Here is a 72,089-nt window from a genome sequence, read left to right on the forward strand (position 1 = left end):
AAACACTTATTAATAATATTTTTCAAACTTGAATGTAATCTGTTCCTGATGACTTTCCCTCTCTCCAACGAGTGTTTATTCTAGGGCTCAGGGATGTAAACGATTGCAAATCCAGCTCATCTGGAAGCCCCTGGGTGCAGGGCTGGGTGCTGCTCCCTGCCCTCGAAGTACCCACAGTGTGGTAGACATGAGACCACAGGACAGCTGCCACCAAGCCAGCAATAACCTTTTCCTTTTAATGTCAGTCCTCCCCAGGCCCCATTTGTAATACTTCTCATGTAATGGACTCTAATTCAATGGGTCATTGATAAATAATGTGATTTGGGCAAGACCAGAGAGTCCTGACAATCTAGTGTTTTTATAAAGGCTGCTGCAGTTTGAAAAGGGGTTCAAACATCCGAAAGACCTGGAATCAAATCCTAGTGCTGCCTCTTGCTGGCTTCTTGCTGTAGGCAAATACTTTAACCTCTTTGGGCTTCATTTTCTCATCTGAAAGTTGAGGACTATAAAAATGTACCTTTAGAAGTATTTGAGAGAATTCAATAGGACAAGAGAAATAATGTGCTTAGGACAGTGCCCGGCTCAAAGTAGATGCTCAACAAGTGTTAGTAATTTTATTACCATTTTTTCAGTCCTGCTTTAGTCATTTCCACATGTGGACCAAGGGAAGATGTTGATCTCTAGCCAGCTTCCTCTTCTGACCTTTCATCTCCTGATTTGCCAATCACTATGTCACTTGAAGAGCTACTGTCGAAAACAGATGCCATCATGTGCCATGAGAGCTGGTATGTGGTTTCAGGACAATTATTGGCTCAGGAGGCTCAAGTGGCATCTGAAAAATGCATAAGAAATATGTATCCTGGCGCAACACTCTGAGAAGCAAACCTTTGTTCTCTCCGTCACTTTACTCTCAAAGCAAGAGGTGACATCTGTCCATCCTCCACATGCCTGGGATGCCAGAAAGCCGCAGCCAATGGGTGGTGCCCCACGATGCAAGGGCCCAGTGTCTCAGCTGTACCCAGAGGCCAAGAACTTGGGAGAATGGGGCAATTACCTACCCAATCACCCTGAAAGGCCTCCTCCAGGTCTGCTGCAAGGAAAGACAGAAACTGAGGAGGCCATTACTGCATCCCCCTACTCCAATCAGGATTCTAAGATATGAAGTCTCAATATCTCTGCTAGTTTAGCTCAAGAAAGTGGGCATATGAAAGCTCAGGGCCATGGGCCATTCTCCTAAATTCCAGAAGGTCCTAAGGATTGGATTCACTGCCATTAATAGAACAGGTCACACCATGAAGTGATGGGCTTCCCATTGAAGAAAGAATGCAAATACTTTCTGGGATATTACTAAGAATATATGCAATCCCTAACAAAACTCCAATGGCATTTTTCACAAAGAGAAAAAATAATCCTAAAACTTGTATGGAACCACAAAAGACCCTGAATAGCCAAAGCAATCTTGAAAAAGAACAAAGCTGGAGGCATCATGCTCCCTGATTTCAAGCTATATTATAAAGCTATAGTAATTAGAACAGTAATAGAAACATAGACACATAGATTAATGGAACAGAATAGAGAGTCCAGAAATAAATCCATGCATATATGCTCAATTAATTTATGACAGAGGAGCCAAGGACATACAATGGGAAAAGGATAGTCTCTTCAATAAATGGTGTTGGGAAAACTGAAGAGCCACATTTAAAAAAATGAAACTCGATCACTAGCTTACACCATACATAAAAATTAACTCAAAATGGGGGTACCTGAGTGGCTCAGTCTGTTGAGCATCCAACTTCAGCTCAGGTCATGATCTCGCAGTTCACAGGTTCAAGTCCCGCGTTGGGTTCTGTGCTGACAACTTGGAGCCTGGAGCCTCCTTTGGATTCTGTGTGTGTGTCTCTCTCTCTGCCCCTCCCCTGATCACATTCCGTCTCTCTCTCTCTCTCTCTCAAAAATGAATAAACGTTAAAAAAAATTTTTTTAATTAACTCAAAATGGATTAAAGATGGGAAACCATAAAACTCCTAGAAGAAAACATGGGTGGTAAGCTCCTTGACATCTGCCTTCGTGATAATTTTTTGAACCTGAAACCAAAAGCAAAAATCAACAGGTGGGACTACATCAAACTAAAAAGCTTCTCCACAGCAAAAGAAACCATCAACAAAATGAAAAGGCAACTTACTTAATGGAAGAAAATGTCTGCAAATCATATATACATGAAAAGGGGCTAATATATAAAATATATAAAGAACCCATACAACTCAATAGCAAAATAACAAACAACCCAATTTAAAAATGTGCAGAAGATCTGAACAGACATTTTTCCAAAGAAGACATACAGATGGCCAACAGTACATAAAAAGACATGCAACACCATTAATTATCAGGGAAATACAAATCAAAACCAAAATGAGATATCACCTCACACCTGTTAGAATGACTATTCTCAAAAAGACAAGCAATGACAAGTGTTGGTGAGGATGTTGAAAAAGGGAAATGTGGTATACTTTTGGTGGAAATGTAAATTGGTGCAGCTACTATGGAAAGGAATATGGAGGTTCCTTAAAAAATTAAAAACAGAACTTCCATATGATCTAGCAATTCCACCTCTGGGTATTTATCCAAAGAAAATGAAAACACTAACTCAAAAAAATACAAGTACCACCATGTTCATTGCATTATGTACAATATCCAAGATATGGAGACAACCTAAGTGTCTATCTATAAATGAATGCGTAAAGAAGATGCAGTGTATGTGTATATATAGAATATTACTTGGCATAAAAAAGAATGAGATCTTGCCATTTGTGACAACACGGATGGACCCAGAGGCTATTATGCTAAGTGAAATAAGTCAGACAAAGACAAACACCATATGATTTCACTATATATATGATCTAAAAAACAAGACAAATTAATAAACAAACTAAAAGAGCAGAAACAGGCCTACAAATACAGAGAACAACCTGATGGTTGCAAGGGGGAGGGCTGGATGGGTAAAACTGGTAAGGGGAGTGGCGGGTATAGGTTTCCAGTTATGGAATGAAGAAGTCACAGGGATGAAAGGTACAGCATAGGGGATGTCGTCAATGGTTTGGATAATAGCGCTGTATGGTGACAGCTACATTTGTGGTGAGCGTAGAATAAGGTATAGAATTGTCAAATCACTATGTTGTACACCTGAAACTAATGTAACATTGTGTGTCAGGGAAAAGAAAAGGGAGGGAAGGCCACATTATGAAGTAGTGAATTACCCATTGAGGGGGTACTCAGTACTTCCTGAAATATCATTGAGAAAAGGATCACATTCTGAGAAAGAATCTCTTTCTTCTCAGCGCACCTGGGTGGCTCAGTCAGTTAAGCGGCTGACTCTTGATTTCGGCTCAGGAATTCAAGCCCCGTGTCAGGCTCCACACTACCAGTGCAGAGTCTACTTGGGATTCATTCATTCATTCATATTCTCTCTCTCTCTCTCTCTCTCTCTCTCTCTCTCTCTCTCTCTCTCTCTCTCTCTGTCCCTCCCCTGCTCATGTGTGCATTCTCTGTCTCAAAATAAATAAATAAAAACTTTTAAAAAAAGAATCTCTTTCTTCTCAAAGAGCTGATGTTTTCTAGCTCCCTAAAGTGTGTGTGGTAAGTCACAAAAGGAATTCTAGAATCACAGTAAGGTGAAGGCTAAATCCTGTATTTCACTGACTACTGTAATTCCAGCCAATACCCCAGGGCAGGCTAGTTTGAGGCAAACATTTTGATGCAGGGTGGATTGGTGGGGGGAAAAACTCACATTTAGAGAGCAAGCTCACATTCCCAAATGTTTGCTTGTACCTAGGCAAGAGCACCAAAATGGGTACAAGGTGGTGTCACATGGCAGAAAGAGTATGAGCTGAGACTCAGGGGCCTTTTCCTAGTCTCAGCATATACATCAGCACTGGATAAACTCTGCCTATTCTAGCCCTTTTTGGACTTAGTTTCTTCCACCATAAAATAAGGCAATTGGACTACATTATTTTTTCCCAAACGTTCTTCATGTGAGCCCGTCATCACTGTTTTCCATATCAACATATGCCACATAGTAATTTTTGTGATATCTACATCATCTGCATTATTTATGTATTTGGCTAAAATTGCCTCACTTCCTTACTTTTGTCTTCCTTGAAATTGATTTTAAAAGAAAACTTGATAGAATTACTGTGAACCGAAACCACTATCACTTGCCAGAACAGAAGGCAGCCATAAAAATAAATACAATGAAAAGAGAACAATGCTTTTAATTATCTCTGGGAAGTGTTGTCTGTTGAGGTCTGGCTGCCTGAGATCTCCCATCTCTGAAGCAGGGAGATTCATAAATTGTAAAGAGGTGTTAAGGACATCCCAGCACCCACTTGAGACTTTCCCTTGACTAATCAAAAAAGATCGAAAGAAATGTAAATGAGAATAACTTCTCACTTCAGGACTTGATATTAATGTCCTGTCTTTATCACCTAAATGATCTCAATATTCCTGTGGTTTAGGAAACAATTGATAATTTCTAAGGTCTTCTCCCACACTGATATTTCATTAAAGCCCTACTGTAGAGCAAGGATGATCATAATTAGTGGAAAATTTGAGTTACACACTATTCTGAGAGAAATTACTTTCAACATCCAAACAAACACTGTCAGAACACTTTCCAATTAGAAGGACCTTGATTGTATATCAATTAGCAGATAGAAACCATTCATAATTTGCCTGGTCATCATTATTTTCAAATAAACACTTAAATGATTTGGCAATACCTAAAAAGTAATTCAGCCCCTTAAGTAATTTAAACACTACTCCCCCCAAAATCTTGTTTATATTATCAATGTGCTTAATGAAGCATTTTGTCAGGCAGTATGCAAAGATAAATTTAACCAGAGCCTATGTCATCAAATTAACACAACTTCCAAATTAGTAAAGTTCAGATGAATCCTGACATCAGGGAGATTGTTACAAAAACAAAACACCAATGGATGTTTTGGCTGTATTTTCATTAGGATGAATTCATTAAATAGATTCACAGTGCAAAAGTTTCATTATAGGACTCTCCGAGTCACTTACCTCCTTGAAATTTTTTTAATGTGACAATACTAGTCTTATTTGGAGACATATAAAATAAGAGAGGGCAAAGTGCCTCAAATGTCTCTGAATAGTCTTAGAATAATTGATTTGTTTAGCCTCTGGACTTAGATTATTCACTAACCTCAGTTGTTTTCTTTCCTAAAAGCATTTGCCTTTTTGCTTTTGCTAATTCGTTATGTGATCTTGGGCAAGTTCCTTTCCTTTTCTGGAATTAATTTCCAATATTTAAGGAAAAAGGGAGGGGGATATTGGACTAGAGCAGAAGTCAGCAAACTTTTCTTGTAAATGGCCAGATAGTAAATATTTTCAGCTTTCTACACCATATGGTCTCTGTTGCAACTACTCACTCAGCCTTTGTAGCAAGAAAGCAGCCACAGGCAATATGTAAACAAATGAGTGTGGCTGTGTCCCAATATAACTTTATTTACAAAAACAGGTGCTGGACCGGATTTGCCTCACTGGCCTATAGTTTGCCTTTCCTAGACTAGAGGACCTCTAACTTCTAGCCCTGATACTGCCTTTCTCTAAAAGGGAAGGAAGTTGCCCAAGGTCTTTCATTTGACAGAGCCAGGATTAAAACCAAGGTCTCCGAATTTTCAGTTGAAGGATTATTCCTCCATAGCAGACTATCTACCCAACCAAGAAACCTATAGCTCGAAGTCAAAGTATCATGTGCCTTTATGAAGAATGCAAGAATTTACCATTTCGGGCATAATTAGTTTAAAATTACTTTAGCAGGAAGTCATTAGGTTCCACAATTAAGGTGGCATTAACTTTTCCCCAGTCCCCGAAAATTGACCAGATTGGAAGAGAAAACTTCAAGAAGGGTGTTGAGGGAACAGATTTCGACATTCATCGAAGTCCCACAGTGAAAACGAAACTATTTCTCTTCACCCAACACTTGAATAGTATTATATGGTTTATAACAAAGCACTTCCCTATATGTTATCTGATTTCATGTTCACAGTATCTCTGTGAGATGGGACTCATTGCTCAAAAGAAACTGAATCACTGCACTATGGTCACTTAGTAAGTGACAGCAGAGTCCAGAAACAATGGTCTATGCCATAGCCACCATTCATTCATTCATTTAGACAACAAATATTTACCAGGCAATTGATAAAGCAGGAGATAGGCTGTTAAAATAAACAATATTCTCTTAGCCCTCATGGAGTTCACAGTCCAGTAGGGGTAAGAGACAACAAACAGAAAAAGAAACCATTAACTAAGTCATTACAAACAGTGACGGATGCTAAAAAGAAAAACATGGTGAGGTCACAATGGTGCTAAATAGTGGGATCATGATTAGAACTCAGGCTGGGTGATTGCAAAGCCATGCCTATCCTCTCAGTGTCATTCCAGTGGAATATCACAAATCCAGTTCTGCCCTACAGAGAAGGCCTCCCACCCTGCATTGGTCCCTCAGGAGCTGAGGGTGTCTGTGGAGATCATAGCTCTGCTCAAAGTGAATACAGCAGCCATCTAAGCTAGTCAAGGAAGACTCTCAGTCCCAAAAGCTCCAGGCTCTATCTACCCATCAGGGTCGCCATCTGTCCATCATAGTCTCTACCAGGAGGCCCCAGCCAGTCAGGTTAGCTAAGCACTTCCCAGCCCAGTGTTCCCTTTGTTATCTTCCCATTCTACAGACAAGGACTCTAAGGCTCAGAGAGCTGAAATGGCCAGCTTGGAGATGACACACATGGGAGGTGGTGTAGAGTCCTAATTCAAACACTAATTAGCCTGATTGAAAATCCACAATTTTGGCCTCTCATTAGGCTGCTTCTCCTTAAGAACAGAAAACATTTGGTGTAGCCATTTTAGAGACTTCAAATTTTAATGGATAGGATAGGATAGGATAGGATAGGATAGGATAGGATAGGATAAGGGTAGGGGTCGGGGTCAAGGTCAGGGTCAGGGTCAGGGTCAGGGTCAGGGTCAGGTAGAGAAGAACAGAACAGAGTATTTTCCCTCAGATAACACAAAAATTAGGCAAATTGAGAAGCTGTAGTTTAATAAATTATACTATTTTCCCCCTTTTCCACTTTACTTTCTAACCTTTCGTTCCATCCACCTATCCATAAAGGTGCTCTTGTGGACCTCCCTAGAGATGCTTAAAGACTTAACTGAATACCATTTCAGTCATTTGTAGACTCTCAAAAGAAATTCTATTAGAACCACTATTTATTGAATACCACTATAAGCTAGGCACTATGCAAGGTATTTTCCTAACATCGTCTCATTTAATCTTTGCAAAAACTCTACTAGGTGGGCAACATCAGTCCTATTGTAGACAAGGAAACTGAGGCCCAGAAAATTAGGTTCCCACAGACACAGAGAAAAGGCCAGAACCGGGATTAGACCCTGGACCTAACTCTAAAGCTGTCAGGCTGCCTCTCAAGAAATGAAAGTGGATTACTTCACAGGGAGTGGCTGTAACCTGGTCCTTACCCAGGTGCCCCTCCGGAACAGCATCTGGTGATCCACCTGGGAAAGCTGTGCACCAGTGCCACTCAAAGTGTGCCCCACCCCCAACCACAAGCAGCATCACCTGGGGGCTGGGTAGAAATCACATTCTCAGGCCCCACCTAGGCCTACTGAATCAGAATATGTGGGGACAGGGCCCAGGACTTTGTGTTGGCAAGCGCTCCGGAGTGATTCGAGCACCCATCAAAAACTGAGAACTTTTGTCGTATATGGCATCTCTGTACCACCAGTGGCAACTAGCACTGTTAGCCAGCCACAGATTGAAAAGATTAGACATGGAAAAGGGATGCATCTCCCTCCAAGGATGCAAGTCCCTAGTGGAATGGGGAACTGAACCCAGAAAGCCTCACTCAAGGTTCTGTTCCCACACTTAGGAACCCATCCATCCTCTGCAGTGAGAAAGAAATGAGGCTGAAACAAACAGGCAAATTAGAATGTTGTATGGTGAAGCCAGTCCCGCCCTAGGAAACTTTGGGCCCTATTTTGCTTGCCCTCACTGCACCCTGAGCTCACCAGGGGAATTCTATGTCTGGTCATTTAGAGAATCTAAACCTCCCAACAAACCAGGGCTTGCTTTTCTCTCTGTGGTTCTTTATTGTTCGTTTGCGTGCTTTCTCACAGTAGATACTGGAAACAAAAGTACTCTTCTCAGTTTCCATCTTGGCAGTCCTTTGGCTTTTGAGTTTGTTGATTGCCTTGGGACTGATGCTACAAAGTATGGATTACAGATGCTTGAAGAATATTTATTAACTCCAAGGGAGGAAAAAAGTTGTGAAATAAAGTAGTTATTTCAATCCATTTTTACTGCTAATAATGTCTTGCCTCATTTTTCTTAAATCCACCTTATATGTGTGGTCAAAAATTATCTGACTTCACTTTATTTTGGAAACATCTTAATGTTGGAAAGCGATGGCCCATAATCGCAGCACGGTAACATAATTATTTTCATTTTTGCCCATTCCATTTCAGGCCTTGTTTTCATATTCATATACAATTTTGCATGGTGGTAATTACACAGTAGAAGTGATATTTAAGTCTTGTTTTTCTCCTGGTTAAAGTTTCAGCATATGTGAGTTTATGTATTATCTTCATGAGGATCATTTTAAATTTCTGGACAATGGACTCATGAGTTGGCAGGCCACTTCAGCATGCCACAATGAGTCAGGAAGTATTTACTGCATTCCTACTGTGTGCCAGCTGTAATTCCAGGTCCCCAGGAATCTACCAGTGAACAAGATAAGGTCCCTGCTCTCAAGACGGCAGCAGCACACAACTCCAGGGGATGCCACTTATACCCCTGTGTATTTGAGTGACATCCCCAAAGTGCAGTGCACAGCCTGTATGGGTCACAGTGCGGAGCTGCTTCCTTGGGGCAGATTCCTTTATCCCTTTAGGGGGTAGGTGAATGGAACTAAGGGCCAGGAGCAGGCTTAGGAATATACATATCTTCACTGCTAGTTGCTATATATTACCAAACTGTTCTCCTAAGGCACTGTGCTGATTTTCACTGCTACTGGTAAACAAAAAATGTGTTGTTTTCAACAGAAACTCATCAGCATTGTTAACTTTTTGTTTTTCAAAAATTTACCAATTGAGTTAGTTCACAATCATCCCTGAAGAGAAGCTATGAATTTAAATATTCATGCTCCCTGGTGATTATATTCTTACCTTCAGATGCTTCCTTTAGTACCTAAGATGACCTGTCAGATGATGAAGGCCTAAGTTAAAATGGGACATTGATACGTACGAACACTCTTCCTAGAGTTAAAGGCAGAAGAAGGCTTTTTCACTGACTTTAAGTGTTCTCTGTGGGCTAACCCTTGTGTTGAACGTGAGAAGGAAGGCGAAAGCACGGACAGCCTCCTCTAACAATCCTGACCATCTCCTCCACTCTGAGACACAGCATACTTCTCCTCAGGAGCTGGCTCTCTCCTCCCCCATCACTGGCTCCTCCATGACCTTCTCCATGCCCTCAGTAGCCTCTACCCAGCCCAGACACTTCCTCTTTGGCCAGGTCTCTTCCCTGACCCCTGTCTGGAAGACAGGACTGGATGCTCCCCACACCTCCCTCCTTGCTGGGGAAGGCTTCAACTGAAGCTCTTTGCTCAAGGTATAGTCAACTTACCTTCTCAGCTGGGTCTTCTCCATCAGACCACGGAGGCTAGGACCTGTCCTTGGCCTCCAAGTGTCCCCAGAAGTGATATATACCTGGCTCACGATGGATGCTCAACAGATGTCTGCATGGCCCAATGAAGCAAAAGGGTCAGAAAGAGGATAAATATTCTGGCAGATTGAAAACAGAAGAAGCCATGGCTACCAGTTTGACACTATCCTTGGCAATCTGGCCCTTCAGGAATTCCCAGTGAACTCATGATTCTCACTTCCCTTCTTTCAGAAGCTCAGGGACATCAGCAATTAGTAGGTCTTGTTTATTTTCCCCCACATAAGCCCAATCACTCTTTTCTTTTTATGTCCAGTTATCCCTAATTCAGACTCTGTTGCTGCTCACTTAAGTTCTTCAAGTTCTCACATTATCCTGCCTCAGTTTTTTAACTCTACCCAACCCCCCAATTCAGGACAGAAAAGTATGTTTCACTGCCTTTGGGCTTCAAAATGAAATAAATAAAAATAGTCTCATATTCCATGGAAACCTTATAGTAATCCCCCCTTCTCAACCCTCAAATCAACCCTGGGCAGTGGGTGGTTTTACAATCTCATTTCACAGGAAGGGAAGTGAGCCTCAAAGAGGTTAAGCTACCTGCCTGAACTCACTCAGCCAGTAAACAGCAGGCAGGATTTAAACCCACACAGGCTCTGTTCCGAGTTGTGAGTTCTTTCCTCTATACTCCCACTGCAGTCAACCCCAAATGCCTCACATGTGTCAGAAAACTGAGCTCTTTTCCTGGGTTGGCCCCTTACTTCCATGAGAATACTCATAACCATTGCCTTCACATGGCATGTTGCCCTGCTTAGCAAATGGAAGTAAATGTTGATGTTGTCCCAACGTCACAGGACTATAAAAAGGAGAATCACGGGCCTCAAAGCCAAGCAGGGGAGCTAGAGTGTTTGATGTATTCTTGTGTTGCTCATCAGAACAGCTTGTTCCAAGGCATAACGTCTACTTTGAGAAAGCCCCAACATGGCTCCAAGGGTTAGGTTGCTACAACACCCATAAATCACAGTGACATTCAGATTTACAACATCTCTGCCTGCTCTTCATAACCGGAATTCACACACCCCAGGTGAGTTGGAGAGCTGTGCTTGTGAGCATGTCATCTAGACTTGAAAGTGGAAAAATGTCAGCATTGGAAGTACATTAGAAAATACTCAGCCCAATCCTCATGTTTTACCCGGGAAGAAACTAAAGCCTAGAGTCCTAACTCTACTCTGACCCTCAATCTCCTTTTCTGAGGGCAGCTTAGACTCACTCCTCCATGAAGGCTCTTCCTCACCCACTATCTCTGTGGTCAACAGGCTCCATTGAGGCTCAAACCCCATTCTTTTGACTGGAAGTGCACTGCTAAAGTTCAAGGAACACAGCCAGAGACAATAAACAAAAATGGAGCTGAGACGCTTCTTCTAAAGGCAGGAAAGAGGAGCCACAGCATAGTTGGGGCCACAGGTAGGTGGACATCTTTGATGGCATAAAAGATAATGGAGAAAGGCCAATTTCACTTCCCTTCCCATAAACAGTCCAAACTATCAGACCAAGACACAAGGTATTGGTCAAGGGTATTAAGTCTACGCAGAACAAAATGAAGGCTACACTTTGGATAGCCAGCTAACAAGGCTGGTCCCTCACATGGAAATGAGCAAAAAACAAAAAGGATTCAACATTTTATTAGCTAGCACCACTATCTTAATGTAATGACAATAATTTGAATAGGAAAGGAACACAGGAGCAGGCCATTCATCAACTCTTAAATAATAAATGTAAAGTTACAGAAGTTGAAATGCAGAAGTTGAATTACTACTGGCTTTGAATAGGAAGAGAGCCAAAAAAAAAAATTAATCATGGAGCTCACACGCCTCCTAGTGGCATTTCTAGGGATTACTGCCAGGGAAGGCTTCCTCTTCATCCACTTGGAGCCATCGGCCAGGATTCGCTGTGACATGGTCACTGGATATCAGTTGAGAGCCTTCCACATACCGGGCTCTGGGATACGTGCCTTCATATATCTAGTCTCACTGATGGTCACACCAGATGACGATCACTAGATTCATTTTATAGACAATGAAGAAGCTCAAAAAGTTTAAATCACTTGTCCAAAGTTACCAAACTAGTAAGGATTCCAACTAAGATCTGGGGAATTCCCAGTACAGGACTCCTTCCTCAACATCACACTGAGTACAAAGTGTTGAGGACACAGAGATGAATAAGATCCAGCCCCTGCTGGGCTGTTTGATCTTACTGTGTTCCCATATTTTAACTAGGCAGGCCGGCTCGTATTAAATAATCAGACACAAAGTCCTAAGTGCAGTTCGCACAGAGGCAGGAACTGAGTGAGGGCAGTCAATGTGCTCAGGGATCCCAGCCCTCCCCTACTCCAGGGCGTCCCAGATGAGAAACCAGGTGGAGCAGGGAGCTGGTGCATGAACTTCTCTGCTTATTAATGTTCATGGCTTGAAGAACAGACTCCCTTCAGTCTGACATCTGGGTAAGAAACGAGGCCCTGGGCTGAGTAACTGTAAAAACAGACATCATTAACCAGCCTCAACCTTCAAACACTCCAAGTCAAGGCAGAGTCAAAAGAGAGTTAACAAGACTTCCAATTTGTCTTTTACAGGGTTTGACATGTCAAGTCAAGGAAGATAGGAACCCTGTGGGAACTTGGTGCAGAGAAAGTCAGGCTATTATTTCGGCTTGTTGATAAGAGTGACAGGTTAAGAAATGACCATGGCCAAAGAAGACCTGGGCATCTATTTTCGCAAGGTACCAGAGTGCCATTTTCTGCCTGGCAGTAGTAGCAAACCATCCCACAAGAGAGAAAAACAGTCACAGATTTCTTCAGGTGCTAGCTAGCCTTCCCTCACACATACATTACTTACACTGGGGATGGGGAAAGTTCTTTTGTTGATGCTTATAAATACATTTTATAGAAATAACATCTTACTTTGGACACTATTTTGCGAGTTGTTTTTTTTTTTTTAACCTATGTTGCAAATAATTTCTCATATTACTTAAATATCCCTCTCCTTCATTTTCTGGTAATTGCCAAGAGTTCCAATTTGTAGATATAATTAATCTTAAAGTATATAATTATTTCTAAGTAGAAAAATAAATTCATGTGGCTTCAAATTTTTATTACAAAAATGTTTTGTAAAAATCCCTAAAGCTATTAAGTCTTTGCTACATTTTCATTCTCTACATTTAAATCTATGTGTGATTCTTTTTTCCAAATATTTAGCCATGTAAGATAGAGGTGTCAGAACTGGGTTCAAATCTCAACTCTGCAATGTACTAACTGGGGACTTCAGGCTGGGCAGTGACTGCACTTTAAAGCGTCTGACTCATTCCCTTGTCTGTAATGAGTAATGATAGTGCATGCCTTCTGCAGCAAGACATAAATAAATAATGGATAATGCTCAATAAATGTTAGTTATTTGTACTTTTCCCTAATTAATTCAAAATACTACCTTTATCCCACTCCAGCTCTGTATACCTACTTGTGTTTTTTTCTGAGGTTTCTATTCTGTTCCATTTCTCTGATTACTTTTGCACCTGTATTATACTGTTTTAGTTACTTTATAATTGGTTTCAATAAAGCTGGGGTATGCCTCTCCTTGGTATTCTTCTTTTTCATATGTTTCTGAGCTTTTCTCACATTATTCTCCCAACGTATTTGAGAACCATTTTTGCCAAGTTCAAAAGGCGGCTTTTATTGTGTAATCACAATTAAAGTTATGGCCCTCTTTTTAACAGAAAATCCTCAAATCAAGTAATCAGAGACTATCTCATTTACTCCATTCTTTCATGCCTCTCTATAACATGTTATAGTTTTTTCACACAAGCCCTGCATATTTCTCAGATTTATTCCTTTTTTAAAACCTTTTTTTATTGCTATTGTGTTTGGGACCTGGACCTTCATGCCATTATATTTTCTAGCTCTTTTTGCTGGTGTTCATCCATTCATATATGCACTCAAAAATATCTGTGAAACTCTTACTAAGAGCCAGGCACTGGATGAAGGGCTTAGGATACATTTGTGAATTAAACACTCACACTCTCTCTCTCTCTCCCTCCCACACACACACACACACACACACACACACACACACACACACCTGCCTTGTGAAGCTTACATTCTAGTGTCAGGGAGACAGAAAATAAAAACAAACATGATCAACGTGGGTAATATATTTTAGGACATTAAGTACTATAAGGGGGAGAAAAGGCAGAGTAAGAGGAATCAGTTGTTTTGGGTAGAGCACAATTCTAACTTGGGTGGTTACAGTAAGCTTCATTGATGTGTCTGTGAGAGAAGATGCAAAGCAAGTGAGGTAGAGCAAGTGAGGGCAGTATTCTAAACAGAAGTTGCGGCCAGTGCAAAGGCCCTGAGTGGTGCGCACCGCCAGCATGGAAAAGCAAGGAAACAATGTAAATAGCAAAGCCAGAGATTTTTATATAGTGCTTTGAGGATATGACTCAGTACCCACACCATCAGTGAAATCTTGGAAAAGGCAGCACCCACAAAGACATGCTTTGGCCTCAACAGTCTTAGTTTCTTAGGAAGCACCACCATCCACACCTGGATTAAATCTTAATGACTCTGAACCAAAGACCCATCTCTCTTAGCCCTCGAACCCAACATTGCTCAGTGTGGATGCCATTGGTGTTTGGAGCAGAACAATTCTCCATTGTGCAGGACTACCTCATGTACTGCGTACTGTGGGACAATTAGAATCCCTATGCCCTGCCTGTTAAATGCCCACAACACCCACAATTGTCACTGTGACAATCAGTGTAACCCCAAACATTTTCCTAATACCTCCCAGCTGAGAACCCCATGTGGTCCTAGTCAGGAACCATTATCTTAGGCAAATCTTGGTATCACAGTTTTGCTGACTTATTCATGAAAAGGCATACCATGTTGGTGACTCAATGGGGAGCCCAGTGCTTCACGTACCAGCCACGTTTGCAGGAAAACTGACGTGATGCTTTGAAAAATGGAGTTTAGAGTAGTGAAGAAACTTGTTGAAGATGACACAGCTGGTAAGTGAAAGAATCAAGACATAAGCCCAGATCTTCTGGCTCCTTTTACACACATATAACTAAACTATCAGCAATTCTATATTCACTCAGCTTATTTCATACTCAATAAAACTTTTCACATAAAGAGGGAGACAAAGGGTAAAAATAGACCTAATCCTATGTAATTTAACATTATTAATAATACAGCATTAATAATAGCTAATGGTTATTAAGGGTGTAATGCCAGGTACTGTGCTAACCAGCTTCCCTGTACTCCTTACTTACACTTCTACATTATAGGTATAGTTATAGCCACTCTTTCAAAATTTAGGGAAATAAGCTTAGAAAAGTAACTTTCTGTCACTCAGAAAGGCAGAGGTGGGGTTTGATATCCACAGCTAAACCCTTAACTATGAGACTACACACATTCAAATACTCATGCTTCCTTAATGTTTCTACAGAAGCAATTAATAAATTGTACAGGAATATTATATTATATTATGTTATATATTATATATATTATTTTCTAATAGGCTTTCATAGGAAATTCCAATCCAAAGTCTCTTTTTAAAAAGTTTTCTCTACAACAAATCAACCAGTCCAAACAACAGAAAACCAGAGTAGTGTCTAAAAGCTAATTTACTGGGGTGCCTGGGTAGCTCAGTCAGTTAAGCATCCAACTCAGCTCAGGTCATTATCTCACGGTTCATAGGTTTGAGCCCCACATAAGGCTCCGTGCTGACAGCTCAGAGCCTGGAGCCTGCTTTGGATTCTGTGTCTCCCTCTCTCTCTGCCCCTCCCCTACTTGCACTCTCTTTCTCTCAAAAATAAACTTTAACAAAGTTTTAAAAAATAAAAATAAAAGCTAAATTATCCCCTAATTATCATTAGGAAAGTGTTTGGTTGAATTTATGAGCACTTGAGAGTCAATGGTTGCCTTTTGCTAACTTTTAGGTTCTAAGTTATTTTTGAAAGCAAATCAAACTTAAAGCTTTTTATATGTCAAGCCATAGAGGTTTCACAGATGTCAAGTGGGTTTTGATGAACACTGCGGATGAGCTGTACTATGAGTCAGTGCCATATGCTTTACACTTCCCTAGAAACACTGTACATCTGGATCTTAACAACAAGGGACAATGGCTTGCCAATATCCATCACTTTTTGCCAAACTGACAATATTTGAAAAAATCTTAAACCACACTAAAAGAGATCGGAATTCACCGTTTTCTACTAAGCCATTTAAGACACTTAACAGCTGGACTAAATCATAAAATATAAAATGTTCAAGTGAAAAAGTCACAGGAGAAACAGTTTGGGAGTTATTCAGTGCCAAAGGGACTTGAAAGATCACTTGGTCCAATCTTATCTCAACATTTTATGCATAAGGGAAATTATTTTTTAAATGCTTATGTGATTATTGTTTTTTTAAATGATTACATAACTTGTTAGCAGCAAAATTGAGATTGCTTAATATGTTTATCTGTTTGTTCATGTATTTGTAATTTTAACCCCCAAAACATTCCCAAAAAATTAGGATTAAAACAGAAAGATAACATTTGGTAAAGAGAGAGAGGGAAATAAATGTATCAAAAGCCATAGCTAACAGGGCTAAGAGTTACTGTAATAAAACATTACATTTAGGGGTGCCTGGGTGGCTCAGTAGGTTGAGCTTCCAACTCTTGATTTCAGCTCAGGTCATAAACTCACAGTCATGGGATTGAGCCCCATGTTGGGTTCCACACTAGGCACGGAGCCTGCTTGGGATTCTCTCTCTCCCTCCCTCTCTCTGTCCCTCCCCTGCTTGCACGCACACACACACTTTCTTTCTCTCTCTCTCTATCTCAAATAAATAAATAAATAAATAACCATTACATTTAACTTCAGCTATTTATACCATCCAAAGCCAAAAAAAAGAGAGGTTATTGATTCTTACTGCCTTATAAAGAAGACTGATTGATTACCCTTTTCAGGCAAAATAAGCATCTTCCTGATACTAATTTCTGGAAGGAATTTATCATTTGACACTTCATATGAGGGACACTGAAAATCATTCCTAATAGCATTCTCCACATTGATTCTACTAAAGATATACAGATCTCTTCCAATGATCACTTTTCATATTGACCATGAATGAAAGTCAAGGGCATGACATTAAACTATTACTTGCTGATGCTTTTTCCTTGCAGGTGGCTGAGTTAATGCAATCCAGGTATGCATGTTGATGCTGATTGGCCTTTATTGCTACGATGATAGAGCTTAGAGCACAGAGATGAATGGAAGAAATGTCATTCATATTTACTTCCTCAAACTGCAACAGCCCTGGCCTAGTGCTATACAAGGACTGGATCAGTTTTCACTGAGATACACTCCGTGAAGTGAGACCCAAAAGTGTAGTGACTCCTTTACTGGTTGACAAGATTTGTACCTTTTGGTGGCTATGTTTAACAAAACGTGAACATGAAAGTGACAAAAGATTTTGAAAACTCCTCACACTGTGGTAGTAATGTTCAGTAATCACCCCTAGTGAATCCAGCCTCCCTTAGGCAGTTCCCCTCCTATTCTGACTCCAGGCTCAGCCATGTAACTTGCTTTGACCAATGAGATTTGTCCTCAGATCGCCATATGCAGAAGCCCAGGCTAACTTACTGGGGAATGAGAGTCCATATGGAGAAGAGCTGTCCCAGCTGAACAACCGGTTTGCCAGCCACCGGACACATGAGTGACATCATCCTACACCATTCAGCTCCAGCCAACTGGTCAGAACAGCTGACTACAGTCAACCACCAATTCATTAACAATAATAAAATGGTTGCTGTTGTTTTAAGCCATTAAGTTTTGGGGTGGTATTTCTACAGCAATGTGAACTGAAGCAAACACCCATTACAAGCAAATTCTGAGAGAGATTTGAAAATATACTGGTCACCTTAATCTCTAGATTGAGCAGTCCTATTCCCCCAGTTTACAAGTGAATGATGTCCCCATAATGTGTGGAAGTGCTGTACAGAACTCAAATGCATTATCCCATGGAAACTCTGACCTAGATGATGATGAAGTTCTTAGGCTGGTCCAAAAAGGTATATTTAACCAATATGAGATATTGTTTAAGAAATACATTAAGGTATAAAAATATTTAAGTAATTCTTATAATTAAAGTAGAAAGTGGAACTGAACAAGCAAATCTAAAATATGAATGATGGTGTTTGACAAAAATAAGTTCATTTTCAGATGTTTTCGTAATTACTTAAGCCAGTGGTTTCTGTGGTAAGCAGGATCCTATGTGGCTGTCAGTGATCCCCCACATCCTGGTATTCATGTCATTGTGGAATCCATTCCCTCTGTAGCATTGGCTGGACCTAGTGACTTGCTTCTAATGAATAGAATATGGCAAAGTGAGGGCACGTTACTTCCATGATTAGGTTGCAAAAGACTGATTTCCATCTTGCTGGTCTCTATTGCCTTCTCAACTCCCACACTTTGATGAAGCAAGCCGCCGTATTAGAAAGGCTCACATGACAAGGCAATGAGGGTGGTCTTTGCCTAATAGCCATAAAAAACTGAAGCTCTCAATCCAACAGCCTATGAGAGATTGAATTCTGCCAAAAACAATGTGAGTGATCTTAAAAGCAAAGCCTTCCTCAATAGACTGATGAAATGAGATCACAGCCCCAGATAACACCTTGAAAGCAGTCTTTTGAGAGATCCTAAAGCAGAGGGCTAGGTAATCCATTCTTAAAAAGTATGTTAGTTTAATCTGCTAAATTTTAAATTTAAGGTAATTTGTTACAGAGCAATAGATTACACAGTTTGGCCTCCAAACCTGTATAAACATCAGAATCACATGGGGAGTTTTTGTGGGTTTTAGTCATAATTGAATTTTAAAATGTTGTTTTTTTAAATTTTCTAAGTAAAAACATCCTAATTATTTAATTTTTTTTCCTAAAAAAACCCACTTTCCTCTCCAAAAATAACCACTCTTATCAATTTGGAGCATATCCTTCCACATTTTTTAATGTAATTACATATTATATAATAGTATCATACCATACACATTGTTCACCATCTTGTGCTTTTCACATAACACTGTCTTAGATACCTTTCCATGTTGGCAAACATAGATCTATCACATTTATTTTTAACTTCTTCAGAGTATTCCATAAAATGAATGAACCATTAATTCATTTAATCATTTCCCTACCAAGAAACACTTGTGGTTTTTTATTATAAATAATGCTTTAGTAAATATTCTCGAACATGCCTCTTTGTTCATACATCCAAATAAAGGATAAATACATTTTTTATTCAAACAGATTTGGCCAAAATGTTCTCCAAAAGGGCTGCATCAATAATCACTTATTGATGAAAAACATTAGTACATAATATTATATATATTAATTACCATTAACATAATAGCATATAATAATATAAATTTCCCTTCACCTTTATCAATAATAGATATTATAAGTATTTGTTATTCTTGCCAATCTGATGGATGAAAAATGTTATTTCACTTTTAATCATGTTTTATTACAATCTAATAACACTAAAGCAAAAGCATATGGATTTCATTTTCCCACACACAAATGAATCATGACCATAAGTATATTATACATGCCTCTAGGACTTAGGGAGTTTTTTATATTTATGGATAAAATAAAAAGAGAGATTTTTTTTCTGGGGTAACTGACATGTGTTAGAAGATACAGAAGAAGGAAAAGGATTATTTTTAAAAATGGGTGCCTGGATGGCTCAGTTGGTTAAGCATCTGACTTCAGCTCAGGTCATGATCTCATGGTTCATGAATTCAAGCCCCACATCAGTCTCTGTGCTGACAGCTCAGAGCCTGGGGCCTGCTTCAGATTCTGTGTCTCCCTCTCTCTGCCTCTCATCCTCTCTCTCACACTCGCTCGCTCTCTCGCTCTCTCTCAAAAGTAAACATTAAAAATTTTTTTTTAATTAAAAATGGGTACAGAAGTAAAGTAAACCATGGACACTAGGAGGAGAATGAGGTATTTGGCTAGGGGGGCAAATGAGGTGAAGGCGCAATGACAACCCACCAAGTGTTAAGAGTCAAACTGGTCAGCTTGGGAGGAGGACGGTGTTGACCTGGGAAAGATATTTGTTAACTCAGGTGTTTAAAACTGTGGACTTTGAAAATGCCTATATTTGTTTCTTGGGTCTATACTTGTCTGTATCAGTGATCCTTGAACTGATTCCTCTGAAGAAACTATGTGCTCAAATAAAGCCTAGCAAGAGCAACTTTTTTTTTTTTTTTTTGATCATCTGAAGGAAGGATGAAATATAGTATTTCTAGTATCACAGCAGTTCTTCAAGGTACCTGCTATTCTCCTCAATTTACAGATGGGGCAACTGAGATTAAGTAACTTCGTCCAATTTTACAGTCAATAACTAGCAGAGCAAACGCATGAACCCAAGGATGTCTGGTACCAACACCCTCATTTTTTCCACCAGGCTCTGCTGTCTCCAGTCAGAAAAACTTGGCCCTGATGCTGGTGTTTCTTCATTCATGCCATTACCTTGGGAATACCATTGGATTTCCCTCTCTTTGGAAGAAAGAGGTAAATCAGATCATCTATGGGGTTTCTTCCAAATCTAACATTATTTGACTCATTTACTATCTCCTGGATTACAATGTTGAATTAGGACTGTATAGAGAGAAAGCTTTCATCTGGAGACTAATTTTGTACCACAAATGTGCCTTTTACAGATACAGTTCCAGAAAGATATTTCTTGCTCCTAAAGGAGAAGGAAATTCTAAGTTTGGGTATGGGAATCGGAGCAGGACACGGAGGCAGCTCCAAGAGACTGTTCCAGGAAGCAGGAAGTTTTTAGAAGACTCTGACATTCACTATGATGAAACATGGTTTGGTCAAGCTTATATAAGAGAAAAAGAAGAGGAGAAGGGAAGAACAAAAGAGCTTTTTTTTTTTTTTTTTTTTTTTTTTGGAAACTCTGATGAAAACTCACTTAATTTACATTCATTTTGATAAAGTCAGTTTTTCAATTACTATTATCTACTGGGAACCATTTCCTAGAATGACTATGAAGTCTCCCCTTATGCAAAATTGGAAACTGGAAATTAAGAATGAGAAAAGGACACTGTTTTCTGTGACAAAAAAGAAAGCCACAGTTGATCTCTTTTAATGTGACAATTTTTTCTCATTATAATAACAGCATATATACATTACAGAAAATTGAAAATGGACAAAAATTAAAGATATCTTATAATCCTACCACTTGATCGTATACACGTGTTCCCCTTTATTTTCATATGCACGTTTTTTTTTTGTTTTTTTTTTAATTTTTTTTTTCAACGTTTATTTATTTTTGGGACAGAGAGAGACAGAGCATGAACGGGGGAGGGGCAGAGAGAGAGGGAGACACAGAATCGGAAACAGGCTCCAGGCTCTGAGCCATCAGCCCAGAGCCCGACGCGGGGCTCGAACTCCCGGACCGCGAGATCGTGACCTGGCTGAAGTCGGACGCTTAACCGACTGCGCCACCCAGGCGCCCCCATATGCACGTTTTTAAAACAAAATTGGGATTCTAGCATATATGCAGAGTTGCACTTGCATTTTTTAATTCAATACTATAAAAAGAGCATTTTCTCAAGTCATTAGAAATTCTTCAGGAATGCCTGGGGGCTTCAGTCAGTTAAGCATCTGACTTCAGCCCAGGTCATGATCTCACAGTTCATGAGTTCAAGCCCCACATTGGGCTCTCTGCTGTCAGTGCAGAGCCCACTTCGGATCCTCTCTCTCTCTCTCTGCCCCTCCCCTGCTCATGTTCTCCCCCCTCCCTCTCAAAAAATGAATAAACATCGGGGCGCCTGGGTGGCGCAGTCGGTTAAGCGTCCGACTTCAGCCAGGTCACGATCTCGCGGTCCGTGAGTTCGAGCCCCGCGTCGGGCTCTGGGCTGATGGCTCGGAGCCTGGAGCCTGTTTCCGATTCTGTGTCTCCCTCTCTCTCTGCCCCTCCCCCGTTCATGCTCTGTCTCTCTCTGTCCCAAAAATAAATAAACGTTGAAAAAAAAAATTTTTTTTTTAAAAAATAAAAAAAAAAATAAAAAAAAAATGAATAAACATTAAAAAATATATATAAAGAAGTTCTTCAAAAATATCATTTTTAATGGCTGTAGGATATTGTGCATTTTGAGTGTGCCATGATTTACTGAATAATTCTCCTGCTGGGGGGCAGAAGACAACATACCCACATGTCTAACAAATGACAGAAGCCAGATAACTCTGGCATTTTGTGTTCTTGTTACCTGATATGTAACAAACTACCCCAAAACTTAGTGACTTAAAACAATGCAACACTTATTTCTTTCATGAATCTGCAACTTGGGTAGGACTTGGTGATGGCAGGTTGCATCAACAGGGTAGGGTCAACAGCTGAGGGCTCATCTCATTTCATCTGAAGGCTCTCTCATTTAATGTCTGGCAATGGAAGCTGCCTGTTAGGTGAGACTTGAACTGGTCCTGTCAGCTCAAGTACCCACACATGGCTTCTCCTTGTGGCCTGCGCCTCCCTACAACATGGCAGCTTCGGTTCCAAGAAGTTGTATAGCCTTTCCAAACCTAGCCTGAGAAGTCATGTAGCAACCCCTCTGGCATGTCCCATTAGTTAGAAATGAGTCTAAAGGGAAGCCCATATTCAAAAGCAGTTTAGGCTCCACCTTTGGAAGGGTGGTGTCAAATAAACTGTAAACTTGTTTTAAAACCACCATTTTCAATACTACAAAAGCTTCATATTAGAGTCCTTTCTGGAAGCCAAACCTCCTAGCCCAGGGAGTGTACATTCCTCTCCTTCTCAGCCCAGGCCAGACTTTAGGCTTCCTGGAGGAAAGATCTGAGGACTTCGCAGATAGGGTTGTGTTAGAGTTAACCATGGCTCTTGAATCCAAAGCTAGAAAGCAGGAAGGATCTTGCCTCGAGGTATAAGCTTCTCCTTCTCTTGCCCCATACTAAAGACCTGTCACCCAGCAAAGCTCTAGGGTTTTAGTTCCCACTCTTCCAGAAGCTTCTTCCAGTCCTATCAAGTTAGATTCAATGGGCCCAACTTCTGGGGCACCGATAACAGAACTTAAACCATAAGCTCACAAGGGTATTATGCTTAGGGAAATAAGTCAGACTGAGAAAGACAAATACCATGTGATTTCACTCATATGGGGACTCTAAAAAAATAAAATATACAAACAAAAAACAGAAGCAGTTTTTGAAGTCCTATAAATACAAAGAACAAACTGATGGAAGGGGGTGGAGGCATGGGCAAAATGGGTAAAAGGGAATGGGAGATATAGGCTTCCAGTTATGGAATGAATAAATCACAGGAATAAAAGGCACAGCCTAGGGAATAGTCAATATGATAATAGCATCATATGGTGATAGACAGTAGCTACACTAGTGGTGAGCACAGCATAACTATATAGATGCTGAATCACTGTTATACACCCAAAACTAATACCACATTATGTGTCAACCAAACTCATATAAAAAAAAGTTTTAAGTCAGAAAACACAATAAACTAAAACGAAAAAGACGAAAAAAAAAACCACCATAATCTCATGCCCCCCAGTTTGCTGAGACCCCTCTTCACCCACGTAGCCTTCATATGGTCCCAGGCCTCACCACACCCATGATATAAGTCAACTCAGGCAAGCAAAACTGTCTTCTGCAACCTCTCCTTCTTCTCCACCAAAGGACTGGTAAGGCTGGCTAAGCCAAGTCTGATCCCTGGGACAGGCTCTGCACATGCAGTTCTTCCTTCTAGAGCTTTCAGACTACTATCATAGCCAGCAACCCCTCCCAGGGACTGGTGCAGGAACCATATCTCTTCTCATTCCCCTCCCTACAAGCACACAGACAGGTAGACTAAGAAAGCCCTCTGACTCAGAGTGGTATTGAATGAGGAAACGCCCATCACATTGGATAAGTTACAACTCCCCACCCCACACCCTTTTCCCCAAGATTTCAGGCTTTATGAGGGGCCCAAGTGGTGGTTCTGAAGACAGCAGATTAGGGCAGGGTGTGTGACCAGCAGGTCTAGTGAGAAAGCCACCAATCTGGGGCAGGAGGCAGCTGACAGGAGTTAGGAGAATAGGCCAGGGGAAGTAGGTGACACAGGCTGAGGGGAAAAGGAATAGGAACACTTTACAGAGAAGCTGAAATCTGAGGTGCACTCTGAAGGAGGAATAGGAAATACCACATCAGAGTAATTACCTTTCATAATTCCAGTTTGCCTATAAATGGCCAATCTGCTTTGAACTATGCTAATAGTCTTTGGTGTCACTCATTTTAAAGGCTCTTCATCTTGGGACAGGGTCATTGTGAAATACACCTTTAAAACGTAAGCAATATAACTGGGGATTACAAATGGATTTGTAAGTTTGAATCCCCAGTTATATTGCTTACGTTTTAAAGATCACAGATGATCTTTCCTAGCCAAAAAAAGAAAACATTTTCTCTGAGCAGGTGACATCACAAAACAACTCTTGATTGAATGCTCTGGAAAGCAGAACTATTCCCCCACATTACCTTTCTATATCTCTCAGTTACAAAGAAAGTTTTACCAATAGGTCTCTGATTCTAGTAAAGGAATATTTACTAGAATATTCCTTCAGAATATTATTTCTGGATGATTATATTTTAGGTCAACTCCTTCATCCATGAGCCTGGTGAAGCTTTTTTCTTTGAACTTGGAAATCACCATCCCCTCCCTTTTGTTTCCCCCTGCTAAGTTTCAAGAGTTTAAGACTTCGTGGTTTGGATTTCATTCCAAGTTCACACTGTGCAGAGAGAGGCCCGGTGGGAGCATAAGTTGGCAAAATAGATCTCTGTTCCTGAAATTAAGCAACTGTTACAAACATCTGAGCTTCCACACTGGTGCTGTTGAAAGGGCATTTTCATATCACAAGTGGAGACTTCCCTGCTGGGCAGTGGACGGAGAGTAGAGATCTGGGGATGACCAGATGAGAGACCCAGATGAAACCTTTTCATCCCCAGAACCTTTTTATCCACATCCCACCACCCCTAACCTCTTTAGATTTGCTGGGCCTGTCATTTGAGACTAAGTCATATAGACAAATTCAAAGTTCACTCAGGGACGTGGGTAAGAAAACAAAACACACATTCTTCTCACCAAAGTCTTTTCCCAGACTCTGGGATATTGCCTGGCACACAGTAGGCATCCAACAAAGTTTATGAAAGGAAGGAAAAAGAAGGTAGGAAGGGAGGGAGGGAGGGAGGAATGGAGGAAGGGAGGAGGAAGGAAAGGAAAAAGACAAAACAGAGGGGCAGAGGAAGGGAGAGAAGAGATAAAGGAAGAAGCAGGGAGAAAAGAGATTTTGAAGTGATTTTGAATAAATGCTTATATATTCACACACACTGTGTTTTCTAATAAATGAATTATAAATGAAGTTGAGGACTTATGCAGCATACACTGTGCTAAACTTCATTATACACACTAAAACCATAAGAGACAAAAACCATTATTAACCCCAGTTTACAAATGAGAAAACTAAGGTTAGAGAGACTAAGTAACTTGTCCAAAACCCCACACCTAATGAGTGAGAGGCCAGAATTTGGACTTAGATCTGATAAGAGTCTGACTGATTAATTCCTACCTTCCTTCCTTCCTTTTCTTTCCTCTGCTATACCTCCTCAAGACACCAGAATGCTTTGTTTCTCTTTTCTTCATTCTTTTAAAGCATGGTGACCACCCCACGGGCACACACGTGTAAGCCTTATTAGCAATAAGCAATCACATGGCTCAAAGAGTTCATACACCAGATACCAAGGTTTCCCATCTCATAGGCTAGGTGGGCTGACAAAGAGTCAGGCTGGCTCGTGCATGTCAAAACTGAGGGAGTAGCACTCTACACAAAAGAAATAATATTGTGAAGTTCTTAAAGCAGGAATAAATCTTTCAGGAACTGAGAGCACCCAGTGTGACTCTAGTGACATGGACAGTGAGACCAGTGGGAGCCAGGGGCCACCATCATAAAGATCCAACTCAGAATGCAAAAGGAGATGGCACAAAAACAGACACTCAGATCAATGGAACAGAATAGAGAGCCCAGAAATGGACCCACAAATGTATGGCCAACGAATCTTTGACAAAGCAGGAAAGAATATCCAGTGGAATAAAGACAGTCTCTTCAGCAAGTGGTGCTGGGAAAACTGGACAGCGACATTTAGAAGAATGAACCTAGACCACTTTCTTACACCATACACAAACATAAACTCAAAATGGATGAAAGACCCCAATGTAAGGCAGGGAGCCATCAAAATCCTTGAGTAGAAAGCAGGCAAAAACCTCTTTGATCTTGGCCGCAGCAACTTCTTACTCAACACGTCTCTAGAGGCAAGGGAAACAAAAGCAAAAATGAACTACTGGGACCTCATCAAAATAAAAAGCTTCTGCACAGCGAAGGAAACAATCAGCAAAACTAAAAGGCAACCAACAGAATGGGAGAAGGTATTTGCAAATGACATATCAGATAAAGGGTTAGTATCCAAAATCTATAAAGAACTTACCAAACTCAACACCCAAAAAACAAATAATGCATAGACACTTCTCCAGAGAAGACATCCAGATGGCCAACTGACACATGAAAACATGCTCCACATCACTCATCATCAGGGAAATACACATCAAAACCACAATGAGATACCACCTCATACCTGTCAGAATGGCTAACATTAGCAACTCAGGCAACAACAGATGTTGGCAAGGATGTGGAGAGAGAGAATCTCTTTTGCACCGCTGGTGGGAATGCAAACTGGTGCAGCCACTCTGGAAAACAGTATGGAGGTTCCTCAAAAAATGAAAAATGTAACTACCCTACGACCCCACAATTGCATTACTAGGTATTTATCCAAGGGACACAGGTATGCTTATTTGAAGGGACACATGCACCCCAATGTTTATAGCAGCTCCGTATTGAGCATGGAGCCTGCTTGGGATTCCCTCCCTCTGCCCCTCTCCCCAGTGCTTGCTCTCCCCCCCCCCCTCCCATCTCTCTCAAATAAAAAAATTTTTTTTTAATAAATTAATTTTTTTTTTTTTTTTCAAAATAAGAAAGGCATTCCAGGCAGAGAACACAGCATGGAAAAAAGCATGGAAGCATAAAACAGCATATTCCCTTTAGGAAACTCACCAAAGTTTTGTAAAAAGGGAGCATAGGGCCAGGGTGGGAGTCAGAGAAAAAGTAGTGGGGAGGAGGATCAGGGGCTAGGGTCCAGCACAAGCCCACAAAGACCTTGTATGCCACCTTGCAGGGATTGTACTTTTCCTGAGGAAATGGGAAGCCATGGAAAATTATTGAGCAGGGGGACTTTCCTTTTAAAATGATCACACTTGATGAGAAGGGAGAAACACTGAGGGTCAATTAGAAGGGAAAAATATAGACTATCGATCTCTAATCTAAGCGATCGGAGATCCTCCAGCCATTACAATCCAGTTTTGAGCAGCTGCCCTCAGTCCATGGCATCTCACAAAGGCTTAGCTCAGAGCAGTCTTCTCAGCCTACTAGAAGCCAAAGATCCCTGGGGAGAGAGGTGACTGCAGGAAACCATAAAGGAGCTCTGGTGAAAACCCAACTGAGAAGAAATCTCAGAGTCCTGTATTGCTTCTACTCAGTAAGCTCCTCCCAGGGCAGCTCTGCTGTTCACATAGTCCCTCCAGGCTTATCCCCTGGGATCCTCTTCTGCATACCTGAGGTTGCTCATTTCCTGCCCTCTCCATGCTCTTCACGAGGCTCAGTATGGTGTGGCAGAAAGAACACAATTTTGCCCAGGAGACTAATGACCTAGATTCCAAAGTCCCAGTTCCAAACTTATTAACTACTCTCCATCCCTGGGCCTCGGTTTCCCTGTTTATACTCCCACCTCCCTCAAAGAAAATAGATGAGAAAGAGCTTTATAGAATATCAAGCACCATTAAAGGAGAAGAAATCTACTACCCACATCAGAAAGTTTTTGTACTGGATTTTAAATCTGCCTGAAGCAGAGTTGTTTTTTTCAGCCCACAGCATGGGTGCTCAAAAAGGACCATGCTATAGAGACTATGGACTTTTCCAGAAGAACAGTTGTGAATCATGGGGCTCACCATAGTTGTTCTGATGCTTCCGCTTCATTTAACAGTCCAGACCACTTAAGTCTCACAAGAAGAAGGAATAGACTCAAGTCATTTCCTCCAGATCCCTTGGAATTTAGGGGACTGTCCCTTCTTCCAGTGCCAAGGACTCAACTGTAGAGAGAGAACCCTGCCATCCTAAGTCACAGATGAGCCAAAGGCTATTCTGCAAAGGGAGGTCGGCTTCCTTGCAAGAAGGAAGCCAGGGCCTGAGTACAAGTAGGCATTGTCTGCCCCCTGGGGTCTGGCAGGAAGGAGTCTGAGTGGGCACAGGAGTGGGCTGAAGGCTCTGGCAGCATGGGCAGCAGCCTCTGTGGTGGGGAGAGAGGCACGGAGTTGTGTGTGAGAGCTGGGCTTACAATGTAGGCATTGTTCCCTCCCCACGCTACATCTGCTCCCCTAAGGGTGGAGGGCAGAGAAGAATGGAGTTGGGGAGCATCTGCCAGGGTCCGGGGAGAGAACTGTGCACTGCTCATTTAGAGGAAAGGGAACTATTGAGCAGGGCCCACCCATAAGCAGACCTGGCAAAGGTCAGAGATGCATCAGAAAAGTACTGACTTCCTCTGCCACAGCTCCCTCCCCACCTCAGTCTCTTTGATCCTTTCTCTTAGTTCTATCATTTCATACCGTGCTGTGCTTTGTGTACTGTGGTAATTTATTTATTTTACTTTTTAGTATCTAAGCATTTCTTTTGCACACTTCAGAATATCCCTCAGTATCTTTTAATATATTAGGTCTATTATATTGACCTTTAAAATCATAAAATTCAATTCTGGTAAGTTTGCCCTCAAATCTGCATATACTCATTGTCACTGATGATTCTATCTTCTGAAAAAGAACTTGGTGATATGGAACAAAAAGAATAAAAATGTCTATCCTCTTTCAACTAACTCATCTAAGTATGCTATGTGTTAATACTTATGATTATCTCATCAATGCTCCTCAAAATCCTATGAGGTATGAATTAGTATAAGTCAAGTTTACAGGTGAGAAAACTGTAGATCATTGACATGCAGTAATTTGCACAAGATCACACTGGTAGTAGATCAAAGACCAATCCTAGGTCTCTGACTCTAAACCCAGTGTTTCTTCCGGAGCTAGCCTTCCCACATCACCCAGTAATCCCACTCTGGGGATTTTTGCTGAGGAATTTTGCATTTTGATTATAAAATCAAATATAAAAAAATGTTCACTGAATTATTGAAAATGAGAGCAAAAAATGGAAACAATCTAAACATCCAATTATAGAATAAATTAAGCAAACTGTGGCAAATCCACTAGAAACACTATCACTCAACCATGAGAAATGAAAAATGCCACAGATTACAGAAACATAGAAACTTTCCATAACTGAAAAATGTGTGTGTGTATCATTTTGCACACAACTGTGCAAAAGTTTACCTATGTAAAGATGGACAGGCAGAAAGTCAAAGTGAAAGTATTATTTACAGGGAAATACAATTCTGACTATATATTTTTTTTCTTTACAGGTGTTTTTTTCTTTACAGGTGTTATTGATTAACAATAAACAGGTAATTTTGCTTCATAGAAACAAACATAAAATGAAAAGTTTCTTCAAGCTAAGATTTTTTTTTTTTTTTTACTTTCACACTCATAGAAGATCTTTCATAATTTATCGCTTTCTTTTGGAACCTTAGCATATATCAAAATCAAGCTGTAGTTGCCGCTGCCTTCGACCACATTAATGGTGCTATAAACAATCCTTTGGCATTCAACCACTCTGGGAAAAGAGGGGTGAAAACAGTGGAAAGCAACTGGAACCCTGCCATAGCTTCTGGACAGACAGGGGACTCCTATGGAAAGGTGCCTGCTCATTCACAGGGTCATTTGCTCTCAGGGCCTCGGCTATTCCCAGTCCGTAAACATTCTGAGACTTCCAGTGTTTTAAATGGAGACTATTTTGGTCACAAGGAGTTGATGGGGGGTGGGAGGGAGGGGAGGGTGGGTGATGGGTATTGAGGAGGGCACCTGTTGGGATGAGCATTGGGTGTTGTATGGAAACTAATTTGACAATAAATTTCATTTTTTTAAAAAATTTTTTTAATTTAAAAAATTTTTAAAAAGGAGCAAGAATTTTGGTCACAAGGAGCAAGAATCCACTTAGACTAGCTCAAAGTATGTGGGAGTTGATTATAAGATTACTAGTGACACTTCCAAAGCACCCCAGCCTCGTGGGACTATGGAAGCCATGGAACCCAGAGCTTATCTCTGCTCCTTGCTTCTCTTCTCTCCTCCCTCTCCCTCTCTTCTCTCTTTTCCTCTCTGTACCTCTCCCTCTCTGTCTCCAGCCTGGATCCTTCTCCTCATTCAACTATTCACAGGAGATGCAACCCTAGTCACACACCCCGATACCAGCATTTTCCTCTTTTTCAACCCAGCTTCCTCTGTTCTCCCCTCCCCACCCATAGGACCTCAGAAAAAAATCAGGTTCTCTCACAAAAAACAGGGTACCAGTCTGATGAGAACAAGGATTTAGCAGAAGAGTGCTCAGTGCAAACCCCAAAGGGGAGGTGATGGTCAAGGAGGCTGATGCAAGAACACTATCCTGTCAGAAGAAACCAAGACTGGGTAAAAAGTCAGGAGTTGAGAAAAAACCCAAGGCAACAATCTAGAGGACAGAAAAAGAATATCCTCAAAGTCAACAGAAAAAGGAGTAAGTCAGTAAATGTGAACAGGGTCACAGTTAAGTCAATGTGACAGTGCTTCCACGTGTTAGCCCAGGCTGTGCGGTGCTAGGGCATACCATAGGGTGCCAAGTGCCAGCTCAGACTTCAGGGGAAATCAGGGAGTTAAGAGGTAAAAGCAATAAAAAAGAGACCACGGGTATTTGTTAGACAGCATCAAATGACCAAACACAACAAAACTAGCGGGTAGAAAACCTGGCTCAGCCACTAATTTGCCAAGTGATCTTGAGTAAATCATTCTCCTCTTTGGGTCTCAGTTTCCCCATCTATAATGTGAAGATATTGGACTAAAGAACTCTTAAGGTCCCTAAAGCAATGACCCTTCGGGCAGTGGTGTGCTAATGTCAGCTCCTACCAGATCATGAGAACCAACTATTCAATTTGGAGGAACTTTGTGGCTTGTTAAACACGGCTGTTATAAAAAATTAAATAATATACATTAACAGTTAAATAAATAATATTAAAACCCAACAGTAAAAAAATTCAAATTTTACTGTTATCTATGCTGGAGCCAGTAAACTTTTTCTGCAAAGGGACAAATACTAAATACTTTAGGTTGTGAGAGTCACAGATAGTCTCTGTCATATATTGTTTTTTTTAACAATGCTTTAAAAAATTAAAAACCAATCTTAGCTCACAGGCTGCACAATAACAGGCCATGTGTCAGATGTGGCCTACAGGCCATCACTTGCCAATCACTGATCTATGATCTTCAGGTTACTTACACCTATTTCGCTCATATGGTGGAGACGCTATATAATTGTGTGCTACTGCATGTCTCTGTCCAACTCCATTTTCAGTGATCTCACATTAGTAGCTTAAAATGAGCTATGATGATGGGACAGCTGGGTGGCTCAGTCAGCTGGGCGTCCCACTTCGGGTCAGGTCATGATCTCACGGTTTTTGAGTTTGAGCCCCACATCGGGCTCTGTGCTGACAGCTCAGAGCTTGGAGCCTGCTTTGGATTCTGCATCTCCCTCTCTCTCTGTCCCTCCCCCACTTGTGTTCTCTCTCTCTCTCTCTCTCTCTCTCTCTCTCTCTCTCAAAAATAAACATTTTAAAAAATCTTTTTAATCAGCTGTGGTGAAAGTATCTATACTACAGAAATGGGTAAACACTGCAAATCAGGGCTCCTCTTCCCAGAGAGCCGGTCAGTAAACGTTTACCAGCACACCACTGCCTTGAGGTCACTACGGGAAAGAATCATAGAAAACTGGGGCGCCTGGGTGGCTCAGTCGGTTAAGCATCCGACTTCAACTCAGGTCATGATCTCGCGGTCCGTGAGTTCGAGCCCTGCGTCGGGCTCTGTGCTGACAGCTCGGAGCCTGGAGCCTGCTTCGGATTCTCTGTCTCCCTCTCTCTTTGCCCCTCCCCCGCTCATGCTCTGTCTCTCTCACTTTCAAAAATGAATAAATGTTAAAAAAAAAAAAATCATAGAAAACTGATGTGCTTTACCAATTCACCCAGAAATGCTGACAGAGAAGCAAAATGTAAAGGAAAAATGCAGTCCACGGAGTCAGAGGAAAAGAAAGACAGGTATGTCTGGTCATGGCTTAATTAACAGGTGGTCTTTTATGACCACCCTCAGAATTCAGGCTTGCTTTTCTGTGACTGAGATGTATCCTATTTTTCTCTTCTCTCACTTTGAAAACACTATTTCTGGCTTTGCTGCTGCCCCAGACAGTAACAAAGCAGCTGAGGTCTGCCCAGAAGTTGCCAGGGACAGACAGCATACAAAGGGTTCATGGCTGTGAGGGAGACAAGCAAATGCCATAAAGAAAGGCAGTTTTGTGTAGAGCAGCCACCTCTGCTATTCTGGTGCGGATTTGGGGCTTCTCTTAAAATAGAACAATAAACGTGCAGGTCTAGACTAAGCAGCAATTTTGGTTTTAGGGAAAGCTGATACCCAGCAGGATGAGGATAACCCCGAGAAAGTTTGTTTTCAGCAATTTGGGCTCAATTAACCAGGAAAAGTGCCTGGCAAGGAACAAAACACAACCCAAACCAGGAGGATGCCTTCAGGGCATTTATGAGATGACCCTCCTACAAATTCCCTGACTGTAAACTCTTTCTTTGGGGAAATGAAGTGTAGCCTTAACAGTTTTAGAAGAAATTGTTTCTGTGACCTATTCCTCTCTCCAAGTCCCAGGAAAATCCACCCTGAGCATGTATACTACCTCTCACCCTCCTGCTCTGCTTCTCCTAGCTGGTCATAAGGAAAACTAATAGAAACCAGAAAAAAGTGGTATCTTTCCCCAAATCCCAGTTCCCTAATTCAAACAGCACAAAATACTGGGTAAATGGAGGGGTGGAGAAAGCAAGGTTTGATAGGGGAGGTGAATGAAGACAGTCATGGTTAGAATAGTTGCATGGACAAAGGGACCCTAGAAGTGACCCTTGAAGAAACAGACAGAGCATAAAAGGAAAAAGCATTTCAGACAAAGGCAATGGAGCAGGTAAATGCAAAACATGGTTGTTATATTAAAAGGTATTCAAGGTCCCACACCTAGAAACAGCTTCTCAGTGTTTCCTCAAAGTCTCTGTCTGGTTCAGCCTACTCACCTCCACTGCAGCCTCCATTGTGTCCATCAGGGTGACCCATAAGTCCTACAAGGTGTCCACCTCTGGCCCCTGGGCCTTCAGCTGCTGTTCATACACAAGTGTGCCTGATACCCACATCGGTTCCTCAGCCCTCTCACAGGTGGGCATCAGTATGAGTGTGGTCAGGGGCTACAGCAGGGCCACAGGTATATACAACATCACAGCTGTCTCAGTAAAACAGAGCCTGCTGAGCCCATTTAAACTGGGAATAGACTCCAACACCCAAGCCATGCCCACTCAGGATAAGGAGCAGATCAAGAGCCAAAATAACAACTCCACAAAACAATTCCTTTATCAACAAAGTGTAGAACCTAGAGCAGCAGAACCAGTTACGGAGACCAAGTGGAGTCTCTCACAGGACCAGAAAATGGCTCAGAGCAACGTGAACAACATGTTCAAGAGCTGCATCAACAGCCTTGGGCAGCAGCTGAACACAGTAGCCCAGAAGAAGCTGAAGCTGGAGACAGAACCTGGCAACATTCAGGGGCTGGTGGAGGACGTCACGAATAAGCATAAGGAAGAGATCAAAGAGAGATCAAAGAGCTTGCAGAGATGGAGAATGAATTTGTCTTTGTCAAAAAGGCTGGGGACGAAGCTTACATGAATAAGGCAAATTTGGAGTCCCAGCTGGAGTGGCTCCCCAACAAGATTGACTCCCTAAGACCGCTGTATGAAGAGGAAAACCAAGAGCCTCAGTCGCAGATCTCTGACACCTCCATGGTCCTCTTCATAGGCAACAGCCACTCCCTGGACCAGAAGGCGTCAACATGGAGGTCAAGGCCCAGTACAAGGAGATTACTAACCATAGCCAGGCGAAGGCTGAGACCACGTACCAGGTCAAGTACAAGGAACTGCAGACACTGGCTGGGAAGCACAGGGATAACCCCTATCGTACAAAGATGGAGATTTCTGAGATGAGTCAGAACATCAGACAATTCCATGCTTAGATCTAGACCCTCAAAGGCCAAAAAGGGCTTCCCTGAAGGCCTCCATCACTGAGGCTGAGCAGTGCGGGTAGCTTGTCATTAAGGACACCAATGCCAAGCTGGCTGAGCTGGAGGCTGCCCTGCAGCAAGCCAAGAAGGACATGGTATGGACAGGATCCAGGTACTGCATGAGTACCAGGAGCTCATGAACATCAAGCTGTCCCTGAACATCAAGATCTGCTTGAGGGTGAGGAGAGCTGGATGGAATCTGAGATGCAGAACATGAGGATCCATACAAAGATGATGAGCAGATACTCAGGTAGGCTGAGCTCAGTCTATCCCCATAGACTCACGAGCCCTGGCCTCAACTATAGCCTGAGCTCCTTCCAGTCCAGCTTCAGCTCTGGCAGGGACTCCAGCTCCTTCCGCTGCTCAGCTACCCCAAAGCCATGGTTGGGAAGAAGATCGAGACCTGGAATGGGAAGCTGGTGTCTAAGTCGCCTGATGTCTTATCCAAGTGAGCAGTCACTGACGTTCCCCCTCCCCCAGCCACCCTTCCCCTGTGGCTGCCACAGGAGAGCCTTTAGGGGAATGTGCAGGGGAGTGACTAGGAACAGGAGACCCACCTGAGGCTCAGCCCCAGTCCTCATTCTACCCTTAGGAGTAGTCTACTGCCTGGGTATCTTCTCTTGCCCATGCCCCTAACTAAAAATCAATTCAAGTGTCTTTTCTTAAAGAAAGATTCAGCTGGCTCTGCAAAAAAAAAAAAAAAATGCTCAAACTCATTAGTCATGAAAGAAGTTCAAATTAAAACCCACAGTGAGGTAGAAAGCCACGAGAGAACATACCTCCTATCCCAACAATGAGAGAAAACCAAACAATCTATAAAATCATAACTCCCCTTGAGCCCATGACAAGGCAATCAGGAGATCTGAATTCCTAAGAATGACAAGCCCTGCCACACAGACACAGTACACAAGAACTATTCCACCTTTGCCAGAGCCTCTTTGGAGCAAGAGGGTAAGAAGAAAAGAGCTAGCATTACAAAAAATTCTTAAGAGCAAAGTGTGTGTTGGCACGAAGTTAAGAATCCACGGGAACCTCAGACACAAGAGAAATTCATGTTCCCAAGCTCTTTTCCGCAATCTCTACCAGGTACTCAGAAAAAAGACTGAGGCAGACAGGACATCTGAGAGAGAGTCCTCACTGGCCTGCAGGCATGAAACACTGCCCATGTTCCAGAACTTTCTCTCATAAGAAGTCAAAACCTTCTAGGCTTTGTTTGAAGCCAAAACCACTAGAGAAGGAGTAGACGGGCTAAGATCCTCTGTCTGCAGAAGGGATAGGAACACAGCCATCTGCCTCTGGGGAAGAAGTGGGAAACCTCTCTATCCCAGTGGTAACCCTTGCACTGAGTAACAAGCAACAGCACTCTCCTGCTGGGGGAAAGAGCAGAAAACTCTCTTGCAACCAGTCCTCAATGATGAGCTGCCACTACACACCCCACCAGAATGACTGCAATTAATTAAACTGATGCCAAAAACTGGCAAGGAGGCAGAACAACAGGAACTCCCCTAGGCTGCTGGGAAGGATGTAAACTGGTGCAACCACTTTGAAAACAGATTTGGCTGTACCAACGAAAGCTACACATGTGTATAGCCTATGACTCAGCAACTCCACTTCTAGGTAGTAATCTAAGTGAAATGAGTACAGATGTGAGCCAAAAGGCATATAAAAGAGCATTCATGGCAGACCTATTTGAAATAAACGAAACCATAAATAACCCAATAATCATCAATAGTACCATGTATAAATGGTATAATTACAGTTTTTTCACACATTAGTACAGCAATACACGGCTACCTGCAACATGAATAAATCTAATCAAAATGTTGAACAAAAGAAGCTAGTTAAGATGAATCTATGAATTCATTTATTTGAAGTTTAAAAACAGGAAAAAACAATGGGATAGAAATCAGATAGCAATTATCCTTTGGAGGGTACTAAATGAACAGGAGGAGGAGGAGGGAGGCTTCTGGAATCCTGCTGATGTTTTACTGCTTGATCTAGTTCTGGTTATATGAGTGGCTTCATGTTATAAAACTTCATTAAGCTGTAGGGGTGCCTGGGTGGCTCAGTCAGTTGAGTGTCCAACTTTGACTCAGGTCATGATCTCGTGGTCCGTGAGTTCGAGCCCCACGTCGGGCTCTGTGCTGACAGCTCAGAGCCTGGAGCCTGTTTCAGATTCTGTGTCTCCCTCTCTCTCTGACCCTCCCCCGTTCATGCTCTGCCTGTCTCAAAAATAAATAAACGTTAAAAAAAAATTAAAAAAAAAACATTTAAAAATTCATTAAGCTGTACCTTTGTGATTTGACCCCTTTTCCAATTGAATGTTACACTTCAATTAAAAAGAAATGTTTTGGGTTCCTGGGTGGCTCAGTCGGTTAAGTGTCTGACTCTTGATTTACATTCAGGTCATGATCTCACATTTCCTGAGATCCAGTCCCACATCGGGCTCCAAGCTGGATCCTGCCTGGGATTCTTTCTCCTGCTCTCTCTGCCCCTCCCCCACTCACATATATTCTGTCTGTCAAATAAATAAACATTTTTAAAAAGAAACAAAATTTTACTTTAAAGAAAAGTGACTGGTATGGGAAATGTTGAACAGGTCAGCCTTGCTGAAGTGGTGAGAGAAGACTGACGGCAGGGGAGCATGGAGCCAGAGCATGGAAGGGCCTTGAATGACAGACCAAAGGGTTTATCCTTTGTTCCACAGACAGTGCCACCAATTGTTTTGTGTTGTTTTTTTTTTTTTTTGAGATAACTATATTTTCATATGTAGTTGTAAGAAACAATATATATAAATCCAATATGTCCTTCATCCAGTTTCCCCCAATGTTGACAACTCTCAACCTATAGCACAGAGTCACAATTAAGAAGTTAGCATTGACATGATCCACCCACCTATCCAAATTCCAGCACATGCACGCACTCATGTGTACATGTTTAGCTCTGTGCAATTTTATCACACGTGTATATTCATGTGGCTACCACCACAGTCAAGATACAAACTAACTCCCACCACAAGAATCCCCTGTACTGTCCTTTTGTGGAATGGTTAAATGAACAGCGGTGCATGTATGCCATTGGACACTACTCAGCAGTAAAAAGGGATAAACTATTGATACACAGAAAATTATGCTCAGTGAAAAAGCCTACCTCAAAATGTTTACAGATGATACGGTTCCATTTACACAACATTCTTGAAATGAAAAAATGATAGAGATGGATAGTGGTTGGTTGCCAGGGGGTAGGGACGGTTAGGAGGGAAGTGGCTATAAAAAGGTAGCATTGCAGGTTTTCGAACAGAGGAGTGATATGAATAGCACAGACCAGAGAATCTGGCTCATTCTAATGGCCTCAGCTCGGAGTTTCCACTCAATCCTCCCACCCTTCACCTATACCACCCCGATCCCGGCCCTACTGCCCACCCCCCCTCAGTATCTGCCTCTTGTTGCTTTAACACCTAGTTAATTGGCAGTGATTTGGGTTTTGATTAAAAGGTCCTGTTGACAACAGATCCTCCCCACTGGCAACCCAATAGTTTCATCTGCCCAGTCAGTTCAGGCACTAACTAACCCCTTTTTTATTCTCCTGTAGACCTCCTAGAGGAGCTGAGAGTCCTTGGATATACTTAGTGCATTAGCTGTCTTATGAATTTGCGAGGCTGTTTTGGGTTATTTCCCCCTCTTGCTCCTGTTTCTTCCCTGAATATTATTCTCTTAAACTGTTTTAAAAAACAAATATGTTGCTGAGGGGGGCTGGGAGGGGTGGTTAGTATGACATTTCTCTGTTATTTTGAAATGAGACCCATAGGAAGCCTCCAGGCACATGGTAAAGTCAGACATAATCCAGTTAGTTACAAAGCAGGATTAAAGGAGCTGATGATCTCGCACGAAGAGGCAACTCCCTTACACACTAATGGATGGCACACTGTCCCCAGAAGCCAAATAAGGAGAGAAAGTGCATTTCATAAACACAATCAGGGAGAAAATCTATGCCCCATAGAGAGGCACACCAGGAACAACCAACCACTAAGTAGGACTTGAACTCTGCTTCAACACTGTGAGTCAGTCCTTCTGGCTCATCCTGCTGGGGAGGCCTTCCCTGAAGTAAGGAGACAACTTAAGATATCAGGAGGGGGGCGCCTGGGTGTCGCAGTCGGTTAAGCGTCCGACTTCAGCCAGGTCACGATCTCGCGGTCCGTGAGTTCGAGCCCCGCGTCAGGCTCTGGGCTGATGGCTCAGAGCCTGGAGCCTGTTTCCGATTCTGTGTCTCCCTCTCTCTCTGCCCCTCCCCCGTTCATGCTCTGTCTCTCTCTCTGTCCCAAAAATAAATAAAAACGAAGATATCAGGAGGGAAGGGCTGCTTAGAGGAGGACATGTGAGCTGGGTCTAAAGGCTGAGTAGTTTCCCAGGTAGTAAACGCAGAGTAGAGGGCAGTATACCAGACAAAGGGAACAGCATGAGGAAAGGTACAGGCTTGGAGTAGACTGATGTGACAGGAAGTATGGCACACAGAGGGAAGTAGGGAAAGTAGAGGCAAGAAAAGTGAGGTAGCCACCGGATCAAGAAAGATCAGAAAGGGAATTGGCCTTTAAGTGATGGGCAAGCAGCACAAGTTTTAAAAACAGAGGTACGGGGGCGCCTGGGTGGCTCAGTTGGTTAAGCGTCCGACTTCAACTCAGGTCACGATCTCGTGGTCTGTGAGTTTGAGCCCCGTGTCGGGCTCTGGGCTGATGGCTCGGAGCCTGGAGCCTGCTTCCGATTCTGTGTCTCCCTCTCTCTCTGCCCCTCCCCCACTCATGCTCTGTCTCTCTCTGTCTCAAAAAATAAACGTTTAAAAAAAAAAAAACAGAGGTATGACTCAGTACTTTAGAAAGATTACTCAAATGGCCCCATGCAAGCAGATAAATTACAGGGGTGAGATTCTGGTCTGAGAGATAAGTCAGGAGCCCACTGCCTTTCCTCATTCTCCTCACAAAGATTGAGCTAAAGAAATGATCCAACTTCCCATGAAATTTACATGTTAAGGTGGTTTGACTGCAAGAACGATCTTTTCTTGTTGGGACACAACTTGTCAAAACAAGGATCAGGGTTTTGTTGATTGAAAAAAAAAGAAGAAAAAAGCATTGAACATTCTTTACAAGGATTAGGGGCTCCCAGCTCAAGGCTGAAAGATTCAGGCCTTCCTGGGCATGTATGGTGAACCATCAGTAAGCTACAGAGCCACCCTGAGAAAGACCTACTGCTGTATCCAGTCTGGAGAGTCAGGATGTCTGGACACAGCTGGCAAATGGGAAGTGGCTGACAGCTATCTGCATGGAGATAGGCTAAGGAGCTTCCTCAGAAGGAACATATTTTAAGTAGGCTTCACGCCCATCATGGAGCCCAACACAGGGATTGAACTCACAACCCTGAGATCAAGATCTGAGCTGAGATCAAACGTCAGACACTCAACTGACTGGCACCCCAGGTACCCCATGAACATATCCTAAGGGAAGAAAAATCCTGTTAAGTTGTAGGAAACTCCTAAGGATGGGAAAATTCTGACCTCAGCCAGGTATCTGTCCTTCTAATTTGTCTCTTGACTCAGCCCAGTGGGATCGTGTCAGACTCTTCTGTCAAGCAAAAGGCTGTAAATAAACAAGCACCTTGGAGCTCAGGCACCTCTGCTTGGGGACCCTCTAACAGAGCGGAACAGAAGTAAAGAAGCCAGTCCTCCTCCATACACTGCTGGCAACTGAGGGCTGGGGGCAGCAGCCAGGGAAGAACTGCAGGAAAAGCCACAGCCATCTACACACTGGCACAGAACGGTGTCCCTGGCAGTGCCTCCCTTATAGCAGAGGTGTCCACCTCAGGAATGCTCACACCCTGCAGAGTCCGCCGTAGTAGCACAGCATGAACACTGAAAGCAGTGCATATACTGTGAACTCATCAGAAACATACCCTAAAGGGTGGCAAGGCCCAGATGGAGCCTCTGCACAGGTAGTGGGGGTGCCAAATTAGGTTAATTTGCAAACCAGTGTGAAGGCATGATGACCTCACCAAAGTAAGTGCTCATTTGTCAAGTTCTGAATGAGTGTTGTTCATACAAGAAAATATTAATACTTGTGGGACAGTCTAATGTTAAAGCAGAAAACTTCATGAGGGTGGGAAGAAAACAATCTGACGTATCACCTCTGTACATAACAGCTCTGAAGGGCAGATGTTTGTGTAACAACTTCCCCAGTGTTCCTACTGTTTCCGGTTATGTAAGTAACCTCTACTATCTCTGTTATTTCCCTACATCCCTTCTCAGAAATCAACCCATCCTATATTCAAATGTTTAGGTAACTTGGGATTTTTCAAGCACATCGTCATGATGAAATCCTGGAATATAAAATGTCAAGACCAGGGCCCTGGACAAGATAACAGGAGGAGCTCTTGTTTAATGGGTTGCCATGGTGAAAGGAGGGAGGTTGATGGAATTGAAAAAAAAACCTAGGAGAATTATTGTAGTGTGTGAGGTTATAAAATATTTGTGAAAGTCCCTATATCTGAGTTGGGCTTGGACTAGGATAAGTGCCCTCCTTGGATGTGGTGAACACTATGTAATCAGTAAAATATCCAAAGATTTTCCTGCTAAGACTCTCTGCTCCAAGTTACTTTGGGATCCTAAGAGCCCAACTTACTGATAGATGGGGCTTGGACAGCAGTTATAATCAAAGTGTGGCTTCCTTTCCCATCCCAAGCGGAGAGTCATATTACAAACAGATAGCTCAAATATTGTTGTGCTAAATCAACAAACTGGGACAAACTGGCCTTCTTTCTGCTGCTCAAACATGCCAAGTCCTTCTTGCCTTCTCAATTGTTCTCCTCTTTTATGAGAACACTCTGAACCTATATCTTTGCACAGCCGCCTATTTAGCACGCAGGTCTCAACTCAAAAGTCACCACATGAAGGAATGAAGGTACTCCTAGGATATTGGCAATGTTCTATTTCTTGGCCTGAGTGTTAGTTAACAGGTTGTGTTCACTGTGCACAATTTCATCAAGGTGTCCACGTTGACGTGTACATATTTTTGCATGTATGTTATACTTCAATGAAAGTTTATTTTACAAAATAAGTCACCTCCTCGGAGAAGCCTTCCCTGACCATCCCATGCTCCCCACCCTCTGACTCTCATGTTAGCCTTATTTATTGTCTTCATGATACTATGATTATCTCAAATTAACTTGTCTATGTTTATGTTTACTTATTGATTTTCTGTCTCCTTCTCTAGAATATAAGCACCAAGAGAGATCAAGGACAATATCTGTCTTGTTCCATGCTGTATCCCTATTGTTTATAACAGTGCCTGGCAAAGAGTAATCAAGAAAGAATGAATACATGATTAAATGGATAGCAATTCTCCCCCAGCCCTGTTGTGAATTATCTGCATACTTGGAATGTTTCTGAATAAAGAATGAAGATGTCTCCTTTTGTGAGTCACAGAAACCAAGGATTCTCAAGGTCTTTGAGAACACTTTACACTCTGGTCAGTGAAGGATCATCCATTTCTTCTATTCCTAGTGGAGCAGCAAAGACCCTGCCCTGAAACTCCTGAGTCCTGGGACCCCCTGCAGGACGTGTGATCTCCCTAAGCTATGTATACTCACACCTCGTGTATACAGTGGTGAAAATATCCTTACCTCAGTGGAAGTTGTGAAAATTAAGTTAGAAAATTAAAAAAAAAAAAAAACCTTTTAAAATAATTTTAAGAGAAATACAAAACTATTTTTAAACAGACTATTATCAATATTATTATCTTGAGAATAATTCAAGGAACGGCTCTGCCTTCCGTAGAATTCACTTATTTTTCTTTATAGTTTGAGCTCCCCCTAAGATAGGCAAGGCATTATGAGGGGTTCAAAGATGACTGGGTCTCATTCCATGGAGCTCAACTACCAAATTACATAGAGAAGGTCAAGCAGTTGTATACAGAGTTTCTTGTGAATTTCTCCTCTATCTTGGGGTCCCTGTTACCACCACTGTTTTTTCATAGATTTGTTCTTCCATTCTTTCATACATTCATTCAACAAACATCTATGAAGAATTTTCACATGTCAGGCATCAGGCCAGGTGCTGGAATCACACTCATGCACTGAAACAGAGGCGGTACATGTCCTCATGAAGTTAGCACAGAGTGATGCAGTGTGGTGTAGCTACTTTTAGTTCTTTTGCTTCAGGGTACTTCACACAGGGAATGGGAGCAGGAAAGTCTCCCCTCCAGTTTCTCATTCTTCTTTCTCTGTTACAGCAATTGCAACTTGAACTAGCCACATTTCATGTGCTCAATAGCCACACACAGCTCATGGCCATCTTATTGGACCTTGCAGCTCTAGATCCTTGCCACTCCAAGTGTGGCCCACTAACCAGCTACATCTGTACCTCTGGGGGCTCATCAGAAATGTCAGATCTCATTTATTTTTAGATGGTAGTAAGAATAGATGGAAACAAAAAGGAATTTCCTTCTTTCTGTGCCTTAGAAAAACGTGTGCTTGTGTGTCTACCAAAAAATAAAAAACAAGGGCACCTAGGTGGCTCAGTCAGTTAAGCATCCGACTACTGATTTTGACTCAGGTCATGCATGATCTCACAGTTCATGAGTTCAAGCCCCATGTTGGGCTCCGTGCTGACAGTGTGAAGCCTGCTTGGGGTTCTCTTTCTTTCCCTATCTGCACCCTCCCCCTCTCAAAATAAATAAACTTAAAAATAAAAAAAGAAAAGAAATAAAAACAAACAAACAAAAAAAAAAAAGTGGCAGCCTGCAAGAAAGCATGAAAGAATTTTCTAGGACACTGGTCACATTCTGTTTCTTAATCTGAGTACTCATTACATGAGTAGATTCCATTTATAAAATTTTGAGCTATACACTCATGATTTTTATGTTTTTCTATATGTAGTTATACTTTAACAAAGAAGCTTTTCTAGTATGTGGCAAATCTGGCTATATCTCCACTGGCTACGATAAAGAACACCTACACTCCTCGCGTGTGTCTCCTGTACTCTCACACTACAGCCACACTCAGAATACGTCTGCCGCCAGGTGTGTATGGCTTTTGCCCCACACCAATCAGCTCTTTGACACCAGTTGGGCGTCCTACAATTTAACTCAATTCTGACACAATCTACCTGGAGAGATAGTGTCAGACCCCACAGATTAAGGGCTCAGCCCCACAAGACTGTCCCCCAACCACCACCACCACCACTTCAGATGTCAATAGGAAGCCCAGTTTGTTACCTGTGCTTCTGACCAATGGGCTCTAAATGGAAGGTCCCTACTACCCATTCCTCAGGTTCAATTATTTGCTACAACAGCTCACAGGACTCAGGGAAACACCAGCTTACTACATAATAAAAGATATAATAAAGAATACAGATGAACAGCCAGATGAAGAGATACTTAGGGGCAGATTTGGGGACTTCTGTCCCCATGGAGTTGGGTGTGGGACCCTCGATATGTAGATATGTTCACTAATCTGGAAGTTCTCCAAACCCCATACTTCTGCAATTTTTATGGAGACTTCATCACATAAGTATAACTAATCATTAACTTCATGTTCAGTCACTTTCCCCTCTCTGGAAAATAGGGGGCAGAGCTGAAAATTCCAAGCATCTAACCATGGCTTGGTCTTTCTGGCAACCAGAACCCATCCAGGAGCCCACTGAGAGTCATCTCTTTAAAACAAAAAATACTGCTATTACCCAGGAAACTATAAGGGATTTAGGGGCTCTGTGTCAGGAATCAGGGTCAAAGACCAAATATTAGAAACAAAGATACTCCTAGTGCACTTATCATTCGGAAAATTAAACAGGTTTGATTTAACATTTTTTCTATTATTTCACAGCTACTAATAAAAAATACATAAGACAAGCTTCTACAAGATGCCCCTAATTGCTGATATTTTTAATTGGACAGTCAAAAGATTCCCCACTGGCTATAAGACTGACCTAATGGAAATTACCTATTTTGCCAATCAATTCAAATTTCTATTTTTCTGTCACTGTGGAGAACTGCTTACATCCTTATTTAGGTAGAAAGTTCCTGATTACAATTCTCTTGTGTTAAAATAATTTGTTAACCCTGGTTCCTGCTATAATATACATGATACAGACACATAAACAGAGTACAGAGAAGTCAAATATTTTCACTCATTTATGGGCACTGATTCTCCCATTCAGAGCAAAACCATATGCACAAAGTTCATAAACAATTAGAACTGAATAAATGAAACGTGAGGCTAATTAACTTGGAAATTGATTTATCCCTCAGAATGGCCGAAAGTTTATAAGGTTCTCATCAAAGCTTTAAGACATGGATCAATTAGGTACATTAATAAAACTTCCTACTACTGGTATCAGTTCAATTCTACACATATGTGCCCTTGGTTGTGCTTATCTCTGGGCTGGTTATTAAAATAACTACAATAAGTCCAATGTCATAGCTCTGCCCTACAGAGCCAGCTTACCAGGCAATCCTGCATGCCAAAAGTCAGTTGAACTTCAAATAACTAATGGTAAGCATGATTAGTATTAACTGGGTTTTAGTAAAACAATATGAAATGACTCATTTCCTGATATTAAAAAAAAGTTATTTATTTATACATTTCTCCCTATTTCTACATTCTATGTGTTTTCCCGAAATACTTCCAAATGAACTAAAATTAAATGTGTGCTTTTACATTTCCTGTGGAAAACAACTAGAGAAGTCTTTGGAAATTGCCTGAAATTTCACCAATTCCTTCAAAGTCTTCCCAAGAATCAAAGAAACTTCTGGAAATTTTTAAATAAATCAATGCGCGCTTTGTTTTTCTAACCACTGGCTCAGAGTCTGTGGATCTTTTCTCCAAATGGGCTAATCATATCACAGGTACCAATAACCACAACACCTAAAAAACAAACAAACAGACAAACAAACAAAAACAAAACAAAACAAAAAACCGAAGTCAGTTCCTTCTGAAGGGAATGGAGAAAACAGTAAGCCCCCAACTGTATTTGCTCTAGCACTAGCAGCCAAGTAAGACAGCAGGACCATGTCCATAGGTGTTTGATGCACTTGAAGAACTACAACATTAGATTAGTTATAGTTTCCAGGAAAATGCAATAGCTGTAGCAAGCACCTCTTCTTTCACCCTTCTCAATGGCCCTTTTCCTGCAAATGAGGTGAAAATCACATTGAATTGTGTTTTGAACATATGAGAAGAACTTGGTAAGACAGGAGAAATGCTTTAAAAAGCAAGGAGGAGGCAAATAGAGATTTGAGGGGACCACTTTCCAGGGATTAGAGCTGCATTTCCAGATCTTGACCAGTGGTTGGGATCCCCTTCCAGGTACAGAGTGAGTAAACCCCACTCCTGACCTCAGAGAGGAATTGTCAGGAGAATAAGGGAGAGTGCTGCCTCCACAGAGGTTTCTGCAGGTTCTAAATCCAATGCCTACAAGTAGCATATGTGTGTATTAGGTCAAGTTAAAGAGAAACAGGAGTAGAAAGTAGGCTAGAAAATGTGCCCTTCCTAAAGGTATTTTAAAATATTCGTTTATAAAAAGAACTCTATACAGAAAATCTTCCTATCCCATATCCAAATTCCCCTCCTTTCTTACCAATAGAACTCAATTTTTATTAAGGGCAGAAATGACCCACTTAAAGACTACATTTCCCAGCCTTCCTTGCAGCTAAATGTGGTCATGTGACTATATTCTGGGCAAAGAGATAAGTTCTACTGGCAAAGAGGAGGAAAGGAGTGGCTGATGAGAGAACCAAAAGTATTCGCCTCAGTCCCCAGCCTCAAGGAACCTACATAAACTGAGGAAGACAGACAGGTGCATAACACAAGTCATAATGTGTATTATATTCTATTGTGTACAAGAGGATATAGGGATCCCAAGTAGAAATTACTCATTCAAATGCTGAGGGTATTTTCCTAGTGTTACGTAAACAAATGGATTTCAGAGCAATGCCTTGTTACCGGCTGTGTGACTTTCAGCAAATGGTCTACTTCTCTGAGCCTAGGACATCTCATATTTGAATGGAAAAATATATCCCACCTCCCAGAAATACTATGGGGATTCAGTGAGGTTAGTCGTTTAAAGTATTCAGTATGGCAAAAATCATATGGTAAATAATCTAAACCTGACATGCCCCATCCCATTTTTTTTTCCACATACTTTGAGAACTAAATGCCATTTTGCAGGGCCAAAGAAGTTCAATGGGGAGAAGGATGAGGTCTGATCATCTGTTTATCTGCTTTCATTCATAGGACAATTTGATTAACCATTCACTTGCACAGGAATCTTAGCTTCTGCCCTCTCACTGAAACCAGATCTTGTTTGGAAAAGTGGGAACTTCTTCTCCAGTAATAAAATAGTCATTGACATAGTGTCACTCATGCCCATCTGAGATGCTGGAGCTGTTCTTGACCCATCATGATGCCAAACATGCCAAGTAGGACCAGGGAGTAGGGAGCAGGGGAGCAGGGAAGCAGGGTGTTCAAGAGCTTTGCAGTCTGTTTTTATGTATGTAGCAAGTGTCTCATACATCACTGTCTTGGTTTATGAGAAAAACTTGGCCAGAAAAATCATCTGTGATCTTTGGGGAATTAGACAGTGAGGGAATAAAACCAGGTTATTGAGCATGGAGTAAAGTGTCTCTAACTGTAGTTTTCCTCCTGCACCCTCAAATTACAGGCATGTTTTCATAGGGAAAAACACAAAAAGCCTCCCTCCAGGACTGTCCAGTGTGGGATTCAAGAATCCAGCAAGGACCAATCAAGCCAACCCCCACATTTGTATATTTCACTCTGACAATCATAAACCAGCTTTCAAAAACCAATTTCAGGCTACTATATATCAGTTCAACAACATCATGGTGGCACCACCTGTAAGCCAACAACGATTTCAGCAGCATCACCTTCTCTGTCCTAAAGAAGGGTCTGTGCCTTGCATGAATAGTTTATTCCAGTGACTTAGTGATTTCTTTACATGTTGAGTTGGCAGCAATCTCTCTGCTCCCATCAGGGCCCCCGCACTGCCTTCGGGATGCCCCCAACACACATACATCCACTGTTCCAACTACAGCATTGCTGCATTGCTCTGCTTTACTTATTGGGCATGTACATAAGGTTTCATTTGAAAAAATGTTAAAAATCCAAAGTTAAAATTTTTAAGAAGCATTGTTTTCTTTACCCTTAAGGTTTTGAAAAATGGACAATGGGAAAAAATGAAAATATTAACACTGTTGTTAAAAACCATGGGATTTACAAACAATATTTTGAGAAAAATGAGGGCACTTATTAGGGGTGCTAAATCTGTCAAGTCTTTAGCCATAGTGGTACATTTGGCTAGTTAATTGTGTTTTCAACCATGAAAATTAAAAAGCATATATGAAATGTCAGAAAGATAGCATCAAAGATTGTGGCTAAAAGACAAGGTATAGGAAACCAGAATCAAGACCAGAAGCAGAACTCAGGATTTGACTAGATGGCCGGGCTGCCCTGCAGAATTTATCAAAAAAAGCCCAGCGCTTGCTGGCAGAACCAGTTCCTGACATTAAAACAGAACCAGAAGATAGCAACGCCCATTATTTTCATGCGGTCACTGCTGGCCCCCAGGATTCCTCCTTTGAGGGAAGGACTTTTAAATTTAAACTATTCCTTCCAAAAGAATACCTGGCAGCAGCCCCTAAAGTACATTTCAGGACCAAAATTTATCATCCTAATGTAGACTAGTTGGGAAGAATATGTTTAAGATATCTTGAAGGATAAATGGTCCTCAGCACTGCAGATCCACACAGTTCTGCTATGGATCCAGGCTTTGTTAAGTGCTCCCAATCCAGATGATCCATTAGCAAATGATGCAGCGGAGCAGTGGAAGACCAACAAAGCCCAAGCCATAGAAACAGAGCATGGACTAGGCTACATGCTATAAATAATATTTAAAATCGATCTGATCATGAAGTGTGCATCGCTTCTCCTAATCTGACAAGACTTATTCCTTTTCTGTTTGCATTTAATGGATACAGTCTTATACAGAATAAAAGCTCAGACATTTCAGTCCTTTGGTGATTAATGCACAATAGCAAATCTATGTCTTGTCCTGATTCACTGTTGTAAAGCATAAGCAAAGGCTAGAGGTACCATCAGGATTGCTGTGGCCCCTCTCTGCCTTTATTCATTTCCTCCACTATGGATTAAGTATAAAGCACTGTGAATGAAGGTAGTTGTCAGAGCTAACTGCAAGGGTGCGGGTGTTTTTCTTTAATATTTTTTTGAGGGGATAGGTAGTTTTATTTTAATCTTATGGACTCCTTTCCCCCCTTTTATATGGTGATCTAATTGCATTTAGTTAAAAGCAGCTAACCAGTTCTTTTGAATATGCTCTCTAGCCAAGTCTAACTTTATTTAGACGTGGGAGATGGACAAGCTTGACTGCTTGAACCAAAATGGTAACATTAAACAAACACCACAGCCCTCACTAATAACACTGTGGCTTTGCTGTCAAGTGTAGAATCCTCCCTTCAAAAAAAAACTTGTGACCATTTTGTATGGCTTGTCTGGAAACTTCTGTAAAATATTTTTTGTTATTAAAAAAAAAAAGAAAGACAAGGTATATAATGGGAAAAGGACAAACTCTTCAATAAATGACATTGGAAAAACTGGGCAGCCACATGTAAAAGAATGAAACTGGACTTCTACCTTACACGGCACTCAAAAATTAACTCAAAATGGATTAAAGACTTGAATATAAGACCTAACATCACAAAATTCCTATAAGAAAACATGGGCATAACGTTAGTCTTGGCAACAATTTTTTTAATCTGACAGCAAAAGCAACAAAAGCAAAACTAAGCAAATGGGACTACAACAAACTAAAAAGTTTCTGCACAGCAAAGAAACACCAACAAAATGAAAACGCAAGTAATGAACGGGAGAAAATATTTGCAAATTATATATGCGGTAATAGCTTAATATCCAAAATACATAAAGAACTCATACAACTCAATGGCAAAAAAATTTCAATTTAAAAAATGGGCATAAGATCTAAATAGACATTTTTACAGAGAAGACATATACTTGGCCAACAGGTACATGATGAGGTACTCAACATCACTCATCATCAGGGAAATGCAAATCAAAACACAATGAGCTATCACCTCACACCTGTTAGAATGGCTACTGTCAAAATGTAAGAAATAAGTGTTGGCGAGGATGTGGAAAAAGGCGGGAACGCTCTCGCACGGTTGGTGGGAATGTAAACTGGTGCAGCCACTGTGGAAAACAGCATGGAGGTTCCTCAAAAAATTAAAAACAGAACTACCATATGATCTAGCAACCCCACTTCTGGTTATGTATCTGAAGGAAACAAAAACACTAATTCAAAAAGATATCTGCATCCCCATGTTCACTGCAGCATTATTTACAGTAGCCAAGCAAGATATGGAAACAACCTAAGTATCTATCAATGGGTGAATAAATAAAGAAAACATGACGTGTGTGCAGATATAGATATAGATACAATAGAATATTATTCAGCCATAAAAAAGAATGAAATCTTGTCATTTGTGACAATATGAATGGACCTTGAGGGCATTATGTTATCTGAAATAAGTCAGAGAGAGAAAGACAAATACTTTATAATCTAATTTACATATGAAATAGATTATTTAAAAAAAAAAAAACATAGATACAGAGAACAGATTGGTGGTTGCCAGAGGCAGGGGGTGCAGAATGGGCAAAATAGGTGAAGGTCAAAAGATACAAACTCACAGTTATAAATAAATAAATCATGGGGATGTGATGTACAGCATGGTGACTATAGTTAATAATCTATACTACAGGGGCGCCTGGCTGGCTTAGTCGGTGAAGTGTCCGACTTCAGCTCAGGTTATGATCTCACCGTTTCTGGGTTCGAGCCCCACGTTGGGCACTGTGCTGACAGCTCAAAGCCTGGCATCTGCTTCATATTCTGTGTGTGTGTCTCTCTCTCTGACCCTCCCCTACTCATGCGCTGTCTCTCAAAAATAAACATTAAAAAAAATTTTTTTAATAATAATACTACATTACATATTTGAAGTTGTTAAAACAGTAAATCTTAGGGGCACCTGGGTGGCTCAGTCAGTTAAGCATTGACTCTTCATTTCGGCTTGGGTCATGATCTCCTTGATCTTGGGTTCAAGCCCCACATCAGGCTTGGTGCTGACAGTGCAGAGCCTATTTGAGATTCTCTCTCTCCCTCTCTCTCTGCCCCTCCCCTGCTCAGGCTCTCTCTCTGAAAATAAATAAATAAACTTAAAAGTTCTCATCACAAGAAAAAAATTTACAACTATGTATGGTAATGGATGTTAACTAGACTTACTGTGGTGATCATTTCACAACATATACAAACACTGAATCAAAATAAAATAAAAGACAAGAAATTACTTTCGACTTACATTTCAGCTACTGGGTTTACAGTCCTCACCTTATATAGCTCTGTTTTGGGTGTGCTGAACTTTCACATAAGCTTTCGGGAATGTAGATATGTATAAAAGGATTACCTACAATCTAGCATTTTCCATAGCTATGTGCAATCATGTCCTGCACAGTGGAACACTCCAAGCAAATAGTCAAGCCAGCACAGACCCAGATGGAGGCTCGCCAGGAAGCACCAAAACCAAGCATGGGTAGAATTAGATAGAACCAGCTGGAGGCCAGGTCAAAGTGGAGTCCAAGTCCACCAGCTCGGGAAGCCTTGAGGACAGGAAGGAGAGTTAGGAGGCTACTCCTGCCAGACTGGCTGCTGGGACTAAGCACAAGATTGTTCAGAAAGTCTGAACAAACCTCAGTGAGCACCCACAAGAGTGTCTGCTTGTTTGGAAGGAACAGTAATTAGCCAGTGCCTAATATACAGAATAGGTTGCTCCAGAGATTCCTCATTTGAGAGAAAATGTGAAATGTGAACTATAATTTGCACTAGTCTGGTCTGGAGATACCTAGTCAAGAAAACACAAATGTTCTTTCATAGCTAATTCTAGAGCAATGCTGTCCAAGAAATACTATGGAAGCCACACACATAGTTTTCAATTTTCTGGTAGCCACATTTAAAAGTAAAAAGAGGGGCGCCTGGGTGGTGCAGTCGGTTAGGCGTCCGACTTCAGCCAGGTCACGATCTCGCGGTCCGTGAGTTCGAGCCCCGCGTCGGGCTCTGGGCTGATGGCTCGGAGCCTGGAGCCTGTTTCCGATTCTGTGTCTCCCTCTCTCTCTGCCCCTCCCCGTTCATGCTCTGTCTCTCTCTGTCCCAAAAATAAATAAACGTTGAAAAAAAAAATTAAAAAAAAAAATAAAAGTAAAAAGAAACAAATGAAATTAATTTTAAATAATATATTTTAACCCAATATATCCAAAGTATTATCATTTCAAAATTTAATCAATATAAAAACTATTAAAAAGATGTTTTACATTACATCTGTTGTACTAAGTCTTCAAAATCTGATGTATTTTTTACACTTCCAGCAAATCTCAATATGACTGCTAAATTTTCATTGGAAATACTTATCTGTATTTAGATGATAAAATTCACAGCTGAAAAAAAAAAGAGATTCACACACCCAAATTGTTTCAGATATACTTACAAGTTTTCCAGTAACTAAAGCTGAGCTTTAGTTTCTAAAATTAAATTCATTAAAACTGCCCAAAATTTAAAAATTCAGCTCCTCAGTAATATCAGCCACACTTACAGTAGTCAGTAGACATATGTGGCTAGCAGCTCCAAAAATGAAAAGCATAATTCTAGACAATCAAACTGCATGTCTGTTTATTTTCACAACAAAACCACCACTGAATGTCTACTCCAGAATAGACAGTAACAAAATGCTTTGCTTTTGAAGAATGCTTTGAGATTTATAAATTGTTATATAAACCCAATGGCATATGACGGGTGGTGTATGGGCTTTGACAGAAGAAAATATTTGAGTTCAAATTCCAGCTCTGACACCTCCTATTTAACTCTTCACATCATCCTTGTACAGCCTCAGTTTCCATGTATGTAGAAGGGGATTGATATTATATGCCCCATCAAGCTCATCAAGTTGATCTGAAGATCAAATAAGATGATATGTGGAAAAATGATTACAAGTTATATAGGTGTTACTTATTATTATTGTAACTATATGAAGTAGGTATCATCCTCATTTTATAACAAGGAAACTCAATCTTGGGAATTTAATTAAATAACCCAAAGCCACGTAGCCAGTACACTGCTGAGCAAGGACCCAAAACTGTTATCTTCTAGCTCTAAAGCAAATACTTTTTCCACCATTGGTACCACAGAGGCCTCATATAAAATCTAGACACTCAACTCCAAGCTGAGGATACTTAGAGGTTAAGTAGAGAAATGTGAATCAAGAAATTAGGATTCAATATAGCAAAAGATGATTTTCAAAGGTGAAAAAAGTCCAACATGCTCTAAAAAGAAATACTGACCATGAAAGGAATGACCAGTTTCATCACACAAAGTTTGAAAGACTGGTTTACCAAATTATTTCCCAAAACTGTCAGAAAAAAAAAACAAAGATTTCTCAAGTGTTTTGAAATATAGATGGCTATTTGTCCCTTAAAGAAACTATCAGCTCCTAAGGAGACTGACTCATTTCTTGAAAAGGTACAGAACCTTTGGGGAATCAGAATCAAAAAACATTTCTAAACCTACTAACACTTTCAAAGACAACTATTGTTTGAAACCTAAGGTTTAAATAGTAAAAGGATTGCTTCTTTTAACAATGTGAGAATCTCCCTGCTTTAGTTTACTGCATCGATTTACCTTGAAGTCAAAGGTGATGTGTTATGGATAAATCTCTCTGTGAAAGCAGACAATTGTTCAGTTAACAACAAAATGGCTATCTTCCAGAGGCCAGGCATCATGTAGAGTCCTAGCAGGAGAGGAAGCAACACATGATAAATAATAAAACCCAGTCCCTCTTCCCACAACCCCCAATCTCAGTTGATGTCCTTGCATCTTAGTTCATGAAAAAAGTGAAACACCAGGAGACAAGCACCCAATGCTCTCACCACAAAATCTCACCACAAAATCTACCCTAGCTGTAGGGTTTTCCTACAGCTAAACCCATACACTCTGCCTTCCTTCCAGCTGCAGTGGATGAAGTCAGAAATAGCAAAGACCTCTACCTTAATTTTGCCTTCCCAATCTCACATGAGTGCATCTGATAGGTGGAAACTGAATTACATCCAGATCTCTGATGACAAACAAACCAACGATCATTTTTTTTTCTCACATCCCACATATAAAGCAGAAAATTCTGATGATTCCACCTTCAAAATATATTCTGAATCCAACTATCTCTCACCTCGTTTACCAACAGATATCATCCTAGTCGAAACCACCATCATCTCCACCCAGATACCAAGAGCCTCCTAAGTGGGATCCTGATTCCAATTACACTCCCTCACAATCTCGTCTCCAAACAGCAGCCAGCATGATTTTAAAAACCAAATCATACCATTCCATGCCTCTGCCCTCAACTCTCCAATGGCCTTCCATAGCCTCTGACACCGTGAAAGGAAGGGAGGAAATGGCCATGCTTTCCAAGAGAAACACAGGAGCAGCAAAAGCATGACATCTACCTCACTCTTGCCTTCCAAATCTTAGGTAAGTGCAAGTGATTGGTGGAAACTAAATTACATCTAGAACTCAAACTGCAAGGGGAAACAGTAGCCTCTCACTAGAGGAAGGTCCTGGAAAAAGAGGTTGGAATATATATTAAGGCCAATATACCATGTGCCCACAATGTTCATTGCAGCAGCATTTACAAGAGCAATCAATAAGTAGAAAGCAAACTAAAAGCCCAAAAGTAAAAGGTTGGTAAAATAAAGTATACTATATCCAGGGTAATAAAAATAACATGCTCATTTTTGAGGGACATTTTACCAATGAAGTGAAAAATCTTACAATATATCATTTACCAAGACAAATGTTGTCAAAAAGTAGTGCATTCAATCTGATCTCACTTTTGGGGACAACTGGGAAAATTTAAATATGGCCTATATATTATTTTTAAAGATATTATAATGGTATTTTGATCATTAGGATATTTGATCATGTAGGAGAATTCCTTGTTCTTAAGAGATGAATTCCCAAGTGTCATGAATTTTTCAATTGCTTTCAAATAATTCAGAATAAAAACATACAGAGAGAGAATTTTAACAACTGATGAATCTAGGAAAATGACATTCGACATTCATTGTGCTACTTACTCTTTTACTTTTCTGTTGGTTCAAAATTTCTCAAAATAAAAATTCAGGGAGAAAACTGCTGGCGAACAAAGGCTAGTTTGTAAGCCTGCTCTGAGTTCAGGCTGTTTCCTTTGCTCATGCCACATCTTAAAAAAAAATCTGTGCTCTCAGATTGCATGTATACAATGTTGTCATCTCCAGTAACCCAATATGGGTTTAGGCTGCTCTTTCTTCCTGTTCCCATTCTTGTACTAGGCTCTGAGAAACTGCAACTGTTCCAGGGAACAACACACACACACACACACACACACACACACACACACACACACACACACACGGAGAACAAAACGGTGATGCCAAACGTATAGCAAATATGTCACTAGAACTCCTACCATACCAACGGCAGTCATAACTCTAGGTACTCTTTTCTGCTGAACCTCATTATGCCTCAGAATCCTTCTCAACACAGCTCTCCAAGTAACCTTGATTAATGCATGGAAGCTGGTGAGACAATACCTTCGCCATTCATTTATTAAATAGACTACTTCAGCAAAACCTTAAAAAACTATGATTTTCATGAGGGGGGTCTCAGAGGCAGCTGTGCAAAAAAGAGCTCAAAACCTGAAACTGGCGATAAAAGATGTGGTATCCAGACACAAGGAAATGTTATTCAGCCATGAGAAAGCAGGATATCCTGCCTTCACTTTTAACTTAGAATAAAGTCAATGTTCTTAGAATGCCTACACGATCTAGCCCCTAATCTTTTTCAAACCTCATCTCCTACCACTCCCACTTGCTTGCCTTAATCAGGCTACACTGGGCTCCTTGCTTTTTGTCAAACATACTAAACACTCTTCCAACTCAAGACTTTTCTACTTGCTGTTCCTTCGGCCTGGAATTCTCGTCCACTTTTAGGTTTCTGCTCAAACACCCTTTATCAGAAGAGCTTCCCCTAATTGCCTAATATAAATAACAACTCCATCTTCCTTCTTCCCCTCACCCTCCTCTCCTATTCCTGAACTCCCTCTCTTTTATATCCATTCACTTAGAGCCACACATTTATTTGCTTCTTTATTGTTTGCCCTCCTCTACCAGCATGTCAGCAATCCAAGGCTATAACTGTACTTTGTCCACCACTGTAGGCACTCAGTATTTTCTGAGTGAATAAATAATTTACATTAAAGTATTTATGGGGTGCCTGGCTGGTTCAGTGGGCTAAGCATCCGACTTCAGCTCAGGTCATGATCTCGCAGTTTGTGGGTTCACGCCCCGTGTCAGATTCTGTGCTGACAGCTCAGCCTGGAGCCTGCTTCAGATTCTGTGTCTCCCTCTCTCTCTGTTCCTCCTCTGCTTACACTCTCTCTAAAATAAATATTAAATAATAATAATAATAAAGTACCTATCTGAGCTCCTAACCCACAATCTTTTTATATATATTTTTAAAGATCTTCCATGGCCCCTTGTAACATCTGTAAACAAATTCTGAAACGGAGAATAGCTGGCCCAATGCAGCCACCTCCTGACTGCTTTCAGGCCTACCTCCCCTTCTTCTTATCTCTCAACAGGAACACAACCCCTTCTCACCATAGGAGCCTTTCCAGAAAGAAAGATGGGGGTGGGGGCATCTCTCCTTGAGAACTGTAGCTGCACATCAGGACTTGACTCTGACACATGCAGGCACCAGGACCAGATTCAGAGCTCTCCAGGCCTCTGTTCTGACCGCCAGACAAGAATGTCTGTCTCTGTTAATTTGACTTAAGCTCTGTTTAATTACTAACTTGGTAGTTTCTGCTCTCTGCTTAGCTGCTTGTCAAGTATGTGGCACTTTTGATAATTTAAGGGTTGGAATTTAGTCTATTTTTGCAATTGAAAATCAGCCTGGAGCCAGAGTTTCCCTTTTATTCAGAAAGACGAAACAGATGGCACATCAAAAGCGGGCATTCTGTAATTTTGTCTTTTCTGATACATTAAAAGCAGGCCTTTGCACACTGGCTGCTTGGTGTCCTTTGGAAACCTCTACTGGGCCTGTAAACATGAAGCCTAGTGCTTTCATATCATTCATTTTTGTCTTTCTGTGCCCAGCTTAGCCCAAAAAAATTGCCCAGCAACGTCAGGAAGCCACACTGAGAGGCAGCCTCAGGGGTGCCCAGACACCATTAGGACTAACAGTGAGCACCTGAGTTCCAGGACTGCTCCCCCCCACCCCCCACGGCCTCTGAGCTCAGTGACTTGAAGGTTTACCTAAGATAATTTTAGCTGGATGGATGACTTGTACAGCATTTGTTCATTCAAACCAGCATTTATTTGCTTACTCATAGATATCAGGCACAAGGGTTACACAAGTGAGAAGATGTGCTCCCTGTCCCCAGGGAGCACTCCGGCTGATGAGAAGGCAGGGAGGGAAAGAGACCATGTGGGTCTGTATGACTATTGGAACCAAGGTGTGCAGAAAGCAGGAAACATAGAGATAACAGGGAGTCAGACTATTTAGGGATGGGTAGGTACGTACTTGATTCAGGAAGCAGGCTCAGGACAGACAGGATAGCACCTGTAAAGCCTGAGACAGCCCACACAGTGTAGGAAAAGGAAAGTTCAGCGTAGGCTATGTGTAAAGGGCGAGTGAGACTGAGGTGGGTGTGGAGGCTGGGAGGAAAAGGCGGGGGTGGATGGGTAAAAATAAAGAAAGTAAGGCTTGACCTGTTAGGTTAAGGACAAATGGAAAAACTTGAAGTCACTTAGTAAAATGGGCATAATAGAAACACTAGCTAACAATTATTGAGCTCTTACGAACCACTTTAAAACTCCTTCCTGCTTGAATCTATGGGGTTCAGAGACAATAAGTTACTTGCCCAAGATAATTTAGCTGGGAAGAGGTAAGGATAGGAATTTCAAGGCAATGTGCAGGCTCCAGAGCCCAGTCTTTAGCCATCACACTAATATTTGCCAGGATTCTACAAATATTAAATGAGCTAACAGATATGAAAGGATTCTGCAAACTGTAAAGTACTGCCCAAATGTAGCCACTGGTGTTTATTAGTTCTGTTACAAGCATCCCAAACGGGAGGTCTTTCTTCATTAATATTTGGCAGTATTCTGAGCATCTGAGCATCTTCTCCCAGCTCAGAGTAGCAAGCAAGAAAGGCCCTAAGAGACAGAAATCACTCCGGATGAAAAGAAAGGAAGTCTGGGGCGCCTGGGTGGCACAGTCAGTTAAGCGTCCGACTTCAGCCAGGTCACGATCTCGCGGTCCGTGAGTTCGAGCCCCGCGTCAGGCTCTGGGCTGACAGCTCGGAGCCTGGAGCCTGTTTCCGATTCTGTGTCTCCCTCTCTCTCTGCCCCTCCCCCGTTCATGCTCTGTCTCTCTCTGTCCCAAAAATAAATAAAAACGTTGAAAAAAAAATTAAAAAAAAAAAAAGAAAAGAAAGGAAGTCTGGGCTTTCATGAGTCAGTCACACTGAAGGATGGAAGAATGACAAAATCAAACGAAGCAGCTCTTCTGAAAGCTTAGCCTGTGCTGGCACCTACTGGTGCCCATAGTAGATGTGCCAGCTTCAACAGGGATTTATCCCATGGAGGGCAAATGCCCCAGGGCAGCTGAATGTGTGAACAGGATGGTAGGGGGAGTAGGGGAAGAATTGCAGTGAGGCTAAAAGGCACCGGGAGACTTCTTTTCTTACCTGAAACGTTGCTGCGCATTTATGAAAACACTTCAGCCTGGAAGTCACTAATCATAACCACTACCAAGAAACTCCTATGGGCGTGCACTGCTCTGAGTGTTTTACATCCCCTCCCCCCAAAGAGCAGCACTGCCAGCCCCACCAGCTCTGTAAATCACCCTCCTTGTTCTAGAAATGCAGACAGCTCCAGAAGATGACTTGATTTGACAAGGACCGCATTGACTCATAAATGGTGATCCTCATTCAGGATCAAAGTTTAATTTAATTCATACTCTTTTTACAGAACCAGGTTGTTTCCCCAAAACTTAAGTCCAAAGCCTAATTCTCCCAGTTGCCTGCTATGTCTGAGATCCCGGTCCTATCAGTTCACCACTGGGAGTTTTGTTCTGATTGATTGATGGGTTTGTCCTTGCATTATTCCAGAGGCAGTTTAACATCTTAAATCCTTTTTTTTTTTTTTTTTTTTTTTTTTTTTTTGCAATACGGGGAGAAACTCCTCCCATTGTGTTTGTAGAGATCCTGGAAAGGGGATTAGGTCAGAAACAGAAATAACATTGTAACCTTCAAAACCTGAGGACCTGCTACCTCATAAAATAGATGCTTGAACTTCATGCCTCCAAAGAGAAATGGGAATTCTAAGGTGCCCCCTCAAATGGTTTCCAAACTTACCAAGCATGGAAACCTCTGCCCTAGGTCATTTGCCAGTTAATACTCACACCCTGGAAAATTCCCTTCACCCTGAGTGTCTCCAATCAAAAATCTAGATAACTCATTTTCTAGTGCTCAGTAGAAATTTAAAGAAAACAAAGATACTAGGTTGGACCATATGAAGTTACCAATATTTGACTATTTTTTGACTTACAAGAAAATACATAGCAAATTGATAGGGCTCAACATAATTGATGCAGGTTTTCAAAAAGACCGTTCTTTTATCACTGCAAAAGGGTTGACAAGCCCATCCTGGGCCAAACATCGGCAGACAGGCACAAGAATCACCTGGACAATGTTTAATATGAGCATTCCCGGGCCTACCCCCATAGTCAGTACTGGAGTTGGGCTAGGGTAGTTCAGGAATTTGCCTTCTTAAAAGGCATCCCGGGCATCCCAAGGCACAGAGATTGCTCTAAAGAAAACTCCCATGGAGCATTTCTGAACTGGAAGAATATTCTGTTCCCAAGTACTCAGAAGACAGCACCCCACGATACTGTACTTCTCAAAGAGCATCCTTAATCTGCTTGCAGACAGGCCAGTTTGAGGACTTCTGCTGTAATAAGTAGGCAAAAGCCTGATGACAGTCTCAAATCCTTCTTCCACAACTTTCCAGCCGGGAGAAGTCTTTTGAGTGCCCAGTTTTTTCATTTTAATGACCCATGCCTCCTTTTGTTGTTGCTGTTTCATTTTGTTTATTTTGTTTTACTGCCTGAAATTAATGATTATTGCAAGGGGATCTAGACCACTCTTTAAACAGCAGTGTTTGGGTAATGTGCCCAGCCCCCATCCCTCTACCATCCAGGAGAGAATTACTGCGGCTCCACTTGTTGGCTTAGAGACTATTTATTCCCATCTTCCACATCGCAGATTCAAACCAAAGCCTCATTATTTCCACTATGTTTGTTTTGCTGCAGAATGGTAACATTTACATGGAAATGGGTCTTTTTCTCTATCCTATAATTTGGATTGTTTAGTTTTCCTTTTTGGACTCCTTTGAAGCTGCTGAAGAAAGAAGTCCGCAGGAATCTGGAGAAAGGAAGAGAGTGGGCTACAGGGGGCGGAGTAGGCGGCAATGTTGTCTGCTTCTCTGTCTCCTCGGTCCCCCACCACCACTTCCTAGCCGGACTACGCTACCTCCTTCCTGCTTCTGCTCTTCTGCCTCCCACAGCCAGGCCAAAACAGGTTAGCATTTAGGGCTGGAGCTCCGGCTTTAACACTGACTTGATAATGGGCCTTGAACAAGTCACCTTTCTTCTCTCAAGGCCTCTCTTCCCATGTGAATAGTGAAGGTGTCTAACCAGATGACCTCTGTATTCAATTACTTTCCCAAGCCCCTTGGGCTGTCCCTCATTCTGCTGTGAGGTAACCACAAAATAAGCCCTTTACTAGCCATATGACTTTGGGCAAGTTATTTAACCCCTCTGATAGACCATCAAAGTGAGTCACACCATTCCCTTATCTAGTCACAATTTAGAAAAAAAAGTGGATTCTTAAAACTTTTTTATTATTTATTTTTGAGAGAGAGCGAGACAGAGTGCAAGTGGGGGAGGAACAGAGAGAGAGGGAGACACAGAATCCGAGGTGAGATCCAGGCTCTGAGCTGTCAGCACAGAGCCCGACATGGGGCTTGAACTCACAGACCGCAAGATCATGACCTGAACTGAAGTTGGACGCTTAACTGACTGAGCCACCCAGGCACCCAAAAAGTGGATTCTTTATACCCAAGCCATGAAAAAAACACCCAATCCATGTCCCCTCAGATGTCCCTGAGTTCCGAAGATTATGCCATTACTGCCTAAGATTTTCCAAAGACTTTCCAAGGCTTTGAATCCTCTCTCATAACCCAAACACACCCACCACCCCTACTACCACACCCACCAGCCCCAGTGGGCTGCTAATTTCTGCTCCCCTCTCCCCTTTATTTCTGGCTAGAGGGTTCAATGAGAAATGTATTTCCCCTTCTAGGCAGGTATTCTAAGGAAGAACTTGCATATGTCCACAATAAGGAATACACAAGGATGCTCACTGGAAGCTTGTTCAATATAATGAATAGAGAACAAAGGTCCATCAACTTAAATAACATGGTAAGCAACTCATTTAACAGAGTACTATGTAGCATTTCAAGAATGAGGCAGATCTATGAGTACTAATATGAGTAGACAGACAAGATATGCTGTTGAATAAAAGAAGAAGAAGCCATAGACTGGTATGGACAGTATGATATCTTATATGTAAAAAAAAAAAAAAACTGTACATATTCTAAGGGTATATATATGTATATAAACACACACATACACACACACACACACACACACACACACACACACGGTACAGACATAGAAAAGATTTAGAACAATGTATAAGAAACTGATAACACTGTTCACCTCCAAGGAAGGGATGGTCAAGGGGACTTCAGACTGTGAAATGTTTTAATATTTTTACTCAAAAAAATCTTATATTACTTAAGAAATTTAAAATAATTTGAAATAATACAGCCCCTAAGTATATGATAATAGCACAAAGGATGGGGTAAAGGAAAAAATATCTTGTTGTAAGGTTCTTACACTATACATGAAGTGGTATAATATTATTTGAAAATGAGTATTTTTTTGAAGATGAATATTTTAAAATGTGTAAATTAAAGATGAATATTTTAAATCTTATGATATGCACTGTAAAAAAAAAAATTAAAAGAGGTTTAACAAGAGTTAAGAGAAAACAGAGTCATAAATAATCCAAAAGCAAGTTGGCAAAGGAGGAGAAAGGAACAAAGAACAAACAGAACAAAGAGTAAACAGCTGACAGGATGGTAGATTTAAATACAACCATATCGGGAGCATGGGTGGCTCCATCAGTTAAGCGTCAACTCTTGGTTCAGCTCAGGTCATGATCTCATGGTTCTTGAGTTAGAGCACCACGTGGGGCTCCAAGTGTGGAGCCTGCTTGGGATTCTCTCTCTCTCTCTCTCTCTCTCCCTCCCTCTCTCTCTCTCTCTCTCTCTCTCTTTCTCTCTCTCTACCCCTCCCCCTCTCACAAAATAAATAAGCTTAAAATTTTTTAATAAAAAATAAAATAAATACATAAATAAAACCATATCAATAATAGCAATGTTAAATGGTCTATGCACCTCAATTAAAAGACAGGGATTGTAAGACTGGATAAAAAAGCAAGACACCATGATACGTGGTGTACAAGAAATTTACCTTCAAGATGAAGACATAACTAGGTTAAAAGTTTAAAAGAAGCAAAAAGATATACCATGCAAACACTAATGCAAAGAAAGCTGGGGTGCCTTTGTAAAGATCAGACAAAGTGCACTTCAGAACAGGAGTATTACCACATACAGAGAGTCATTAGATAATAATAAAGGATACAATTCACCAGCAAGACGTAAGAATCCTAAATGTATTATATCTAACAGTGGAGCTTCAGCTGACATTAAGCAAAAATTGACGGAGCCCAGAGGAGACACAAATAACTCCATGACTAGAGTTGGACACTTCAACAATGCTCCCTCAGTAATAAAGGAAGTGCAAAAAAAAGTAGGAAGGACACAGAAGACATGAAAAACACTATAAACTAACTTGACCTAATGTTTATTGAGAACTCTATCCAACAAACAGCAGAATACATATTCTTTCCAAGTACACATGAAACAGTCACCAAGATAGAACATACACTGTTCATAAAACAAACCTCAAGTTTAAAATATTTGAAATTATACAAAGTATGTTCTCACCATAATGGAATTAAATTAGAAATCAAAATAGAAAAGTATTTGGAAAAATCCCAAAATTTGAAAATTAAAAACATACTTCTAAATTACTCAAAGAAAAAGCCAAATAAGAAATTTAAAAAATAGGGGCACCTAGGTGGCTCAGTCGGTTCGGTGTCCAACTGTTGATTTCAGCTCAGGTCATGATCTCACGGTTCATGGGTTCAAGCTCCATGGGGGACTCCTTACTGATGTACTAACAGCATGGAGCCTGCTTGGGATTCTCTCTTTCTTGGTTTCTCTCTGCCCCTCCCCCACTCCCACACTTGCATTCTTGCACTCACTCACTCTGAAAAATTAACTTTGAAAAAAAGAAATTTAAATAACAATCTCAATTGAAAATAAAAACGACATATCAAAATTTATGGACTACAGATAAATCAGAATATATAGGGAGATTTGTAACATTAAACATGTATAATGAAAATAGCCATGCAAACATGGTAAACATTCCTAAAACCCACCAGACTTTCTCAAAGAAGTGTGGCAAATGCCAACAAAATAACACAGTACAAGAAAGGCAAGGATTGTCATGTGTCCAGGGGAAGCAGTACTAGGACAGGAGGCAAAGTGACTGTGGCAAGCAGAGTAAGCCAATTTTCCACAAAAAGGTTAACACTACAATGAAGATTATACTGAGGCTAGAATGCATTGAGCCCAGCTATGGATCTAAAAGAAAGCTGGCTATTAGGAACTGCAGGCATTTTGAACTAGGAAGAGATAACAAGAGAAAAGGCTAAATGATCATTATTATAAAGACAACACAATCTTGAGGTTATGTTCACTTAAAAAAATTATATTAAGGGAAAAATGGTCTCAAATTAGTGATCTAATAAGTATTACCTGAAGAAATAGGAAAAGGAAAGAGAAGGAAGCAAACAGAAGGAAGAACATAATAAAAATATGAGCAGAAATCTATCAAATAAAAAACAAAAATAAGAAAATCAAAGAAACCAAAAGCTATTTCTCTGCAAAGAAAATGACAATAAACCTCTAGTCAGCCTGATCACAAAAGACACAATTACCAATATCAAAAATGAAATAAGGAACATCACCAGATCTACTAACATTAAAAGAAAAATAAGGAAATATTATGAACTATGACAATAAATTCAACAACTTATATGAAATAGGCAAATTCCTTTAAAAAAATAATAAAGCCTATGACCTACTGTAGTAGACAGTGAGAATTCTAGTATTTATCTGCCTAAGGCACTCCAAGTAGAAAAATCATAATGAGTAAAGATGTGGAAACTCTGAAAAAAACAGGCGTTTATTACCGGAGTAAAAAAATGCAGAGTAGAGAGTAACAAAAGAAGCTAAAAAAGTAGAGATCAGTAAATAGAGGATAAGTTAGAAACAGAGATTAGCTAAGAGGCTACTGCATAGTTTGGTGACAGATGATGAGGGTCTGAACTACCAGGGGGGGAGTAAGAACTGAAAGGAGATTAAAATCTGAGAAATATTTAGCAGATAGTTGCTAAATATTGGTGACTAATCGTGGGAAGAATGAAGGAGGTGGAGCATAGAAAGGCTCACCTGTTTCTGGTGTGGTGACCAGGTGCTACCAATTGATAGTGGGCCTAGGATAGCAAGGGCGGTGATGGCAGAGGAAGATGATAAGCTAAATTTATGGATTTCAGGTGTGGGGCACCTGTGGGAAACCAAGGTGGGGAATGTTTAGCAAGCAGCGGGATGTATAAATTTGAAGCAAAAGGGAAAAGTCAGCATTGAAATAACTTACTTGATGGGTAGATATCTCACCTAAGGAGACCATAAGAAAAGAAGAGAAATGGCTCAAGGGTAGAATCCTGGATTAGAAAATCATCTGAAATTCACAGGGCGCCTGGGTGGCTCAGTTGGTTGAGCAACCGACTTGGGCTCAGGTCATGATCTCACCGTTCATCAGTCTGATCCCCACATCCGGCTCTATGCTGACAGCTCAGAGCCTGGAGCCTGCTTCAGATTCTGTGTCTCCCTCTCTCTCTCTGCCCCTCCCCAGCTTGTGCTCTCTCCCTCTCAAAAATACATAAACATTAAAAAAAAAAAAAAAAGAAAGAAAGAAAAAATCATCTTAACTTCTGGAAAAGCTTTGTGATTTTTTGGAATAACAGTTCAGAACCAAGTGCAATTATGCACAAAATGTATAATATCAAAAACTTAGAACAAACCTGAATATCAAAGAAAAAATAGAAAGGCTGAGCTAATATGGAACATATTTAAAATGATGTTTACGAACAGCATATAACAATGCCGAAATTGCTCACGATAAAACGTTAAATGTTTTCCCACCTTTCACAAATAATATACGTATGTATATTATTTAAACACTGAAAATAGGCATAGCAAAGTCTGGAAAGAAATGCAACACGTGTTAGCATTAAATGTTTGGGGTCGAGCCTATGAGCACGGCTATTACGGGGTAATCCGTACCTTGTAAACTTGCTAGATAACACTCATGCAAGAAAACCTGTCCAAAAGAAGAAACGCAGCGTTTGCTCCCATCTCTGGCGACGACCATCACACCCGGAGACCCTGACGCTGAGGGCCCTCCCACCAAAGCAAGGCTGGAGTAGAAGCCTACCTGAGTCATGAAGGCAACTCCACGCGCTGTGCTGGAGGCCTGCGCCGCGCGGTAGGACCTGGGACTCCGGAGTCTGCACGGGCTTTCGTCTCTGCCACTCAGGGGTGACCTCGTGCCTGCACCGTCAGGCTGTACTGAGGGCCTTCCCCTGGTCGCTCTCAGGAGCCATCGCCCGGCCTTGCTGGAGGCGCCCGGGCCTTCCTGGCAGCTTCCCAGAAAACAGTTTCCAGCGCTGGCCCAGCACCCTCGGTGGATACTGGTCGTGGGGGAGCGTGAGACGCTGGCCTCGCCAAGCCCCCGCGGCAGCTGCAGCACAGTCTGTGGGCCAGCCGGAACCCGGCGTTGAACAAGGCTCTCCAGCCCCTTCCACTTCTTCCACCCCTGCGGCGGCCTCACGAGGCGGGTGTGCATAGCGCTCCAGCCCCTGGGACCATTACACTGGGACCTGGGCCCAGGGACCTGCTGGGCAGCCAGGGCAGTGCGGCCTCAACAGGCAGCAGTCAGTGAGGGTGATGGAGGTGACCTGCGCCGAGCTCCCGCGGACAGGGCGGCAGGCGCTCAGGGCCTCTTTAGGCCCCTCCGGGCCTTCGTAGGCCGACCCGGCCCGTGGGCCCCAATGTAATGCCCTGCGGGCTGAGGTGAGGGACTGCTGGTGAAGCCCCGCAGGCAGAGTGGGAAGGCCCCATCCTAACCCGGTCCGTGAGGGGGAAGCCCCTGCTTTTCCTTCCCGACTCAACATCCTGAAGGGAAGCCAGGCTGACCACCACCTGAAAGCTTGAAGAGAGCCCCAACCGGGCCCCGCCCCAGACTTCGGCCCCGCCCCAGACTTCGGCCCCGCCCCTGACGTGGCCCCGCCCTGGCGTGGCCCCGCCCCGGGGTGCAGCCCCGCCCCCAGAGGCTTCCTCCAATCTCCGTCGTCAATTCCCTCACGATTATTGACCGTTACCTGGGTGTGACACACAGGCCATCAGTGAGGGAGAGAGAGAAGGCCCCCCAGGGAAGCTCAGAGAAGAGGGAAGGTCGCCCAGAGTTGCAACATAGTGTAACAAGAGTTGTGATGATGAAAGTGAAGACACCCATCCTTCTTTGGGAGGGTCAAGGAAGGCCTCCCGGAAGGACCCCTCCTTCACACAGCAGTAAGGAAGGAGGAAAGGAGGGTGGGATGCAACCCTTTAGAAGATCTGATGACGAAAGGCTCCCATGGGAAGGCTTGTGGTACCTTTCAGGAGCAGGCCACACAGCAAAATGTGTTGAGGAGGTGTTGAGGAGGAGGCTTGAGGAAAATGAAGGAGGTCTGATAGAGTTTTGAGCAGTTTGAGGGGAAGGAGACTCAAGAACCAATGATGTAAACTCGACAAGGGCAGGGAGTTTTGTCTTTCTCACTGATGTGTCCCAAATGCTTGTAACAATGACTGTGATACTTTACCCAGACCCCTCTGGTTTCAATTTGGATATGGACAACGCACAGGTGATGGAGTTTTTGGAAGCAACCTACTTGCCCTTAGCCTGTGTCCCAGGACAAAGCCGCTGAAACAGCATCTCGTCCTTTGTTCCCAAGTGATGTTTTGTACTTTATTCCAGCTGGGGCAAAAACTATGGGTCTTGTTCATTAGGGTGTCACCTAAGTCCCTGGGCTGGGAGGGTGACTGCTTGGATTGATATGTCCCCAAGTCCTACCTCCTTTCTTTGATGCATGTATGTTTTGGATATCCTAAGGGCCCTCTCATCCTTTGGGGCTACATTCTTTTCCTGGCTTTTCCTTGGGGCCTGAAGCTTATGGACACAGGGCTTCTGCTGACCCAGGCTGCTCCAGAGCTGGGGATGCTTTGACCTTGACTATCTCCCTCAACTGTTTAATCCTTGAAAGAATTCCAATTCATTCCTAAATTTATCTCCATTATCATATTCCTAAAGTGGAAACTCAACTTAGAGAAGGTACCCTCCTTCTTTGATAAGTTCTTCCTCTCTAGAACTTTCCTCCAAGGGTGGGGGAAAAGGTCTGGGGATTGGTTATCTGCATTTGGGTTGCAGGAGGAGGGCATTAGAGACTAAATAAGAGAAAGTGGTGAGGGACAACGGTCAAACGACAGGAGAGTAGCCAACAGGGACTTGCTGTGCAGAGTAAGGACCTCAGAAGAACTAGCTACATTTCTGCTGCAGAGTCTCTGAAGGTTTGGGGATTTGTAAGTTCCTACAGACTATGCAATTTCTCTAGTTCACCTTCACATATCCAGAAGAGTCAGAGGGCTATGGAACAGCAAGTGACACTAAGGGAATCACAGAACAATGGAGTTGGTAATGTGTCCTCTGTTGTTTTAGAAATGATCCCCTCCTTAAGAAAGGGGCGCCTGGGTGGATCAGCCGGTTAAGCATCTGACTTCGGCTCTGGTCATGATCTCACAGCTCGTGGGTTCGAGCCCTGCGTTGGGCTCTGTGCTGACAGCTTAGAGCCTGGAGCCTGCTTTGGATTCTGTGTCTCCCTCTCTCTCTGGCCCTCCCCTGCTCATGCTCTGTCTCTCTCTCTGTCTCAAAAATAAATAAATATAAAAAAAAAGTTTTTAAAGAAATGATCCCCTCCTCTTTGCCCTCCCAAATCTGGAAATCTGTACTCTTTGTGACTTGTACCTCCAGGAGCTTCTGGACAGTAGAGCTGAGGAAAGCATGTCTACCTGCATCTACATATCTGGTTACAGGATCTACCCAGAGATAGAACCTGATGGACAAAGAGAAAAAAACTCCTGCTGGAAATCACAGTATGAGAAGGTAGGGAGAAACAAGTCCTCAGCAGACACCTGCCACCAGAAGGTGGAAATGAGCAAGTGTTTCGAGCAATCAATGCTTGAGGTTGTTGCAACAGAAGAGGCCAGACAGAAGGGGGTTTTCTGAAGATGAGCTCTTTGGGACAGTGCTCAGTAAGACTGAAATCAAGCCAAAAACCAACACTGTTAGAGTCCAGCAATGGTGGGGTAGAGACAGTTGGTGGAGGGGGCTGACAGGCAAATGAATCAGTGGGATTCATGGAGTGAATGGAATGAGGTATTGGTGAGAAATGGGAAGCTGAGGTCCTTACAAAGAGGGTAGCATCATACGAAGAAGTGGGATCTGGTTGCGTAAGAGGGTCTAGTAGTTCTGTGTGTTCCAGAGGAGAGAAGGAAGGGTAAATGAGGGGAGTAGAAGACGGTCTGTTACAATTGTAGCTCCAGGGCAAAAAGGGATCTGGTGCCCAGTGATGAGACTGAATAAGGGAGCCTGGGGTCAAATGGAAGCAGAGGGATCTTGGGGGAAAAATGAGGAAACTGGTTTGTGGGGATGAAGGAAGGATAATGAAAGATGAGGTGAGACCAAGGCAAGGAGGATTCTCAGGCAGAGGAGATAAAGCCGTCATTGGAGTGGTAAAAGAGAGGATTGAGAATTTGGGAGAGCCTCTGGCAGCAGTAATAGGGGGAAAGCAGGGATGAGGGAGTGGGGCCCACTGTGAAGGGCAGAGCACAGAGAGAAGGAGTCAGACACGAGCTAGGGAGGTGCAAGGGTTGACAGGATTCTGCAGGGTCCTGGGAAGGGAGGCTGATAAATAGGCCAGAAGCGAATGGGCTCAGAGGCGCCTGGGTGGCTCAGTTGGTTAGGCGTCTCACTTTGGATCAGGTCATGATCTCACAGCTCTGTGATTTCGAGCCCCACATCAGGCTCTGTGCCACCAGCTCCGAGCCTGGAGCCTGCTTTGGATTCTGTGTCTCCCTCTCTCTCTGCCCCTCCCCTGCTCACATGCTGTCTCTCTGTCTCTCAAAAATAAAAGATTAAAAAAAAAAAGTTTAAAAAAAACAGTGAATGGGCTCAGCCTGAAGGGCTGGTAATGGGTTTTCTGGAAGGTCTGGTAAAAGAGTGGAGGCCAGAGTTAAAGACAACTCAGGCAGAGGAGCCGAAGGAACAAAGGGGACACTGACAGAGCAGCATCTTTCACAGGCCTGCTAAAAACAGAAGGTCACCCTCCACACGGATGCCTTCCCAACCCTCCCTGCTCAGGTCTTGACCCAGCAGTTACTGACACAGAATAGGAACAAGAGGGTCTGGAGAGGGTAAGGACCCCTAAGGCATACTGCCCCTGCCCATTAGAACATCCTATACCCATGATACATGTACTTCCCCCACTTTGCTTTTATGAAAGACCTACATTACTACCTGTTTTCACTACCCGAAAGAATTCCAAAGAGAACTTTTGCTTTTACCATCAAAAGGTGAAGAGTGAAAATAGCACTCAGCGTTTGTGTTGCAGTTATAGAGGCAGGCCGCACCCCAAGCAGTAGCAGTGGCAGTGAGAGCGACCCCACCAAGTTCCTTCCCCCAGGAACTACACTCAGCATCTCAGCCTCCAGCCACCAGAGCTCTGAACTATGTCTGTGAGCATCTGTGCTCTATCTCAATTTATTCTGTGCCTCCCTTAGCAAGATGTGCCCTAAGGTATCAGAAAAGCCTAAGAAGTTTTTTTTTTTTTTGGGGGGGGGGGAAGGTGGGAACATTCAAAATAATTTCTAGAAATGGTAATGTTTGCTTTATGCTATTTTTTTCTTCTTTGGCTTATGAAAGTTTTCATAGGAACACACTAGTTTTGGATAGTGGAGAAAGCTGTACACCTTTTATAAACCTCATCCCAAGACTTGCTTTCTCATTCTGTTCCCTGTGGGTTCCTCCTTCAGGAACAACCGCAGGCAGCACTGGGGCCCCAAAATTGCACAGCCCATCTTAAGAAGCGGGGAAACAGAAAAGAAGGGAAGAGATTAATCACTTCCAGAAAAAGTCCCATGCCACCACAGCTTCCTTCTGGCAAGTTCTACAGGCTGGTAAAACAAGAGACTGAGTTACATGTTGAGAAAGTGAAAATTAGTTTGGCCTGAGACAATGAAAATCCACCATGTCATTCATCAAGCTGGGAAAACAGACACAGAACACAGATAAAGCCAGCTGCAAAATTAGCAGAAAATTCTATTTCTCCCAAGGAAACACTGCAGCTGTAAAGTGTCCTAATGACACTCAGTAGCATGACTATTACTTTGTTACTAAGAAATCTTGCTTTCTAAAATCATAGTTTATCAGAAACTTCATTTTTGAAATAATTTCAGTAAGAACAACACATCCTGCTGTTGCCTACAGGATCTAATTCACTTTGACATAGAGCAACTGCCTTGATATCCAACCCAGGTACAGATTCAAGATAGGGGTTCAGGGGTATAACATTCTACATCTATCTTAATTTGTAGTTTCTAAGAAAAGGAGACCTTGTGTCCCATTTCACCATCCAGACCTGATGTTATCCCTTTTACATACAGCCCTCCTTTGCTTTAACTTATCAAAATACTGTTTCATATCAATTTCAGGGGTGCCTGGGTGGCAGTTAAGCGTCTGACTTCAGCTCAGGTCGTGATCTCACAATTTGTGAGTTTGGGCCCCGCATCAGGCTCTGTTCTGACAGCTCAGAGCCTGGAACCTGCTTTGGATTGTGTCTTCTCTCTCTGCCCCTTTCCACTCGTTTTCTCTCTCTCTCTCTCTCTCACTCTCAAAAATAAATAAATGCTAAAAAAAAATAAATAAATTTCACCTAAATGCCATCCCTCCTTAAAACTGCATCATAATTTTTCCCTTTCTTGGTGGCACATGCCATGGTTCCTCTGGTATGTGACCTCCCTCATTGCAACAAGCCAATAAACCTGACTTTGTCAACTATAAGTTTGTTCCTGGTGTCCTGATTAGGACACTTGGAGGTTCTCTTGATACTCGGTCAATACCCTCCCTACTAAGCTTTGGCCTCCTTAACTGAGTACTAATGTGCATATCTGAGACTCCTTGAATCTCAAGACATTGAAGGTCTCTTTGTCTCTGTGTGATTTTACACTGAATTTAGATTCCGATATCAAAGGACCAAAGATACAACCAGTTTAATATTTGTCTGCTAGAATTTTTGGTTTCTGCTCAGACCTGAGTGTCCCCTGGTGAAGTTTGACTTTTAACACCATCTTCTGCCTTATGTTTGTCCACCAGCTTCTGTTTGTCTATGAGAACTTTCTCCAGTCTTCTCTGGGTATGAGAAATTGGCTTTGAAAGATCTCTCCACACAGAGCCAGGTGGCTGCTGATTTCCCAGGTCAGCAAGTAGAAGCAGCCTAACCTTAGGGCTGAGGACTTAAAACACAAGTGATATTCTACCTCTGAACAACAGTCAAAAAATCTCTCATGGGCTTGTCTGCTAATAAGTCTGTGCTAGCACCTGGCATAACTTCACCGAGGATAAATTAGAATTATAGTGGCCACTAGGGGAACTTTGACATGAACAGGAATGTTCATTTGAGAAATGCCTAAGGCAAAAAGGGAACAGAAACTCTCAGGAGATTGTATAACTGGTCTAAAAGAGAGAGATCGCTGTGATTAATGTAGATTTCCCCTCTGTTTCCATTCTGTAGGGATTAATAAACACTGGCTTTTAATTGTATGGCTTGATAAAATTGTCAAGGGCTTGAGTTACTGTTTAAACCTATAATGACTTTCTCTTTTGGGTCTATGTATATATGAAACAGGTCTTCCTGCATCTAAACTTTCTCCCTTCTCCTTACAGAGAAAAGATAACCTTTTTTTTTTTTAATATGTATTTATTTTTTGAGAGAGAGACAGAGCGTGAGTGGGGGAGGAGCAGAGAGAGAGGGAGACACAGAATCCAAAGCAGGCTCCAGGCTCTGCGCAATCAGCACAGAGCCCGACGCAGGGCTCAAACCCACAAACCGTGAGATCATGACCTCAGCTGAAGTCACTTAACAGACTGAGCCACCCAGGCGCCCCGAAAAGATAACCTTTTACATTGATAATTTCATATTTGTCTAAAGCTACCTCT

At 41.9% G+C, this 72,089-nt stretch overlaps 2 pseudogenes; both read left to right on the plus strand.

The window, feature by feature from the left end:
* Window positions 1-12,481: 12,481 nt before the first annotated feature.
* On the plus strand, window positions 12,482-34,684 carry LOC115499117 (annotated as a pseudogene).
* A 13,039-nt stretch (window positions 34,685-47,723) lies between these two features.
* LOC115499999 lies at window positions 47,724-48,181 on the plus strand (annotated as a pseudogene).
* Window positions 48,182-72,089: the final 23,908 nt, after the last annotated feature.

Source organism: Lynx canadensis, chromosome D4 (assembly GCF_007474595.2).
Source record: "Lynx canadensis isolate LIC74 chromosome D4, mLynCan4.pri.v2, whole genome shotgun sequence".
Lineage (NCBI taxonomy): Eukaryota > Metazoa > Chordata > Mammalia > Carnivora > Felidae > Lynx > Lynx canadensis.